The 72,089-nt window shown below is 38.7% G+C and overlaps 1 protein-coding gene and 2 non-coding genes across 3 annotated transcripts; all 3 read left to right on the top strand.

The window, feature by feature from the left end:
• Window positions 1-10,162: 10,162 nt before the first annotated feature.
• LOC130978739 (small nucleolar RNA R71) lies at window positions 10,163-10,270 on the top strand. The gene has a single exon (XR_009086356.1). It is a non-coding gene; the product is annotated as a small nucleolar RNA R71 (small nucleolar RNA).
• Window positions 10,271-22,111: 11,841 nt separating this feature from the next.
• On the top strand, window positions 22,112-22,220 carry LOC130977866 (small nucleolar RNA R71). Its single transcript, XR_009085539.1, has one exon. It is a non-coding gene; the product is annotated as a small nucleolar RNA R71 (small nucleolar RNA).
• A 26,400-nt stretch (window positions 22,221-48,620) lies between these two features.
• On the top strand, window positions 48,621-49,442 carry LOC130974900 (uncharacterized). Its single transcript, XM_057899738.1, has one exon. It carries the CDS (start codon window positions 48,621-48,623, stop codon window positions 49,440-49,442), a length of 822 nt encoding a protein of 273 aa, XP_057755721.1.
• Window positions 49,443-72,089: the final 22,647 nt, after the last annotated feature.

A 72,089-nucleotide genomic window follows, 5' to 3' on the forward strand; every position in this document is an offset into this window, starting at 1 on the left:
TATACTCCTGCTGGTGGTTGGGAGGTTTGAAGGAATTAGAAAGGGAAGTATTAGTTAGACTGAAGAATCTTTAGTCAGATGCCCTTATATGGTTTAGCTTGTTTATAAGCTTTGATATTATCTGGAGGAAGTTCTAGGATTGCCTTTGGCTTCCCTCCATTATTATGTATTATATATGTGGAAGCTGTTACCATGCTGGGGACCTCTGGTTCTCACCCATGCGGATTTTGTGGTTTTCAGATGCAGGACGTGTGGTTTCCCGCTGAGGCATGCTGGAGACTTCTAGAGTTGTGAAGATCCTTTGTTCTCGGGGCTATGTTTTGGTTTATATGTTTTGCTTAGATACTTTTATCTCCATTAAATAATACAAACTGTGATGACTCCTCTTATGGGAGATTTTGGAGAATAGGTTTTATGTATTTGTGTCCCTTTGGGTTTCCTTTGGGGTTTTCCTTATTTTTATCATATGTATATATTACTATGCTCGGACCGGTTATCTTCGCAGCCGGATCTTGAGTCTTGATATTCCTGTTTTTGACACTCCTTTGTATATATATAATCTCGCGTTGGTTATCCTTGTTCGTTACGTTAACGATCGGAGTGTTGCGCTTTTGAGTTGCGGTTTTTGTTTACCCCTTTTTCTACAAAGGCTCCTAGTTATAATCAATCATTAATACTACTATACGTACTAATTTTTATTTTAGAGGTCGTAATACTTTGCCATCTCTGAATTATGACTTAAGCATAAGACTCTGTATGGTAGGGTGTTACATTATGGTATCAGAGCAGTTCATTCATGTAGAGCCTGAGGGGTGGACTGACTATGCTTCTGTGCATTCTCTGTGTGTGTGTTATGTGCTATTAGTATATCTGCTTGATATAATTGGCATAAACGTTCATGAGCATGCATTTGGGACTTTGAAGCACTAGACTTCCGATATTGAGACTGATCAACTTAATATCGATTGTTGGGTGTGTATAGGAACCAGATGGCGCCTCGTGGACGCGGTAGAGGTAGTGCGAGAGGTCGTACGAATGCTCATGCACCGGAGAATAACCCTAATGACCCGGTGAACTTTATGGCTGCGTTGGAGAACATGGCTGCTGCTATGCAAGCCACTGCTGAGGCTCTTGGTCAACAGATGAACAACCATGGTAATGATGGAGGTGGAGTTCAGGGCCCGATGACTCTAGCAAACTTTTTGAAGGTTAATCCGCCTAAATTCAAGGGGACTACTAGCCCGACTGAGGCTGATACATGGTTTCAGGCTATAGAGCGAGCACTGCAAGCACAAGTAGTACCTGAAGGACAGCGTGTCGAGTTTGCTACCTATATGCTCACAGGTGAAGCGTCGCATTGGTGGCAAGGCATTCAACGTCTTCTGCAGCAGGGTGATGACTATATCACTTGGAATGTCTTCCAAGAAGAGTTCTATAAGAAGTACTTTCCAACTTCTGCTAGGACGGCTAAGGAACTTGAATTGTTACAGCTGAAGCAGGGTACTATGTCCATATTAGAGTATACTGACAAGTTTGAGGAGCTGTTCAGGTTCTCTCGTATGTGCCAAGGGACTCCGGTGTAATATGAGGAATGGAAGTGTGTTAAGTATGAAGGAGGACTCCGGAGTGATATCTTCAGTTCAGTGGGACCAATGGAGATTAGGACCTTCTCCGAATTAGTGAACAAGTGTAGGGTTGCTGAAGAGTGTGTGAAAAGGGCAACCGCTGAGAAAGAGAGTCACAAAGGATCATTCCCACATAACCGAGGGAAGAGCTTTGCACCTAGAGGTCCATCTTTCAAGAGGGGAGGCTCTTTCAGGAGGCCCAACAACAACAACTCCCAAGGAAGGAAGTTTGGGAAGCAGCCTCAGAATGATCAAGCTTGTGCTAGGTGTGGAAGTCACCATCCGGGAGCACCATGCAAGGCCGGATGGGGTTTGTGCTACAATTATGGAAAGGCGGGGCATAAAGCCGCAAGTTGTCCGGAGAGGCAGAAACAAGGTGCTGGGAAGGCACAACAGACTGGTCGGGTGTTCACCACTTCAGCTATAGGTGCTGAGGGATCTGAGACACTTATTCGAGGTAACTATGAAATGGCTGGTCAAACTTTAAATGCTTTATTTGATTCGGGAGCATCACATTCATTCATTGCATTTGAGAAAGCCCATGAGTTAGGACTGAAGATTGTAACTTTAGGTTATGATCTAAGAGTGTACAATGCTACCCATGAAGCCACGGTAACTAGGCTGGGATGCCCGGAAGTTTCCTTTAGGTTCAAGCAGTGTGATTTTGTTCATAATTTGGTCTGCTTACCGATGGTCGGCCTTGATCTTATCTTGGGATTGGACTGGTTATCTAAGAATCATGTTCTGCTAGATTGTTCTACAAAGTCGGTGTACTTTATGCCGGAGGATACAGAAGGGCCGGTCGTGGTAAATAATTATTACTTGAATTCGATGATGGTGAACTGTTCTGGAACCGAATGTCAGGGTATCATGTTGTTAACCGCGGGCGTTTCGGGTGATGATCAAAGGTTGGAACAGATTCCAGTTGTGTGTGAGTTTCCGGAAGTGTTTCCCGATGATATTGATGAGTTTTCACCTAACCGAGAGGTTGAGTTTGCTATTGAATTGCTGCCCGGGGCGGGACCAATCTCAAGTGCTCCTTATAGGATGTCACCGTTAGAGATGAACGAGCTAAAGTCTCAGTTAGAGGATTTGTTGGGAAAGAATTTTATACGGCCAAGTGTCTCTCCGTGGGGTGCTCCAATGCTACTAGTAAAGAAGAAAGATGGGAGTATGCGGCTCTGTGTGGATTACAGGCAGTTGAACAAGGTTACAATAAAGAATAAGTACCCACTGCCGAGAATTGATGATCTCATGGATCAGTTACAAGGAGCTGGAATTTTCTCCAAGATTAATTTGCGATCCGGTTATCACCAGATAAGGGTGAGGGGTGAGGATATCCCTAAGACCGCTTTCAGAACTCGTTATGGTCATTACGAGTACACTGTGATGTCCTTTGGGTTGACGAACGCTCCTGCGGTATTCATGGATTACATGAACAGAGTTTTCCGTCCGTTTCTGGATAAATTTGTTGTTGTCTTCATTGATGACATACTAATTTATTCCAAGACTGAAGAAGAGCATGCGGAACACTTAAGGACCGTGTTGCAGATTCTAAAGGATAAGAAACTCTATGCAAAACTATCTAAGTGTGAGTTTTGGAAGAGTGAAGTGAAGTTTTTGGGTCACGTGGTGAGTAAGAAGGGAATAGCCGTAGATCCAACTAAGGTGGAGGCTGTGATGGATTGGAAACAACCAACCACCGTAACAGAGATAAGGAGTTTTCTGGGTTTAGCTGGCTATTACCGAAGGTTTATCAAGGGCTTTTCACAGATAGCTTTGCCAATGACAAAGTTAACCCGCAAAGACACTCCGTTTGTTTGGACTCCTGAATGCGAGGAGAGCTTTCAGACATTGAAGAAAAAGTTGACTACTGCACCTGTGTTAGTGTTACCCGAGCCGAATGAGCCATTTGAGGTGTATTGTGATGCCTCATTGAAGGGTCTAGGGTGCGTGCTGATGCAGCACCATAATGTGGTGGCGTATGCCTCACGACAGTTGAGACCTCATGAAGTTAGTTACCCTACGCACGATTTGGAACTTGCTGCGGTTGTGTTTGCCTTGAAGGTGTGGAGGCATTATCTCTATGGGGTTAAGTTCCAAGTTTTCTCTGATCATAAGAGCTTGAAGTATCTCCTTGATCAGAAAGAGCTTAATATGAGGCAGAGAAGGTGGATGGAATTGTTGAAGGACTACGACTTTGAGTTGCATTACTGGTGCGTAAAATTGTGATCACTACTTTTCACAACTCAAATAATCCCTAGTAATGGCCCCAAGAACTTGGTGCTCAATACCATGGCATAAACACAACTTTGCACAACTAACCAGCAAGTGCACTGGGTCGTCCAAGTAATAAACTTTACGCGAGTAAGGGTCGATCCCACGGAGATTGTTGGTATGAAGCAAGCTATGGTCACCTTGTAAATCTTAGTCAGGCAGACTCAAATGGGTATAGTGATATACGAATAAAGCATAAAGATAAAGATAGAGGTACTTATGTAATTCATTGGTAGGAACTTCAGATAAGCGTATGAAGATGCCTTCCCTTCCGTCTCTCTGCTTTCCTACAGTCTTCATCCAATCCTTCTTACTCCTTTCCATGGCAAGCTTATGTAGGGTTTCACCGTTGTCAGTGGCTACCTCCCATCCTCTCAGTGAAAATGTTCCTCTGCTCTGTCACAGTATATGGCTAATCAGCTGTCGGTTCTCGGTCAGGCCGGAATAGAATCCAGTGATTCTTTTGCGTCTGTCACTAACGCCCCGCCTGCTAGGAGTTTGAAGCACGTCACAGTCATTCAATCATTGAATCCTACTCAGAATACCACAGACAAGGTTAGACCTTCCGGATTCTCTTGAATGCCGCCATCTGTTCTCGCCTATACCACGAAGACTCTGATCTCACGGAATGGCTGGCTCGTTTGTCAGGCGAGCACTCGGTTGTCAGGCGATCAACCATGCATCGTGTATCAGGAATCCAAGAGATATTCACTAGAGCCTTGGTTGCTTGTAGAACAAAAGTGGTTGTCAGTCACCTTGTTCATAGATGAGAATGATGATGAGTGTCACGGATCATCACATTCATCAAGTTGAAGAACAAGTGATATCTTGGACAAAGAACAAGCGGAATTGAATAGAAGAACAATAGTAATTGCATTAATACTCGAGGTACAGCAGAGCTCCACACCTTAATCTATGGTGTGTAGAAACTCCACCGTTGAAAATACATAAGAACAAGGTCTAGGCATGGCCGAATGGCCAGCCTCCCAAAGAGGGTTCAATCATAAAAACATGATCAAAAGCTCTCTAATACAATAGTAAAAGGTCCTACTTATAGAAAACTCGTAGCCTAGGGTGTACAGAGATGAGTAAATGACATAAAAATCCACTTCCGGGCCCACTTGGTGTGTGCTTGGGCTGAACAATGAAGCATTTTCGTGTAGAGACTCTTCTTGGAGTTAAACGCCAGCTTTTATGCCAGTTTGGGCGTTTAACTCCCATTTAGGTGCCAGTTCCGGCGTTTAACGCTGGAATTTTTGAGGGTGACTTTGAACGCCGGTTTGGGCCATCAAATCTTGGGCAAAGTATGGACTATCATATATTGCTGGAAAGCCCAGGAGGTCTACTTTCCAACGCCGTTGAGAGCGCGCCAATTGGGCTTCTGTAGCTCCAGAAAATCCACTTCGAGTGCAGGGAGGTCAGAATCCAACAGCATCTGCAGTCCTTTTCAGTCTCTGAATCAGATTTTTGCTCAGGTCCCTCAATTTCAGCCAGAAAATACCTGAAATCACAGAAAAATACACAAACTCATAGTAATGTCCAGAAAAGTGAATTTTAACTAAAAACTAATAAAAATATACTAAGAACTCAACTAAAACTACTAAAAACATACTAAAAACAATGCCAAAAAGGGTACAAATTATCCGCTCATCACAACACCAAACTTAAATTGTTGCTTGTCCTCAAGCAACTGAAGATCAAATAAGATAAAAAGAAGAGAATATGCAATGAACTCCAAAAACATCTATGAAGATCAGTATTAATTAGATGAGTGGGGCTTTTAGCTTTTTGCCTCTGAACAGTTTTGGCATCTCACTCTATCCTTTGAAATTCAGAATGATTGGCTTCTATAGGAACTCAGAATCCAGATAGTGTTATTGATTCTCCTAGTTAAGTATGATGATTCTTGAACACAGCTACTTTATGAGTCTTGGCCGTGGCCCAAAGCACTCTGTCTTCCAGTATTACCACCGGATACATACATGCCACAGACACATAATTGGGTGAACCTTTTCAGATTGTGACTCAGCTTTGCTAGAGTCCCCAATTAGAGGTGTCCAGGGTTCTTAAGCACACTCTTTTTGCCTTGGATCACAACTTTATTTCTTTCTTTCTCTTTCTTTTTCTCTTTTTTTTTTCGCTTGCTTTCTCTTTTTTTTTGTATTCACTGCTTTTTCTTGCTTCAAGAATCATTTTTAATGATTTTTCAGATCCTCAGTAACATGTCTCCTTTTTCATCATTCTTTCAAGAGCCAACATTCATGAACCACAAATTCAAAAGACATATGCACTGTTCAAGCATACATTCAGAGAACAAAAGTGTTGCCACCACATCAAAATAATTAAACTGCTATAAAATTCAAAATTCATGCAATTCTTTTTCTTTTTCAATTAAGAACATTTTTTTTATTTAAGAAAGGTGATGGATTCATAGGACATTCATAACTTTAAGGCGTAGACACTAAGACACTACTGATCACAAGACACAAACATGGATAAACATAAGCACTAAAATTCGAAAAACAGAAAATAAAGAACAAGGAGATTTAAAGAACGGGTCCACCTTAGTGATGGCGGCTCTTTCTTCCTCTTGAAGATCCTATGGAGTGCTTGAGCTCCTCAATGTCTCTTCCTTGTCTTTGTTGCTCCACTCTCATGATTATTTGATCTTCTCTAATTTCATGGAGGATGATGGAGTGTTCTTGATGCTCCACCCTTAGTTGTCCCATGTTGGAACTCAGTTCTCCTAGGGAGGTGTTCAGTTGCTCCCAATAGTTTTGTGGAGGAAAGTGCATCCCTTGAGGCATCTCAGGGATCTCATGATGAGAGGGGTCTCTTGTGTGCTCCATCCTTTTCTTAGTGATGGGCTTATCCTCATCAATGGGGATGTCTCCCTCTATATCAACTCCAACAGAATAACAGAGGTGACAAATGAGATGAGGAAAGGCTAACCTTGCTAAGGTAGAGGACTTGTCCGCCACCTTATAGAGTTCTTGGGCTATAACCTCATGAACTTCCACTTCTTCTCCAATCATGATGCTATGAATCATGATGGCCCGGTCTAGAGTAACTTCGGACCGGTTGCTAGTGGGAATAACTGAGCGTTGGATAAACTCCAACCATCCTCTAGCCACGGGTTTGAGGTCATGCCTTCTCAATTGAACCGGTTTCCCTCTTGAATCTCTCTTCCATTGGGCGCCCTCTTCACAAATGACTGTGAGGACTTGGTCCAACCTTTGATCAAAGTTGACCCTTCTAGTGTAAGGATGTTCATCTCCTTGCATCATAGGCAAGTTGAATGCCAACCTTACACTTTCCAGACTAAAATCCAAGTATTTCCCCCGAACCATAGTAAGATAATTCTTTGGATCCGGGTTCACACTCTGATCATGGTTCTTGGTGATCCATGCATTGGCATAGAACTCTTGAACCATCAAGATTCCGACTTGTTGAATCGGGTTGGTAAGGACTTCCCAACCTCTTCTTCGGATCTCATGTCGGATCTCCGGATATTCACCCTTTTTGAGTGAAAAAGGGACCTCGGGGATCACCTTCTTCAAGGCCACAACTTCATAAAAGTGGTCTTGATGCACCTTTGAGATGAATCTTTCCATCTCCCATGACTCGGAGGTGGAAGCTTTTGCCTTCCCTTTCCTCTTTCTAGAGGTTTCTCCGGCCTTGGATGCCATAAATGGTTATGGAAAAACGAAAAAGCAACGCTTTTACCACACCAAACTTAAAAGGTTTGCTCGTCCTCGAGCAAAAGAAGAAAGAAGAGAGTAGAAGAAGAAGAAATGAGGAAGAAGGGAGTGGCTTTTGTGTTCGGCCAAAGAGGGGGAGAAGTGGTGTTTAGGTTGTGTAAAAATGAAGGGGTGAAGAAGGGTTTATATAGGAGAGGGGGGGTCATGGTTCGGCCATTGATGGGTGGGTTTGGGAGGGAAAGTGGTTTGAATTTGAATGGTGAGATAGGTGGGGTTTTATGGAGGATGGATGTGAGTGGTGAAGAGAAAGATGGGATTTGATAGGTGAAGGGTTTTTTGGGGAAGAGGAGTTGAGGTGATTGGTGAATGGGTGAAGCAGAGAGAGAGAGTGGTGGGGTTGGTGGGGATCCTGTGGGGTCCACAGATCCTGTGGTGTCAAGGAAAAGTCATCCCTGCACCAAATGGCATTCAAAATCACGTTTTGAGCCATTTCTGGCGTTAAACGCCGGGCTGGTGCCCATTCCTGGCGTTTAACGCCAGGTTTTTGCCCTTTTCTGGCGTTTAACGCCAGTCTGGTGCCCCTTTCTGGCGTTAAACGCCCAGAATGGTGCCAGACTGGGCGTTAAACGCCCAACTGCTAGCCTCACTGGCGTTTAAACGCCAGTGGGTTCTTCCTCCAGGGTGTGCTATTTTTCTTCCTGTTTTTCATTCTGTTTTTGCTTTTTCAATTGATTTTGTGTCTTCTTTTGATCATCAACCTACAAAATAAAATAAAATAACAAAAGAAAATAGATAACATATAACATTGGGTTGCCTCCCAACAAGCGCTTCTTTAATGTCAGTAGCTTGACAGATGGCTCTCATGGAGCCTCACATTTTCTCAGAGCAATGTTGGAACCTCCCAACACCAAACTTAGAGTTTGAATGTGGGGGTTCAACACCAAACTTAGAGTTTGGTTGTGGCCTCCCAACACCAAACTTAGAGTTTGACTGTGGGGGCTCTGTTTGACTCTGATTTGAGAGAAGCTCTTCATGCTTCCTCTCCATGGTGACAGAGGGATATCCTTGAGCCTTAAACACAAAGGATTCTTCATTCACTTGAATGATCAGTTCGCCTCTATCAACATCAATCACAGCCTTTGTTGTGGCTAGGAAGGGTCTGCCAAGGATGACGGTTTCATCCATGCACTTCCCAGTCTCTAGGACTATGAAATCAGCAGGGATGTAATGGTTTTCAATCTTCACCAAAACATCCTCTACAAGTCCATGAGCTTGTTTTCTTGAGTTGTCTGCCATCTCTAATGAGATTCTTGCAGCTTGCACCTCAAAGATCCCTAGCTTCTCCATTACAGAGAGAGGCATGAGGTTTACACTTGACCCTAAGTCACACAGAGCCTTCTTGAAGGTCATGGTGCCTATGGTACAAGGTATTGAAAACTTCCCAGGATCTTGTCTCTTTTGAGGTAATTTCTGCCTAGACAAGTCATCCAGTTCTTTGGTGAGCAAAGGAGGTTCATTCTCCCAAGTCTCAATTCCAAATAACTTGTCATTTAGCTTCATGATTGCTCCAAGGTATTTAGCAACTTGCTCTTCAGTGACATACTTATCCTCTTCAGAGGAAGAATACTCATCAGAGCTCATGAAAGGCAGAAGTAAGTCCAATGGAATCTCTATGGTCTCATTTTGAGCCTCAGATTCCCATGGTTCCTCATTGGGGAACTCAATGGAGGTCAGTGCACGCCCACTGAGGTCTTCCTCAGTGGCGTTCACTGCCTCTCCTTCCTCTCCAAATTCGGCCATGTTGATGGCCTTGCACTCTCCTTTTGGATTTTCTTCTGTGTTGCTTGGGAGAGTACTAGGAGGGAGTTCAGTAACTTTCTTGCTCAGCTGTCCCACTTGTGCCTCCAAATTCCTAATGGAGGACCTTGTTTCAGTCATGAAACTTTGAGTGGTTTTGATTAGATCAGAGACCATGGTTGCTAAATCAGAGGGGTTCTGCTTAGAATTCTCTGTCTGTTGCTGAGAAGATGATGGAAAAGGCTTGCCATTGCTAAACCTGTTTCTTCCACCATTATTGTTATTGAAACCTTGTTGAGGTCTCTCTTGATTCTTCCATGAGAAATTTGGATGATTTCTCCATGAAGAATTATAGGTGTTTCCATAGGGTTCTCCTAGGTAATTCACCTCTTCCATTGAAGGGTTCTCAGGATCATATGCTTCTTCTTCAGATGAAGCATCCTTAGTACTGCTTGGTGCATTTTGCATTCTAGACAGACTTTGAGAGATCAAATTGACTTGTTTAGTCAATATCTTGTTCTGAGCCAAAATGGCATTCAGAGCATCAATCTCAAGAACTCCTTTCTTCTGATTAGTCCCATTGTTCACAGGATTCCTTTCAGAAGTGTACATGAATTGGTTATTTGTAACCATTTCAATCTGCTCTTGAGCTTCTGTAGGCGTCTTCTTCAAATGAAGAGATCCTCCAGCAAAGCTATCCAAAGACATCTTGGATAGTTCAGAGAGACCATCATAGAAAATACCTATGATGCTCCATTCAGAAAGCATGTCAGAAGGACATTTTCTGATCAATTGTTTGTATCTTTCCCAAGCTTCATAGAGGGATTCTCCATCCTTCTGTCTGAAGGTTTGGACTTCCACTCTAAGCTTACTCAATTTTTGAGGTGGAAAGAACTTTGCCAAGAAGGCATTGACTAGCTTTTCCCATGAGTCCAGGCTTTCTTTAGGTTGTGAGTCTAACCATGTCCTAGCTCTGTCTCTTACAGCAAATGGGAATAGCATAAGTCTGTAGACCTCAGGGTCTACCCCATTAGTCTTGACAGTGTCACAGATTTGCAAGAATTCAGCTAAAAACTGATGAGGATCTTCCAGTGGAAGTCCATGGAACTTGCAATTCTGTTGCATTAGAGAAACTAATTGAGGCTTAAGCTCAAAGTTGTTTGCTCCAATGGCAGGGATAGAGATGCTTCTCCCATAGAAGTCGGGAGTAGGTGCAGTAAAGTCACCCAGCACCTTCCTTGCATTGTTTGCATTGTTGTTGTTTTCGGCTGCCATGGGTTCTTCTTCTTTGAAGAATTCTGTTAGGTCCTCTACAGAGAGTTGTGCCTTAGTTTCTCTTAGCTTTCGCTTCAAGGTCCTTTCAGGTTCAGGGTCAGCTTCAACAAGAATGCCTTTGTCTCTGCTCCTGCTCATATGAAAGAGAAGAGAACAAGAAAATGTGGAATCCTCTATGTCACAGTATAGAGATTCCTTGAGGTGTCAGAAGAACAAAAAAATAGAAGAAGGAGGTAGAAGAATTCGAACTTAATCAGATAGAGTTCGAATTGTGCATTGAGAAGGAGTGGTACTCCATAAATAGAAGGATGTGAGAAGGGAGGAAGAGCTTTTTCGAAAATTATGTTAAAGAATTTGAAAATATTTTGAAAAACACTAATTAATTTTCGAAAATAAGAGTGGGAAAGAAATCAAGTGATTTTTGAAAAAGATTTTAAATTAGAAATTAAAAAGATTTGATTGAAAACTATTTTGAAAAAGATGTGGTTAAGAAGATATGATTGGTTTTAAAAATATGTGAGTGAGAAAATATAATTTGAAAACAATTTTAAAAAAAGATTTGATTTTAAAAATTAATAACTTGGCTATCAAGAAAAGATATGATTCAAACATTAAACCTTTCTCAACAGAAAAGGTAACATACTTGAAATGTTCAATCAAATCATTAATTGTTAGCAAGTATCTTTGAAAAAGGAAAGAGATTGATTTTGAAAACATTTGATTGAAAAGATATGATTTGAAAAAGATTTGATTTTGAAAAACTTTGAAAACTTGAAAAAAAATTGATTTGAAAACAAAATCCTTCCCCTTGTGCCATCCTGGCGTTAAACGCCCAGAATGGTGCACATTCTGGCGTTTAACGCCCAATGCACTACCTTTTTGGGCGTTAAACGCCCAACCAGGCACCCTGGCTGGCGTTTAAACGCCAGTCTGTCCTTCTTCACTGGGCGTTTTGAACGCCCAGCTTTTTCTGTGTAATTCCTCTGCTGCATGTTCTGAATCTTCAGTTCCCTGTACTATTGACTTGAAAATAGAACCAAGATCAAATAAACAATGCATGCAAGACACCAAACTTAAAATTAGACATTAGACTCAAACAAGAAACATAAAATATTTTTGGTTTTTTTTTATGATTTTGAAAATTTTTTTTTTTTGGATTTTTTCGAAAATTATATGGGAATAGAAAATAAAGGCATCAAAATTCTTAATGAGAATTCCAGGAATCATGCAATGTTAGTCTAAAGCTTTAGTCTAAAGGAATTAGACATGGCTAGCCAAGCTTCAGCAGGACATTGCATTCAAGAGCTAAATTGATGAGAATCAATCAGCTTTGGTGATGGTAAGAACATCACCTTGAAACACTAGAATTCATTCTAAAGAATTCTGAAAAATACCTTATCTAAGCAACAAGATGAACCGTCAGTTGTCCATACTCGAACAATCCCCGGCAACGGCGCCAAAAAAACTTGGTGTTGTTGCCGGATTTTGGCACTGATGTTACCGGACCTAAAGCTTGCTCAAAACTCGAACAATCCCCGGCAACGGCGCCAAAAACGTGGTGCGCAAAATTGTGATCACTACTTTTCACAACTCAAATAATCCCTAGTAATGGCCCCAAGAACTTGGTGCTCAATACCATGGCATAAACACAACTTTGCACAACTAACCAGCAAGTGCACTGGGTCGTCCAAGTAATAAACCTTACGCGAGTAAGGGTCGATCCCACGGAGATTGTTGGTATGAAGCAAGCTATGGTCACCTTGTAAATCTTAGTCAGGCAGACTCAAATGGGTATAGTGATATACGAATAAAGTATAAAGATAAAGATAGAGGTACTTATGTAATTCATTGGTAGGAACTTCAGATAAGCGTATGAAGATGCCTTCCCTTCCGTCTCTCTGCTTTCCTACAGTCTTCATCCAATCCTTTTTACTCCTTTCCATGGCAAGCTTATGTAGGGTTTCACCGTTGTCAGTGGCTACCTCCCATCCTCTCAGTGAAAATGTTCCTATGCTCTGTCACAGCATATGGCTAATCAGCTGTCAGTTCTCGGTCAGGCCGGAATAGAATCCAGTGATTCTTTTGCGTCTGTCACTAACGCCCCGCCTGCTAGGAGTTTGAAGCACGTCACAGTCATTCAATCATTGAATCCTACTCAGAATACCACAGACAAGGTTAAACCTTCCGGATTCTCTTGAATGCCGCCATCTGTTCTCGCCTATACCACGAAGACTCTGATCTCACGGAATGGCTGGCTCGTTTGTCAGGCGAGCACTCGGTTGTCAGGCGATCAACCATGCGTCGTGTATCAGGAATCCAAGAGATATTCACTAGAGCCTTGGTTGCTTGTAGAACAAAAGTGGTTGTCAGTCACCTTGTTCATAGGTGAGAATGATGATGAGTGTCACGGATCATCACATTCATCAAGTTGAAGAACAAGTGATATCTTGGACAAAGAACAAGCGGAATTGAATAGAAGAACAATAGTAATTGCATTAATACTCGAGGTACAGCAGAGCTCCACACCTTAATCTATGGTGTGTAGAAACTCCACCGTTGAAAATACATAAGAACAAGGTCTAGGCATGGCCGAATGGCCAGCCTCCCAAAGAGGGTTCAATCATAAAAACATGATCAAAAGCTCTCTAATTAATAGTAAAAGGTCCTACTTATAGAAAACTCGTAGCCTAGGGTGTACAGAGATGAGTAAATGACATAAAAATCCACTTCCGGGCCCACTTGGTGCGTGCTTGGGCTGAGCAATGAAGCATTTTCGTGTAGAGACTCTTCTTGGAGTTAAACGCCAGCTTTTATGCCAGTTTGGGCGTTTAACTCCCATTTAGGTGCCAGTTCCGGCGTTTAACGCTGGAATTTCTGAGGGTGACTTTGAACGCCGGTTTGGGCCATCAAATCTTGGGCAAAGTATGAACTATTATATATTGCTGGAAAGCCCAGGATGTCTACTTTCCAACGCCGTTAAGAGCGCGCCAATTGGGCTTCTGTAGCTCCAGAAAATCCACTTCGAGTGCAGGGAGGTCAGAATCCAACAGCATCTGCAGTCCTTTTCAGTCTCTGAATCAGATTTTTGCTCAGGTCCCTCAATTTCAGCCAGAAAATACCTGAAATCACAGAAAAACACACAAACTCATAGTAAAGTCCAGAAAAGTGAATTTTAACTAAAAACTAATAAAAATATACTAAGAACTCAACTAAAACTACTAAAAACATACTAAAAACAATGCCAAAAAGGGTACAAATTATCCGCTCATCAATTACCATCCGAGAAAGGCGAACGTACTGGCGGATGCGTTAAGTCGGAAGTCGTTATATGCGGCTTGGATGATGCTCCAAGAGGAGAAGTTGCTCAAGGGATTCGAGAGTCTGAAAATTGGTACTCGAGAAGTATCCGGAACCTTGTGTTTGAGCCGATTAGAAATCTCAAGTGACTTTAAGTCCGAACTCCTAAAGGCTCATCAAAATGACGAAGCGTTATGGAAGGTGATACCGGCTATTGAGCAAGGAAAACAGTGGAGAGTGTCGGAAGAAAAAGATGGGTTATGGAGATTCAAGGGTAGGATTATTGTGCCGGATGTTGGCACCTTGAGGCATGATATCTTAAAGGAGGCACACAAAAGTGGATTCTCCATTCACCCGGGAAGTACTAAGATGTACCATGATTTAAAGGCGATGTTTTGGTGGCCGGGTATGAAGAATGATGTGGCGGAATATGTTTCAAAGTGCTTAACTTGTCAAAAGGTAAAGATTGAACATCAAAAGCCTGCCGGTATGTTGCAACCTTTAGAGATTCCACAATGGAAGTGGGAAAGTATTGCAATGGACTTTGTGTCAGGATTGCCAAGGACTAGGGCTGGTTTTGATGCTGTTTGGGTGATTGTGGACCGACTGACGAAGTCAGCTCACTTTTTACCCATTCGTATGACTTACACCCTTGAAGAGCTAGCACGGTTATACATAAAGGAGATTGTGAGACTTCATGGTGTACCTGCTACTATAATCTCTGATAGAGATCCTCGTTTCACTTCAAGGTTTTGGGGTGCATTTCAGAAAGCTTTTGGAACCTGATTAAGCTTGAACACGGCTTACCATCCTCAAACAGATGGTCAATCTGAGAGGATGATCCAAACACTAGAGGATATGTTGAGAGCTTGTGTTTTGGACCAACCGGCAAGTTGGGATCGGTATATGCCATTAGTGGAGTTTGCATACAATAATAGTTATCATGCGAGCATTGGAATGGCTCCGTATGAGGCCTTGTATGGGAGGAAATGTCAATCTCCGCTATGTTGGTATGAGGCTGGAGAGAAAAGCTTGTTGGGGCCGGAAATGATAGCTGAGACCACCGAACAAGTCAAGAAAATTCGAGATAGGATGCTCACGGCGCAGAGTCGTTAAAAGAGTTACGCCGATCAGAGGCGAAAGCCCTTAGAATTTGAGGAAGGAGACCATGTTTTCCTTAAGGTTACTCCGACCACGGGAGTAGGTAGGGCGATTAAAGCAAAGAAGTTGAATCCTCGATACATTGGTCCATTTCAAATCCTGGAGAGGATTGGACCGGTGGCGTATCGGATGGCTCTACCACCTCATCTTTCGAACCTGCACGACGTGTTTCACGTGTCGCAGCTTCGGAAGTACACTCCTGATGCTAGCCATGTGTTGGAACCCGAATCGGTTCAGTTAAGGGAAGATTTGACGCTTCCAGTGGCTCCAGTCAGAATTGATGATACTAGTATTAAACGGTTGCGTGGGAAAGATGTTTCACTAGTCAAAGTGGCATGGAGTCGAGGCGGTGTTGAGGAACACACTTGGGAACTTGAGTCGGAGATGCGAACGGATTATCCGCAGTTATTCTCAGGTAATTGCATTTGAATTTTGTGGGCAAAATTCCCAATTAGGTGGGTAGAATGTAAAACCCGGTTAATTAACGGCTAATTAACCCATAAATGAGAATTTATTCTAGAAAGCCTAAAATGTGATTTTTATGGCTAAATGTGATAGAGGAGATTGAGACGAGAATTTTGGTACCAATTTTATAGAATTCGGACCAAGATTGGACCGAACGGGCCAAACCGGGCCAACCGGACCCAAAGTGGGCCCTTGGCCCAACATAACTTAACCAAAACCCTAGTTTTCAGCACTCTCTCTCCTCATTACACACACAAACACGCTGAATTAGAGGGAAGGGGGGAGAAGAACACTCTCTCAAACTTCTTCCTCTCACTTGATCTTCAAACCACCATAACTTTTGATCTAGAGCTCCGATTGCCGCTCCGTTTATGGCCACGCGTTCACCGCGGAGAGCTCTACAAAACCCATACAATTAATCTTGAGGTAAGCCACGTGTTTCTGTTCGAAATTCCAGCCCTTATTTTCGAGTTTCATGGGTAAAATGTTGAGATTTTGGGTTCTTTGATGTTATAGGGCCCAACTCTCTTGAAGGAGAAGGTTAATCTTGTCTCCTTGGACCTTGGGTGTGGTAAGATTCTCAACTCTAGTGTAATTTTGTTGTTCTATGATGTTTGGGTTTTGAGATGTTGTGTATGGGTATGATGGTTGTGGCTTAGGTTGTGTATGTGTGGATATTGGAGCTTGATTGGTGATTTTGAAAAGCTTGGAAAAAGGGTTTGGTGGTGAAAAATCTGTTATTGGAGGTCTTGAGGCCTTGAGAGCTTGTGAATAAGTGGTTTGGAAGTGCTCCGGTGGAGCTTGGGAAAGTCGGCTATGGTATGGTTTCGGTTTCCCGTATCTAATATGTAATGTGGTAGGAAATACTTAGGCTAGAGGCCCTAAGATAGGCATTGAATTGTTGATGTTGTTGAATGGTTGAAATATATGATGTGGTCATATATGTGATGACGATTTTTGATGCCTTGTTGGTATGAGGTATGAGGAATGTGTATGTTGTGATATATGCTTGATGATTGGGTATGGTTGAATTGTGGATTGAACCATGTTGATGGTGAGTATGATGTTGATTGTGTACCATAATGATTTATTGGAATTGGTGTTGTTGAGAATTGGCATGAGGAATAGTATATGATATGTCAATGTGTTTGTATTTGAGCCACTTGGGTGAAGTGGGATAAAATGATGAGATAGTAATTTTGGTAAATTGTGGTAATGTGTCAATGTGTGAGTTGAGGAGGATTGATGTTGAATTTGATACATTTTGATTGATTTCAAAGAAAAGGGATGAAATTGGCATGTTTTGATTGACTTTGAAAAGAATTGAAAATGGTTTGTTTTGAAAATGGCATATTGTGGTTTTGTATGAAAATATGGTTTTTGGGCATACTTTGACGGGACATAACTTGGACTACGGATCTCCGTTTTGTACCAAATCTGTTTAGAAATGAAATTGGATCCGGGATGTCCATGCCGTTCGAAGAACGGATGAAAAATGATTTAAAATGAGGAAGTTATGTCCATTGGAAGTTTGGGGTCTAAATCTGCGAATTCTGCAGTTTTAACTTAGAAAATTTTTAGCAGAATAACCCCTTGTGCGTGGGCGCACTTGGCGCGTGCGCGCCGATCTTCCAGAAGTCGCCATCCACGCGTGCGCGTGATGTGCGCGGGCGCGCCGATAGTGCTGCACCCAATGCCCAGCCATTTTTCAGAGAGTTGTGCCAGAACTGTGCCAGCTCTGTGCCTGGGGCACGAGAGTATCCCCGCGTACGCGTGGTTGACGCGTGCGCGTCGATTGGCAAATTTTGAATCCACGCGTTAGCGTGCATGACGCTTGCGCGTCGATGAGTTTTCGAGGCCATCCGCGCGTGCGCGTGGAGTGCGCGTACGCGTGGCCCTGTTTTCATCCCAAAGTTGATTTTTGAGTTTTAAAAGCCAAATCTCATACTTCTAAGCCTCCGATCTCACCATTTATGTCTTAAATCATTATGACCTGCCTAGCTATTAAAAAGGGGCTAGGGAATGAGGTAACTTGCGAGTGAAGCAAGGGAAAAATGAATGATCAATGAGGATCAAGATGATTATGTGAGATGCGGAGGATGGTGGTGGAAGTGCTTGTTATGCCATGGGCCGAAAGGCTATAATTGTTAATGAAATGGCTGGTTATGGATTTAACCGTGAGCCGGAAAGGCTGTGTATGATATGAATATTGGCTGGTTCTGGACTGAACCGTGAGCCGGATGGCTGATATGGATGTTGATCCATGGATGAGAATTCATGCATGTTTATGCTGAATTATTGATAATTGAGATTTGCACTTCCACTATCAGAGGCACGAGATCCCTGGGAGAAAGCAGTGGCTAGCCACCACGTGCTCCAGGTGGAGGCTCGAGACTCTGTTGACCCTATGTCGTAAGTGTGGCCGGGCACTGTGAAAGACCCAGATGAGCTCGCCCCCGAAATATTCACCAGTGAGGGTGATGGATATGGATCATGTTTATGATCAAGTTTATAACGAGTATAACTCGAGTTGGGGATGCGCGACAGAGGGACAGTCCAATGGTTAGCGACCAGGACTTGTCGGGTTGGCTCTATAACCGACAAGATGATATCATCAGCCACTAGGGACAGGCATTCATCATATGCATACTATGTGAATTGTTTGAGGTTGCCTATTTGACTGCATAATACTTGCTAATTGTCTAAATGCCTTAACTGCTCCTATTTGTATATTCCTTGTTTGATATAACTGTGTTTGCTACATTATACTCCTGCTGGTGGTTGGGAGGTTTGAAGGAATTGGAAAGGGAAGTATTAGTTAGACTGAAGAATCTTTAGTCAGATGCCCTTATATGGTTTAGCTTGTTTATAAGCTTTGATATTATCTGGAGGAAGTTCTAGGATTGCCTTTGGCTTCCCTCCATTATTATGTATTATATATGTGGAAGCTGTTACCATGCTGGGGACCTCTGGTTCTCACCCATGCGGATTTTGTGGTTTTCAGATGCAGGACGTGTGGTTTCCCGCTGAGGCATGCTGGAGACTTCTAGAGTTGCGAAGATCCTTTGTTCTCGGGGCTATGTTTTGGTTTATATGTTTTGCTTAGATACTTTTATCTCCATTAAATAATACAAACTGTGATGACTCCTCTTATGGGAGATTTTGGAGAATAGGTTTTATGTATTTGTGTCCCTTTGGGTTTCCTTTGGGGTTTTCCTTATTTTTATCATATGTATATATTACTATGCTCGGACCGGTTATCTTCGCAGCCGGATCTTGAGTGTTGATATTCCTGTTTTTGACACTCCTTTGTATATATATAATCTCGCGTTGGTTATCCTTATTCGTTACGTTAACGATCGGAGTGTTGCGCTTTTGAGTTGCGGTTTTTGTTTACCCCTTTTTCTACAAAGGCTCCTAGTTATAATCAATCATTAATACTACTATACGTACTAATTTTTATTTTAGAGGTCGTAATACTTTGCCATCTCTGAATTATGACTTAAGCATAAGACTCTGTATGGTAGGGTGTTACATTATAGTATCAGAGCAGTTCATTCCTGTAGAGCCTGAGGGGTGGACTGACTATGCTTCTGTGCATTCTCTGTGTGTGTGTTATGTGCTATTAGTATATCTGCTTGATATAATTGGCATAAACATTCATGAGCATGCATTTGGGACTTTGAAGCACTAGACTTCCGATATTGAGACTGATCAACTTAATATCGATTGTTGGGTGTGTATAGGAACCAGATGGCGCCTCGTGGACGCGGTAGAGGTAGTGCGAGAGGTCGTACGAATGCTCGTGCACCGGAGAATAACCCTAATGACCCGGTGAACTTTATGGCTGCGTTGGAGAACATGGCTGCTGCTATGCAAGCCACTGCTGAGGCTCTTGGTCAACAGATGAACAACCATGGTAATGATGGAGGTGGAGTTCAGGGCCCGATGACTCTAGCAAACTTTTTGAAGGTTAATCCGCCTAAATTCAAGGGGACTACTAGCCCGACTGAGGCTGATACATGGTTTCAGGCTATAGAGCGAGCACTGCAAGCACAAGTAGTACCTGAAGGACAGCGTGTCGAGTTTGCTACCTATATGCTCACAGGTGAAGCGTCGCATTGGTGGCAAGGCATCCAACGTCTTCTGCAGCAGGGTGATGACTATATCACTTGGAATGTCTTCCAAGAAGAGTTCTATAAGAAGTACTTTCCAACTTCTGCTAGGACGGCTAAGGAACTTGAATTGTTACAGCTGAAGCAGGGTACTATGTCCATATCAGAGTATACTGACAAGTTTGAGGAGCTGTTCAGGTTCTCTCGTATGTGCCAAGGGACTCCGGTGGAATATGAGGAATGGAAGTGTGTTAAGTATGAAGGAGGACTCCGGAGTGATATCTTCAGTTCAGTGGGACCAATGGAGATTAGGACCTTCTCCGAATTAGTGAACAAGTGTAGGGTTGCTGAAGAGTGTGTGAAAAGGGCAACCGCTGAGAAAGAGAGTCACAAAGGATCATTCCCACATAACCGAGGGAAGAGCTTTGCACCTAGAGGTCCATCTTTCAAGAGGGGAGGCTCTTTCAGGAGGCCCAACAACAACAACTCCCAAGGAAGGAAGTTTGGGAAGCAGCCTCAGAATGATCAAGCTTGTGCTAGGTGTGGAAGTCACCATCCGGGAGCACCATGCAAGGCCGGATGGGGTTTGTGCTACAATTATGGAAAGGCGGGGCATAAAGCCGCAAGTTGTCCGGAGAGGCAGAAACAAGGTGCTGGGAAGGCACAACAGACTGGTCGGGTGTTCACCACTTCAGCTATAGGTGCTAAGGGATCTGAGACACTTATTCGAGGTAACTGTGAAATGGCTGGTCAAACTTTAAATGCTTTATTTGATTCGGGAGCATCACATTCATTCATTGCATTTGAGAAAGCCCATGAGTTAGGACTGAAGATTGTAAGTTTAGGTTATGATCTAAGAGTGTACAATGCTACCCATCTGAGATGTTTACAATTTGTACCTCAAAGATTCCCAGCTTCTCTATTACAGAGAGTGGCATGAGGTTTATACTTGACTCTAAGTCACACAGATCCTTCTAAAAGGTCATGGTGCCTATGGTGCAAGGGATTAGGAAGCGTCCAGGATCCGGGAGCTTCTGAGGTAGATTCAGTTGAACCAAAATATTGAGTTCTTTGGAAAGCACTGGAGGTTCTTCCTCCAATATCTTTGTACCAAATGACTTGGCATTCAGCTTCATAAGAGATCCTAGGTACCGAGCAACTTGCTCTTCTCTAGTGTCCTCATCCTCATCAGAGGATGAGTATTCATCAGAACTCATGCACTGCAAGATTGCATGCAAAGGAACCTTTATAGTCTTTGTATGAGCCTTGGTTTCCTTTAGTTCTTAGATAGAGATTTCTTAAGTGGGTATTGGGAACTCAGGGGGTGTGCCATTACTGGCATTTAACACCAGCTCTTGTGGCTCTTTGGGCGTTGAACGCCCATCATGCACCCCTTCACTGGCGTCAAACGCCAGGTTCCTTACCAAGTTGGGCATTGAACACCCAGCAGAGCTGTCCTTACTGGTTTTCAACCCCTAGAGTGCCTACCTGCTTGGGCGATGAACGCCCAGTGAGGGCTTCCTCACTAGCGTTCAGCGCCAGGCTCTTGGCCAGTTTGGCGTTGAATGCCCAGTGAGGTCTTTCTCACTAGCGTTCAATTCCATCCCATTTTTTCCAAATTCGGCCTCTACCTCTATGGTGATGACCTTGCACTCTTCTCTTAGATTTACTTCAATGTTACTAGGAAGAGTACCAGAAGGAGTCTCAGGGATTCTCTTGCTTAGTTGACCAATTTGTTCCTCCAAATTTCTGATGGAGTATCTTTTTTCAGTTATGAAACTATGAGTGGTCTTAGAGAGGCTAGAGACTAGAATGGCTAAGTCAAAAAGGCTTTGCTTAGGAGTCACCATATTCCCTTGAGAAGATGGGAATGGTGGCCTGTTGTTGAACCTATTGTGGTTCCTTCCACCTTGATTATTATTGAAGCCTTACTGAGGCTTCTGTTGATCTTTCCATGAAAGGTTAAGATGATTCTTCCACGAAGGGTTGTAGATATTTCCATAAGGTTATCCCATATAATTCACTTCCTACATGGTGGGTTGATTAGGATCATAAGCTTCTACTTCAGAAAAAGCTTTTTGAGTGCTGCCAGCTGCAGCTTCCATTCCAGTAAAATGCTAAGAGATCATATTGACTTGCTGGGTCAAGATCTTGTTCTCAGCCAATATGGCATTTAGAGTATCAACTTCAAGATCTCTTTTCTTCTGAGAGACCCCATTATTCACAAGATTTCTCTTAGAGGTGTGCATAAATTGGTTGTTTGCAACCATCTCAATGAGTTCTCTAGCTTCTGCAGGCGTTTTCTTTAGATGAAGTGATCCACCTGCAGAGTTGTCCAATGATATTTTGGATATCTCAGACAGACCATCATAGAAGATACCTAGGATAGACCACTCTGAGAGCATGTTAGGAGGACACCTCCTGATCAGTTGCTTGTATCTTTTCCAAGCTTCATAGAGGGATTCACCTTCTTTTTGTCTGAAGGTTTGAACTTCCACTCTGATTTTGCTCATTATTTAAGGAGGAAAGAATTTGGCCAAGAAAGTATTGACAAACTTTTTCCAAGCGTCTAGGCTCTCTTTAGGTTGAGAATCCAACTATATTTTAGCTCTGTCTCTAACAGCAAAGGGAAAGAGCATAAATTTGTAGACCTCAGGATCCACTCCATTGGTCTTAACAGTGTCACAGATTTGCAAGAATTCTGACAGAAATTGGTGTGGATCTTCTAGTGGAAGTCCATGGAACTTACAATTCTATTACAGAAGAGAGACTAACTAAGGCTTAAACTCAAATTTTTTAGCTCCAATGGCAGGTAGAGAGATACTTTTGCCATAAAAATCAGAGGTAGGTATGGTGAAAGCACCAAGAACCTTTCTTGCCTCTCCTTCATGAATGGGTTCGGGTGCCATGTTCTCTGCCTGTTTAAAATTTCCTGAGAGGTTTCTTCGGGAGTGTTGTACTTTAGTTTGTTGTAAGCTCCTCCTTAAAGTCCTCTCAGGTTCAGGATAAAGACTAAAGAGAGGCTCTTTATCCCTATTCCTGGTCACAAACAAGAAAACACAGATACAACAAGAAAGGAAATTTCTATGCCAGAGGACAGAGAACTCCTAGTGAGATGTGAGGGATAAAAGAAAGTAGAATGAAGATAGAACACGGAGAAAAAGAATTCGAATAAGAGAAGTAAAAAGATAAACAAGAGTTAAAATATTATTTTATTTTATTTATTTATTTAATTCGAAAATAAAGGTTGATTAATTAAAAAGAATTGAAAATTAAATGATGAATTTTCGAAAATAGAAGAGAGTGATAGAAGAGAATTTTCAAAAATAGGAGAGAGAAAAGTTAGCTAGGAAGTTTTGAAAAAGAAGAGAGAGAACAAGTAACTAATTAAGAAAGATTTGAAAACAATATAAGATAGAAGATTAGAAAAGATTTGATTTTAAAAATATTTGAAAAAGTCAACAAGATAAGATAAGAATTGAAAAAGATTTAATTTTAAATTTTAAAAGAAGATAAGATAGAAAAGATAAGATAAATTAGATAAGAAAGATAAGATAAGGAAGTTAATAGAAGATAAGTTTTAAATTACAAAGATTTGAAATCAAAATCAAAAAGTTAGTTTCTAATTTAAAAAGATTTGAAATTTAAAATTTGAAATTTGAATTTTGAAATTTAGATTTTGAATTTGAAATTTGAATTTTAAATTTCAAATTTTGAACTTTTAAATTTTGAAAAAGGTTTGATTTTAAAATTTGAAATTTAAAATTGAATTTTAAAGTTTGAATTTGAAATAAAATAAGGTAAGATTTTTGAATTTTAAAGAAAGATAAAAAGATAATATAGCAATTTGAGAAAGATATGATTTTTGAAAAGATTTGAATTTTGAAATTTAGAATTAAGACAAGATAAGATAATGATTTTGAAATTAATATTTGAAAAATTGGTTGTAATTTTGGAAAATTACAATTAAAGATAAGAGAAGATATTTTATTTTTTTATTTTTAAATTTAATGAAGAAAGAGAAAAACAACAAAAAGACACCAAACTTAAAATTTTTAGATTTAAGATACTAATTTTTTGAAAATTGAAAGGAAAAACACCAAAAGACACCAAACTTAAAAATTTCACGATCAAAACAAAAAGAAAAACAAGAACACTTTGAAGATCAAGAAGAACACCAAGAGCAAAACTCAAAGAATTCAAAGAAAACAAAAACATGCAAAGGATACCAAACTTCAAATTTTTGAAAACCAAAGATACAATTTTTGAAAAATTAAAAGAAAACTCAAGAAGACACCAAACTTAAAGATTGACACAAGACTCAAACAAAAGACACAATTCTAAAAATTTTTTAGAAAAGGACTCAAAGAATTTTGAAAAAGTTTTTGATTTTTCGAAAGAAAAAAAGAAAAATAAAATAAAAGACTCTAACAAAATTAAAGGCAATACCTAATCTATGCAACAAGATAATCCGTCAGTTGTCCAAACTCAAACAATCCCAGCAACGGTGCCAAAAACTTGGTGCGCAGAATCCCGCACTTCCGCACAACTGAACCAGCAAATGCACTGGGTCGTCGAAGTAATTCCTGAGCGAGTGAAGGTCAATCTCACGAGGATTGTGATTTGAAGCAAGTTGTGGTTATCTTGCAGATCTTATTCAGGCGAATAGAAGAGTTGTTGGATTTCGTTAAAATTATAAAAGGAATAAAGAAAACTTAACTATGTTAATATGTTTATAATGATAAGAAGATGGTTAATATGTTTATTCAACTGTGAATGATTTTTTCTACGGCAGGCTGTATGTGACTGAAGCCGGATGAGAGATCGCCAGTGCTCCTCCAGAACTGAACCCCAAGGTTAGTGTGGATCCATTCACATTGAGGGTGAAGCTCCTGCAATCCATCCTCCTTAATGATCCTACTCAAAATGCCACAGACAAGGTCGAATCTTCCGGATCAGAGAATGATGCGCCTTTGGGTTCTAGCCTCTACCACAAAGACTTTAATCTCCCCATACCTCGGCTGAACTGGTGTCTCGAGAAGTCTCCAACGAAGTCGTGGATTAGCCGTCTAAGAGATGTATAATCAAGCTGGTGGTTCAATGCTTTCCAGTTTCGTAGCACACGAACCCAAGAAGAACTCGGGTGGTTGTTAGGCACGCAGTCTTAGAATGAAGAACGAAGATACATCTTAGAATAGAGAATCAAATACGGATTGAAATAGAACAGTAATACTTTTATTAATTCATAAAACTCAGCAGGGCTCCTCCCCTAAACCTAGGAGGTTTAGAAACTTATACTGATAGAAAATACAATTATAAAAATGTGTAAAGTGTGCGTTCTCTCCTTAATGAGAGGTGTAAAAAACTTTAAATACTAAACTAATGACTAAGGATTACATTAAGAAGGGTAAAACAAGCTTTTATCCGATTAGATTTTTTATTGGATTTACGGATCGCAAGAAATCGTGGAAGGAAGTTTCAGGGTTTCCTGGCCTCATGTCACTCTCTCTCAGCTTTTCTTTCTTTTCTTCCTAACTAATTTGGTTACGATGATGATTAATTGGAGAAGATATTTATTTGGTGGGAGGATGATTTGTCAATATATATATATATATATATGTGTGTGTGTGTGTGTGTGTGTGTGTGTGTGTGTGTGTGTGACAAATCTTTCTTTCATTGCTCCATGTAGTTCGGATATGGATGGTTTGTAATTATAGAAAGATATTTGTTTCATAAATAGATTAGGTGTCATGGCTTGGTTAATCATGGGTTGGGTGTCGTGTTTTGAAGTTACTGATTCAGCAGTTCAAGTTATAAATATCTTAAACAAATAATTATGGAAACTGAATATATTAAAACACAAGAAATAACATATATAGGGTTCAATATATATCAGTTATTCATATAAATAATATTAATAACTTAAGGATGAAGGATATTTGATAAAGCATTAGCAACTCTAAGCTTATCAAGAAATATCAATAATTACTTATATCAGCTCCATTATAACTAGAGCAAATAAAATAAATAAATAACATAATAATAAAATTATATTATCATTCATTTTACTTCGGGATCCGAAGTCGACTCATCAAAATAAAACTATTTGCTTTAAAATATTATTTTAAGAAAAACTCGCGTTAGTAAAAAAATTAGAGTTGTTACATACTTGAATTTAATTGTGTATTATTTTGTCTATTTTGCTTGTGCTTGAACACCTGAGAGGTCTCTCATGCTGGTGTCGGTTGACCCTGAAGTTCATGAATATACTTTTGGAAATTTGAAGCATTTTACTTAAGATATTGAGACTGATCACCTTGATATCGCTTGTTTGGTAAGGACAGGACCCGAATGACAACTCGTGGGCATGATCGAATCCATATGTAAGTAGAAAATAAGGAAGGCACACCAAGAAATAACCAAGCCGCGCTCTTGGCTGTTATGACTACCCTTGTGAACAGGATGCACGCAAATACTGCGGCTACTAACCATGCCATGGAAAAAATGAACGGGAATGGTAATGCACTCGGAAACCATCACGTTAGGGGAAGTCAGATGACCTTAGAAACTATTCTCAAGGTCAATCCCCCAATCCTAAAGGCTCAGCTGATTCGACAGAGGCCAATAATTGGTTTCAAGAAATGGAAATGGTTGTGTAAGCAACACAAGTACCTGAGGGCCAGCTGGTCGAATTTTCTCATTACCAGGTGGCTTGGGAAGTGCAACATTGGTGGCAAGGGGCTCACCATCTATTGCAGCAAGGGAATAGAGATAGGATAATCACTTGGGAGGTGTTCAGAGAGGAGTTTTGCAAGTACTTTCTGAACTCTACAAGACAAGCTAAGGAGTTGGAATCACTACAACTAAAAAAAGGATCTATGACGGTGGCTTCTTATACTAGAAAATTTGAAGAGTTATGCCATTTTTTTAGGGTTTGTCAGGGTGCTTCGAAAGGATACGAGGAATAAAAATGTATAAAGTACCAAGATGGTTTAAAGGATGATATCATGCAAGCTGTGGCACCTCTTGAGATCAAGAGCTTTGCGGAGTTGGTAAATAAGAGCCGCGTGGAGAGGATTGCTCTAAGAAGATTGAAATCCCAAGGACCAACCGTCGTTACTGCCACAACCGGGAGCATGCAAGATCCTTTGCTCTAAGGGGCCAGAACTTCAGGAGAGAAGGTTACAATCAACAACCTTAGGAAGTCCAAAACAATTTTTGAAGGAATAATAACAACAATTATCAAGGAAGGAGGTATGAAAAGCAACCTCAGAATAACTTGACATGTGGGAGGTGTGGGAGATACCACCCGAACACTTCATGTAGAGGCAGATTGGGATTGTGCTACAACTGTGGAGGGGTTGGTCATAAGTCCTGGAACTATCCTGAGAAAGCTAACCAGAATGTTGGTAGAGTCCAACAGCAAGGCCATGTGTACGCTATAATGGCGGAGAATGCCACTAGGTCCGATATTTTGTTCAAAGGTAAATAAGTAATTGGTGGTAATGTGTTAACTGTATTGAATGACTGATAAGTTGCTAATTTACGATTGAAGACGCCAAAATTTGCATTTGAATTTAGATTTAGTAGCAGATTATATGGTGACTTAGGATAACATTGGGTATTTGGTGAATTATTGGGTGCTGAGGTAGGTAGAAATGAAGAAAAATTAGTGAGTATGATTTTTTGGTTTGAATTGATTGAAAATTGATTATTGAAAAGAGAGAAAGCTTGTAGATGGCATTAGTATACCTTGGATTTGAACTTGAAATGAAACTTTGTGAATTTTTATAATTGTGCAGATATAGGATGATAACTATTTTTAGAAAGTTGATGTTATAAGTTTTGAATTATTAGGTAATGTAAGTATAGAGATCAAAGATTTTAAGAGATTTTGATTAAGTCTTAGGATGGGTGTAAGCATTATTTAGGTCAGGTTGAGAAAGCTTAAAAGTAAGCCTAGGTTTTGTGATCTGATAAGGTAATATGACATGAATGCATGATCGGACTCTTGGTGGCTAATAATCAGAGTGACGCAGTGGAAGCTTACAGAAGTATTAACATAGGATAGTTGTGAATGGGAGTTTTAGAAGGTGACTAGAAATATCTTAGGCTTGAATACTCGAAGAGTTTAGTTGGTTAATGTAAATAACAATTTCCAGAAAATTAAGTTTGATTATGGCTGTAAGATTAGATTGATTCTGAGTAGGTTGTGAAGAGTATTATAGGTGTAATTGGATTTCTGCTTAGAATTTAAGGGATAGATTATTAGTTTTATAAGATAGATTTGGAAAATGTTAAATTGAAGCGTTGATGTTGTATAGAGGTTGAATTGAGAAAACCTGTGAAGGGTGGTGAACTTCAATCTTAGGGAAGGTTTTATAAGGGTGAGGTGAACTTGATAATAAGATTAGTTATTGATAAAAATCTAGAGAAAGCTAAGAGTGAAACAAATGAGCATGGCATGGGCTCAAGTTCGGTTTAAGTTATGACGTTGTAAAAAAGAATAAGGAATGTAGATTTGGTGTTTGAATTATTGCTGAAGGAAGGTAGAATGAGTAGTCCGGGAGTAGTTGAATTCAGTATTGATGAATTGCAGTGTAGAGGAATGCAAAAGATATAAATTGATTAAGGGACAAACAAGGTTTACATCGAAGCCGTATGGCGAGGGATAGTAAACCTGAGGTTGAGTTGGTGCTAGGAATGGAGCTAGTTTTGATTGCACGATTTGGGAGAGAAAACTATCGACTCAATCGCAGATTCTTGACTAACCCTAAGAACAACAAGGATGCATAGTGACTTGAAGACGAATTTGAGGCAACTAAATTTTGAGAGCAAAATTTCTAATTAGGTAGATAGGATGTAACACTCTAATTAAGCAAAAATTAAATAAATAATAAATTAAACAAGGGCCAACGAGGTTGGAAATATTTAGATTCATAATTTGGAAATTGAAATGTGATATTTGGATTTGTAGGATTTTTTCGAGAGGAAAAACATCATTTTTGGCACAAAAACGCGAAGTGGCGTTTTAGCCGGCAATATCGACTTAAGTCTGTCCGGTACTGCGATTGAGAAAATTAATTGTGAGTAAAGAGAGTAAAAAGTTAAATTTTAATTTGAGAAAGTAAAAATAATTAAAACGTGAATTAAAATACTAATTTTAAAAGTTTTGGTCCAAATTGGGCAAACAGGCTAAACCGATGAACCAGGCCCAAGCACAAAATATAAATAGCCTTGTTAAAGCCATTTCAGCACAACACAACAGTGTGCAACTGCAAGAGAAGAGAGGGATTGAGATAAAACCTTAGCTCCCAAAACACTCAAACTATCAAAACTTGTGATTCCGAACACTAATTGTCGCATCGTTTGCGGCAACGCGAAGCCCTTCTTATCTTCTTCAATTCTATCCAAAAAGCTTGGTAAGAACCTTGAGTTATTGATGAGCGGATAATTTATACGCTTTTGGCATTGTTTTTAGGTAGTTTTTAGTATGATTTAGTTAGTTTTTAGTATATAATTATTAGTTTTTATGCAAAAATCATATTTCTGGACTTTACTATGATTTTGTGTTTTTTTCTGTGATTTCAGGTATTTTCTGGCTGAAATTGAGGGACCTGAGCAAAAATCTGATTCAGAGGCTGAAAAAGGACTGCAGATGCTGTTGGATTCTGACCTCCCTGTACTCGAAATAGATTTTCTGGAGCTACAAAAACCCAATTGGCACGTTTTTAATTGCGTTGGAAAGTCGACATCTTGGGCTTTCCAACAATGTATAATAGTCCATACGTTGCCTGAGATTTAATGGCCCAAACTGGCGATCCAAGTCAGCATAAAAATTCTGGCGTAAAATGCCCGAACTGGCACCAGAATTGGAGTTAAACACCCAAACTGGCACCAGAGCTGGCGTTTAACTCCAAGAAAAGCCTCTACATATGAAAGCTTCAATTCTCAGCCCATGCACACACCAAGTGGGCCCCTGAAGTGGATTTCTGCATCATTTACTTATTTCTGTAAACCCTAGGTTACTAGTTCCCCCTCTGGCGCCGAAGCCAATGAACACCATTATCACTTATGTATTTTCAACGGTGAAGTTTCTACACACCATAGATTAAGGTGTGGAGCTCTACTGTTCCTCATGAATTAATGCAAAGTACTATTGTTCTTCTATTCAATTCAAGCTTATTCTTATTCTAAGATATTCACTCGTACTTTAACCTGATGGATGTGATGATTCGTGATACTCATCATCATCCTTCCTTATTAACGCGTGCCTGACAACCATCTCTGTTCTATCTGCGAGAGCTTGAGTGTGTATCTCTTGGCCTCCTGGTTCACGATGCATGGTTGCCTCTCCTGACAACAGAGCTTCCATTCCGTGCGATCAGAGTCTTCGTGGTATAAGCTAGAATCACATGGGCAACATTCTTGAGATCTGAAAAGTCTAAACATTGTCTGTGGTATTCCGAGTAGGATCTGGGATGGGATGACTGTGACGAGCTTCAAACTCGTGAGTGTTGGGAGTAGTGACAGTGTGCAAAAGGATCAATAGATCTTATTCCGACATGATCGAGAACCGACAGATGATTAGCCATGCAGGAAACCGTAGAAGACCATTCTCACTGAGAGGATGGATGGTAGCCATTGACGACGGTGATCCACCTACATACAGCTTGCCATGGAAAGGGGTATGAATGATTGGATGAAGGCAATAGGAAAGCAGAGGCTCGGAGGGAACAAAGCATCTTCATACGCTTATCTGAAATTCCCACCAATGAATTGCATAAGTATTTCTATCCTATTTTATGTTTTATTTATCGTTTAGTTATCAAAACCCCATAACCATTTGAATCTGCCTGACTGAGATTTACAAGATGATCATAGCTTCCTTCAAGCCGACAATCTCAGTGGGATCGACCCTTACTCATGTAAGGTATTACTTGGACTACCCAGTGCACTTGCTGGTCAGCCGCACAAGGTTGTGTATCACGATTTTGTGTACCAATTATCATACCCGCATTTTCGTATTTTATGCTAAATTCGAAATTTGGCTTTTGATATTGAGAAATCTTGTGATTTTGGTTATTTATAGGGGTGTTCTAGTATGAGCTATTGGTGAGGTTCATCAACCATTTCCATGGGTTAAGGTAAGGAATTCCCAAATCCTTGTTGTTCATCAAATCTCATCAACCCTAGATTAATGTTAGTGTTGTTGGGAGAATTTGGCACACTTTGAGGACTTAAATTTGCTTGTGAAACTTTTGGGGTGAGCCTTCGAGTGGAGAATTCAAGTGTTAGGTATGAACCACTGTCATTAAAGGTACGATTTAACTTTTATTTAAGTACTGTGTGGTGTGATGAAAATTCATAAGTTAAGATGCTCCTAATTTTAAACTTGAATGGTTTGATTGAATTTATTAGTATGTATAGTGAATGTATGAATGGAATTGATATTGGATAATGATTTTGTATATATGAATTTGTATTGAATTGATAAATGTTGGGTCGGAGGCCATGAAATTGGACTAGGGGCCGTGGAATTTTGCCGGAGGCTGTGAAGGTAAGCCCGGTAAGTTGATGAATGGTTATGATTGAGGTTGAATTATGAGATTGTTGGTTTGAGGTTGAAATTAAGGTTGAATTGTGAAGTTATTGGTTTGAGATTGAAATTAAGGTTGAATTGTAAAATTGAATGGTTTAGGGTTGGAATGTGTGAATTGCAAAGGTTTGAGTATAAATAAATGTGAATGAGTGATTTGGATTGGTTAGAGGTCATTATGTTGAGTTGAAATTGATAAGGCTTGTGAATCTTTGGAAATTTAGTAAATTCTATTTTTTGGTAAAAAATCAATTTTGACCAACTTCGGTGAATCGTAACTTGGTCCTCGAAATTAGAAAATTCGCAAAACTAGATTTTTATGAAAATTTATTTATAAATCTTTCCAACAATTCAAGAATGGTTGAAAAATGAATTTTGTGAAAAAAGATACAAAGGTTTGAATTTGGCTTCAAAACTGGTTTTCTGGACCATATCAGCTTTTTCACATTCTAATATGGCATGCATACGTGGGAGTTGGCTGATAAGTCCATGTTTGATGATATATTTTAGCTTGAATTGAATGGGTTTCATCATATAAACTCACACTTGTTCACTAAAATAGCATACTTTTATGTTTGATCCCTAAATTGAACCTAAATGTGAAAACATGCGTTTTTGTGCTTGAATTGAGCAATTTAATTCCACTTTTATTCTATTCGATGCCGTGATATGTTTGTTGAGTGATTTTAGGTCCTAGAGGCAAGATTGGTTTGGTAAAAGTGGAAGAAAGTAAGCAAAAAGGGAGAAAACATGAAGAAAACAAGGAAAAGCACACATAGCGACGTGTGCGTGCGCACAAGTGCCTGTGCGTATGCACAGGAGGATTTTCAGCTAAGTGTGTGGACGCACACATCTGTGTGTCCGCACAGGTCCCTGCACGTGATTTTGTTAATGAAACATGTGCTGTGCAATTTTGGGGGCCTTTGGCCCAATTTTGGAAGGCTTGGATGCTGAAATCAAGTGCTATATGAAGGGAACTTCATGCCATATGAAGAGAGCCATCTTAGGATAAGAAAAACACATAGTAGGAGTAGGAGTAGTGTAGATTAGGAAATTCTCTCTTAGGGTTTAGTTAGGGTTTGTAGCATTTTATACTTCAAGTCTTGCTTTTGGATTTTGCAATTTATATTGTAAGTATTTCTTTAATTGTCTCTTTTAATTACATTACTTGTTCTACACTTTCTTATATTTCCATTTCTCTTGTTAATATTTACTTTGCTTTGCAATTTTGGATTTCTAGTTGTTTAATTTGATGTTTGATGCTTACTTTATGTTTGTTTTAGTTGCCTTTATTGATTTTGATCATTTATGGTTCATAGCTTTTACTATTTTCCCAATTTTGCCATGTTTTATGATTATGCCCTCTATGTGTTTGATGAAATGCCAATTTTGATTATGGGGTAATTTCCACCCATTGGCTTAGGGAAAATGAGTTTATGGATTACTAGAGCCATAATGTCCAACATTTAGTGATAATTCTTGGGTTGTTACTTGTTATTGTTTCCACTGACGCTAGCTTTTTACCAATTAATTTGGTAAGTTAGCTAGGATTTGTGGATTAATTACAATTATGCTCACTTAACTTATCCTTCGATGTTAAAGGTTGACTTAGTGAGATTAATCCATCATAATTATCATAGTTGTGGTTATGGCAAGGAAGGGATTCCATAACTCATCCCAAGTCAAAGTTTCATTTATGTTTTGAACCACTTTTTCATCACTTTATAGCATTACTTGTTTATATTTCATACATAGTTCTTTTATTCCTTTATTAGTTCATTAATTGCAATTTTGGATTGTTCTTTTATCTCTTTATTTGTTTACTTCAATCATTGAAACCCCTCTTGCTTTTCACAACCAAAATTTTATGCACTTGTTGTCACTAGTTCCTAGGGAGAATGACCCAGGAGTCTAAATACTCTCGGTTAATTTTGCATTGATTGTGACATCTTGAATTTAAATTTGATTTATGGTCAAGTGTTAGGTTTGGAACTATACCAGCAACATCAATCCTATTTTTAGTGTGAAAATTCCTAACCCGCTCTAGGCCATCATCATTGGCCTCTGTCTAACACCCATGCGTACGTGAACATGGACTGCATACACGAGTTTGTCATAAACACACTCATGCGTATGCGAACATGGTGATGCATACGGGAGTGTCCTTTACTACCCAAATTTCTCGCGTACGCGAGGGTGGTCTGCGTACGCGAGTATGCCAAATTTTTTACTCATGCATACGCATGACCACCTTGATTTCCAAAACTGCCTTTCTTTATGTTGTTAAAAAAAAAGGGGTCACCCACGCGCAAGCGTGGGCGATGCCTACGCGTCGATCTGTCTACACCACTCCCGGTACTAAAACCCGAGAGTTGTACGAGATTTGGGCGAGGATTGTGCTGGAAGCACAATTGCTGCCCATGGGTGCGCGTCATATGACGCCTACGCGTCGCTTGATTTTTAGCTCACCCACGCGTAAGCGTGGGCGACGTGCACACGTCGATCGCACATTTTGCACCCTCTAGTACATTAACCCGAGAGTTATGCCAGCCTTGCACGAACTTTGTGCTGGGAGCACAATTGCTACCCACGCATACGCGTGGGGCAACGCGCATGCGTCGCTGCTATTTCTTCCACCCACGCGTAAGCGTGGGCGACACGAACGTGTCGATGCACCGACGTGGTTAATGTACAGCGCGCTCTATTTCATCCTTCCTTTAATTTCCTTCTTCCATTCCTCCTTCCTTTCTTCATCCCTCTTCACCCACCGGCGACCACCACCTCGGCGGTTCTACTTTCTCTCTCCTCTTTCTTCCTCTTTCCTCTTCTCCCATCATCACTTGCACCTTACTTCATCATCATCATCATCATCATCATCATCATCTTCTTCTTCTTCTTCTTCTTCTTCTTCTTCTTCTTCTTCTTCTTCTTCTTCCTCTTCTTCTTCTTCTTCTTCTATCAAGGTTTTATTCTTCATCCTTCTCTTTTGTCTTTGTTTAATTTCTTTTCTTCTTAGTTGCATTTATCTACTCTCTTTTATTCCTTCTTAGTTGCATTTTGTTAATTTGTTCTTGTTTATTTACTTTCTTTCTTTTTCTAATTTCCTTGGGAGTTGAATTCTAAGTTAGCTCTTGCTTTGATGGGTTAATTTAATATCTTTTAACTCCTTTGTGATTATGTAGTGTTGTTTTCATGTTTGGTATTTTATTTTGGGATGTTACATTTTTTAATTTATTCAATTTGCTTATTGTTTGAATGTTGCACACTAAGTGTTTGTTGAAATGCACCTATGACATTTTTAGTTCATTTTAACACTATGCTTTGAATTTGGTGCTCTTCTCTCACTACACTTGCCTTCTTATAGTGCATTTCAACCCTCTCTAACTCCACTTTATTCTTTTGCATGCTTTATTGTCTTGGAGTTAGATTAGGTAATTGATTTTCTTGTGCTTATTATCTTTCTTGCATATGTCACTTGTGTGTTGTTATTGATGGTTAAGTTTATTCTTCTCATGTCTTACTTGCATGCCTTTCTCACTCTTGCATCTCATGCTAGTGATATGCCCCAATTATTGCACTGTTGTCTTGCCTACATGTTGCAGCTGTCATGTCTTCAAGACGCTTTACTCATTTATGATATTATCTCTCACTTGCATGTTACTATGTAATATTATTTCTTTGAGTTTAATATTTTCTGTTTTCCTTCCCTTTTCAGGATGGCCATCAAAAAGGACAAGGAAAAGGCTCCGAATAAGCCGCCTACCAAGAGGGCACCTCGAAGAACAACTGCTAAGACGCTTCCTGCATCAAAAGTCAAACCCCTCCCTAAGAGGGCAAAAAACATCATTAATATTGATGAACAAGAGAAGGGAAACTCTGCGAAGGACCCCACAAGGTTTTCCAACCGCTATTGTGAGCTCATACTCCCCATTATGGTGGAAAGAAGTTATCATCTTGAACTTCTCCTCGTTCTCCCGGAGCATCTTGTTCAATGTATCTCACCCTGCATTGAGTGGCGACAATGGGGATTTCTAATGCGGAAACCACAAGAGGCCAACCTTTCTTGGGTGGTGGAGTTCTACTCCAATTACCACTCCCCTTCTCTTTAGAATGTTTTTGTGCGCCAAAAGCAAGTCCCAATTTTGGAAGAAGCTATTCAAGGGATACTTAAGGTCTTGCCAGTGGCGGAAGGGACAGATAGTTACCAAGAGGTCCTGCAATAGCGATGCACATGTGGTTTTGATTAGGATTCTATCCTTAAATTCAATGCCGAACCGGAATCATTTTGGACCCAAGGGAGACTCAGGCTCCAGCCTAAGTGCATTGACGCACGCGCGCTTACTGTGGAAGCTCGAGCGTGGGCTCAGATCTTGTCCCACTACATCCTTCCAAGCACTCATGAGTCATCTATTACGGCAGACATAGCCCTTCTTGTTTGGTGCATACTGACTGAGAGGCCGGTCAATATCCCTCTCCTCATAAAACAAGCAATGGGTCGTGTCCATGCTAAGGTTAACCTCCCGTTTCCCGCCTTGGTGACGTATTTCATTGCTACTGCTAGTGTCCCCCACGAGGCTAAGGACATGAAGGCAACAATTCCAGCAAAGGGCGCCATTGTCCCTAGCAGAAAATATCTCAATCCTCCAGCGGACATCACAAGCCTTGACATAGCTCCCCTTTCCGACATTCATACCTCTTAAAGAGAATGCATGAGAGTATGTGAAAAAGTGAGAATCACGGGTAGCTAGGTTGCGTATTAGAATTGTATTTGGTGAGAGCTTAGGTTAATCAAATATTCAAATTTCAAGCTCACTTGACCATATACATCCTTACCTTTATCCTAGCCCCATTACAACCTATGAATATGACCTCATGATATTGGTATGCATGCATTGAATAATTGTTGATTGTTAGATGAAGAACAAATCTTGAAAAGCATGATTAGAAGAGAATTGAGTGATCAACCCTATACACTTGAGCGAATAGAGCGGATACACTCCCGGTGAGGGTTCAATGCTCGACTCCTTGTTCCTGGCCTTCACAAGATTTCTTCTTGCAAATTGTGGATATGTCATTTTGATGTTTGAATTGGTAGAGTTCATGGATTATCATGTCACCTTATCCCTATGTGCTCATATATGTTCTTGGAAGATTGATTCATTTTTGACCAAGTAGATAGAAACATTTGCGTTAGTTGCATTCATTTAGAAAAATTGTATTTCATAAACCCCATTCTCCTATGTTGTTTGGTCTTTTTATTTTTAACATGAGGACATGCTTGGTATAAGTGTGGGGAGGTTTGATAAACCCCAATTTTGTGGTTTATCTTGTGTAGAATTTGGGGAATTTTATCAATATTTTCCGCACTTATCCATATAAAATGCATGGTTTTGGGTTTCCTTCCTAATTTTGCTTCATGATTGAAAATATGCTCCTTTGACCCTAAAATTTCTATATTTTAATCCTCTTCTATTACCATTCGATGCCGTGATGTGTTTGTTGAGTGTATTTAGGATCTATAGGGCAAGGATGGCTTAGAAGATGGAAGAAAAGCAAGCACAAGTAGAAGGGACATGAAAAATGGAGCTTTGGAGAATTAGCACCGAAGCGCACGCGTGGTTGACGCGCACGCGTGGGAGCATGGTTCTAGGGTTGGCGCGCAAGAGTGGACGCACTCGCATGGATTGGCAAATTCCCATCGACGCGTACGCGTGCCTGACGCGTACGCGTGGATCGCAAAACTCATCGACGCGCACGCGTGATGCTCAGCACGTGGCATCATTAATGAACTCGTGGCTAGCAATTTTTGAGGAGCTCCAAGCCCAAATCCAACTTGATTCTGCATGAAAAAGACCCAGGAATTGTAGGGGGAAATGGGAAATCATTCATTCACACTTACATAGAATTTTGGCTAGTTCTTTTTCTTGTTCTTCTAGAGAGAAAAAGCCTCATTCCTCTCTAGATCTAGTTTGGTTTGATCTTTTTTGTTGAAATTCTGAATTGGATATCATTGATTTTAGTTTGAATTACTTAATTTGAGTTCTATAGTATAATTTCATTTTAGATCTTGTGTTCGATTTATGCTTTCTTGTTATTTTCCCATTTTCTTCTCAGTTTATGAACTTTATGGATCTTGAATTTCTACTATTGCATTGATGTCTTCCACGATTAATAGTGTTGTTTGAGTTATTTTCCATTTATAATTGTTAGTGGGTACTTGTAATTTCCAATTTATTAGCAATTTGAATATGTCTTTTGTTAGTGCATGCCATGTGGTTGATGAAATGTTTCCTTTGATTATGGAGTAGTTTTCTTTACTCTTGGCCTAGGCTAAGGGAATTAGGTACACTCGGGTCATTGGGTCTAATTGATTTGGTGATTTGAGAACCCTTGGTGGTCAAGTTGATACCCATTGACACTAATCTACTACTAAGCCAATTAGTAGTTGGATTAGGACTTATGAGTTGTGATTAATCAAGCCACTTGACGTACCTTAAGCGTTGAAGTAGACATTAAACGTACTTCAAGCATAGAGGTAGACTTAGTGAGTTTGGTTCCTCGTAATTGTCAAGATATGGTTATTAGACAAGGATGGTGACCCTAATTCCTATGCCTAGCCAAGAGTTCCTTTTATTATTCACCTTTGAAAACCAAAAATCCCAATTGCTTGATTCTTGTTATAGTTAATTGTTAGTTTTAGAGTAGAAATAGATTACATGATCTCTTGCTAGATTGAAATTGCTCATACCTTGCTTTAGTCACTTGATTTTGTTTCTTGCACTTTAAGATTCCTTGCATGTTAACTCTAGTAGTTTAATTTCTTGATCATGACTCACAACCCCGGAATTCAAACCAATGTGATGCACATGTTTGCCCATTCCTTATAAGACGACCCGAGGTTTGAATACTTCGGTTTACTTTTGGGGTTGAACTTTGAGACAACCATCTATTAAATTTGATTGAGAGTTATTTGTTAGTTTGGAACTATACTAGTAACGTGAATATTTTGATAAATTCTTTACCAATGATAATTCACCTATCAAATTTTTGGCGCCGTTGCCAGGAATGGTTGCAACGCATGCCTTGATATTGGTTATGTGAATATATGGATAGTGTAGATAGTTTACTTGCTTTCAATATTTTGTTTTTAGTTTAGATTTTTTTATATACATGAGCATGACTCCCAAGTTTGATGACTCGGTCTCAACCGAACTCTAGCTTAGCCGAGCTTAACCTTGAGATTAAAAGAACTTTGTTACACACTCGGCAAGCTAGACGGCGGTTACCACTAATACTTCTTTGCATCCTATAGGTGAACAATATATGGCGGAGCCACGTAGAATCACCTTGCACGAACAAGGGGCTCCGGATATTATACTTCAACCATTGCAAACGAAGTATCCCAATCTTGATCCGTACTTGGAGTTGAAGAATAGCTTGATAAATCTACTTCCCAAGTAACATAGGCTTCCGGGTCAAGACCCCATCCGACTTATATGAGATTTTCAAGTTGCTTGTTCTACGGCATGAAGGCATAGGGCCGATGAGATTGCTATTATGATTTTTGCTTTAGGCTTCTCTCTTGAGGGATAAGCAAAAACGTGGTTCTACTCCCAACCGGATAAGATAGTGACTGACTGGGATTTGTTGAGAAGAGAGTTTTTAGACAAGTTCTTTCTACCGGAGAAGACCGACTACATCCGGAAGAAAATCTCCGTTATAATGCAAAAGGAGCAAGAGACCTTGTATGAGTATTGGACTCGGTTCAAGAGGCTATTGGAGTCTTGTCCACACCATGGATTAGATACTCACTTGCTCATTAGTTATTTTACTGGAGGTCTTTGCGCGGCAGATAGAAGATTGTTCACCGTCGCTAGTGGTGGTTCCCTTTCCAAAAATAAGACGGCGGGGGAAGCTTGGAGCTTGATAAATGATGTCGCCGAGGCTACACAATATGTAAGGGCAAGGAACAACCCCCTCAAGGGTTTAGTGGAAGCACCTCCTTCCGAATCAAGTTTGACCAAATTTCTTGGGGACATGACTACTATCTTTTTGGAGATAAACAAGGAATAAAATGTATTCTACTCCATCCAAGCCATCCAAACCCCACCCCAAGTTCCCAAACTTGAAGGGCCTCCTAGAATATGTGGTTTATGCTCTAGCACTGCACATTACACCGACCAATGCCACCAAATTCAAGAGGAGCATACCCTTGCCATGGCCAATGTGAACTATAACAATCGTCTATCCTACCCCTCTCAAGGCCAAAACAACTACTCTCATGGCAATAATTCCAATCAAGGGTGGAGAGACAATGCACAAGGGAGCAATCAAAATCAAAGGTGGAACAACTCCTCTTCTCACTACAACAATAACCACCAATCTTCATCCCAGTACCACCACAACAACAACCATCAAGCCAACCAAAACCACAATCAATCACATCAAGCACCTTACCAAAATCAAAACAACCACTCTAGATATCAACCACCTCATCAAAGACAACCATCCAACCAATCTTCTTCCTCCACTAACCAAGGTGACGATTCTAACCGTATAATCTCCTATGAGCACGAGAGACTTAGAGCTATGGTGGAAAAACATGAAGAGAACAACAAGGCTCAATTTAGCAACTTGAATGCACAATATGGTAACATGAGTGCTCAATTGTCCAACATCACCGAGATGCTTTCAATGATGGCTTTACCTTCTTCCAACAACACCAACCAACCCTGAAGCTCTTCTAACCTTCCATCCCAACCCCTTCCATGGTAAAGAAGGCAAAGAAAATTTCAGAGTTTGATTTGAACATACTTCAAGTATTCAAGAAGTTGAGGTAACTATCCCACTTCTTGATGCCATTCAACAAATTTCGAAGTATGTAAAGTTTTTAAAGGATTTGTGCGCACACAAAGATAGAATTGGTGAGTTAGAAACACTGTCATTGGGAAGTTCCATTTCTTCATTGATGAAGCCTATTCCGGAAAAGTGTGGTGACCTCGGACCATGTTTGGTGTCTTGTCGTATTGGTGGAGTTACTTTTCATGACTGTATTTGTGATTTAGGGGCTTGTGTGAGCATCATGCCACCTTTTGTATTCGCAAGGTTGAATTTAGCTTTATTAAAAAGGTCGGTCACCAAATTTACCTTAGTCTACAAGAGTGTCATCACCGTAATGGGGATAGCAGAAGATGTTCTTGTTACAACATAAACGGTATTTATAACATATAAATGGTAAGGGCTTTAACATTAATTGAAATTATTTTATTTAATAACCATATTGCTTATCTATGTTGGGAATTTCCACGAAATTAACCTCTATACGTATATCATCAAATCCATCAACAACTACTAAAGTACCATAATATAAACAATTTCACAAGTCCATAATAATCCATCCAAAACTTCAACTAAATATGTCATTATCTGATAAATTATTACATTTTTTGTGTACATACCTTTACCGTAATCAAAATTAGTTTGGGTGCCATTGAGATATACATCCAAAATCAGATGTTTCTCCCACTACTAGAAATCAGTATTTTTCAGACGAAATTTGAGACAAAATTGAGATAAATTTCGAACAAAAAATAGAGACAAGATTTTTCTTTCGAACAAAATTGACACGAATTTTTTTGTCCTAAAAACCCTTGTTGCTAATTTATATTTTGTCTGAAATTTGGTCTGGAAATTTTTTCAGACGATTTTGTGACAGAGTTCGAATAGGCATTTTTTGAACAAATTTTAGACAAATCAAATATTTCTTTTTGAATAAAATTTCAGACAATTTTAATTTAATATAATTTATGTATTTGAAACTAATCTCATACCAAACAAAAAATTATTTTCGTACAAATTTAATATAATATTTCAAACAATTTTCAAACAAAATAATTTGCTATTTAATATATAAATACTTTAGAAAATAGATTGTATTCGATCTGCTTTCTATATTAAGACCATTATAATAAACAAATTTTTTATGTTACATCATTCAAATCATAAACACATAATAAAGTTATGAAAAAGTTAATTACCATAAAAGAGTTAAAAAATATTTATTATTAAAATACTTTTATCCATAAATGTAATCAAACTAAAATAAGAAAAAAATAATTAAACTAAAACAAAGAATGCCTTTACAAAGGTCACAAATCATGAATAAAATAAAATGTATTAACTAATTCACCTAAAAATTCCTTAATCTAAATCAGAAAAAACATATACTGCAGATATCAATCACTCATGTTATCATCCTCATCATCAATAGAGCTTGTCCCAAACTCATCTTCTATAGGAACAGACAAGGTTGAAGAAAGTGGAAGATTCAACTTTTTATACAAAGCATGAAGTGTCTTTTCAGTAGAACCAATTCTTTTCTGTTGAGCTTTTAGTAGACGTCCTTGATCTTTTAACTTGTGCTCAGCATTATTCAACTTAACCTTTTGCGCTTCATTGATCATTTCTTCCTTATTTGCCTTTTCTTTTCACATGTGAAGTTTTTTCTCAATATTTAGATTGTTTTTAGATTTCTCTTAACAATCTCTAAAATCTAACTTTGAAGAGAGATTTAAACTAAAAGAACCTAAATCAAAAGCTAGAAAAAGAAAAAGTCCAAAACATGATCTTAGGACCACCAACCGTTGCTAGAAAATGTAAATAAATATTTGACCTGCATCTTGGACAAACTTAAATAATTCACGAAGGGATTCACTAATCTTGAGATTGTATAAGGACCACGCGCACTATATGACATAAAAAAATAGGACCACAAGCACCATTTCTTTAATTCCTATTAATTATTTGTTATTTATTGCCTATAAAAGCTTCTACATGTAAAACACACACTGAATCACTATCTATAAAGAAATCAACAAATTAAAGTTGTTAATTAGCTCCTTTTCCTTTATCAAAATCATAAAATCTTTATGGATAGAAGATTTATCATGCTAAACTTTTTAAACATCTTAATTATTTCAAAGAAAAAATGTACAATTTTAAGCCCACTCTAACATATTAATGTTATATCAATGTTTAAACTTGTTATTTACAATAATATTTAAGAAACTTGTTTGCAATTTGTAGTGTTGCTAATCACTTTAGATTAGATTGTAGTCTTGAACCGGGGAGATTACCAAATGAATATTGAATGGCACAAGCAGCATCAGTTACATACCGATCCATATATCTAGATATAGCAAAATCTTTACTTTATATTTTTTTATATAAATGATGAATGATAATCGACATAGATATATTTTCTCAATCTCAGTCTCAACATATACATTGAATTGCTTGGTTACTTGCAAATAAATATTGAAATATTATTGAAATTGACATTAAAAACAAGAAAAGCATGCATAAATAAAAAGAAAAAAAAAACACAAATCAAACCGATAAGAAAAGTGTTATTAATTATAAACCAACACATCTTAATATTCAAGCTCTTAAACTAATAATTAGTAGTGGTAGAGAGAATAAGAGTTGTAAGGAATCTTATATTCACAATGATAATAATGCATATATATTAAGTATGTATATTGCACTATATCACATTGGCTAATTAATAATAATACTATGTAGGGCTACAACTTTAAAGTTCAAAGTTCAAACTAACTTATTAGCTTATCCTATGAATATCTGAAAATAAAAATCACAAATTATATATTTATTTTCACTTGCTGCTATTAGTACAATAGTCATCATCGTCACCACGTCCCTTCCTTCTTGTGACTCGAATGTAGCAAAAGACAGCAGCGAAAATATATCACCGTAATGTAATTTTAACAAAGAAAATTGCTTTTTTTGGACAGAATAAAGATTCAATTTGAGAATTGAAGGGCATTTTCATCATCAACTAAATTAAACAGCATAGCATGCTACCAACTTTAGCATGTAAAATGAATATCCATATTGTTTCATGATTCTGACAGACACAACACAAGCATGCATAGTTTAAGACTTGAAAAATCTTGTTTGTCTCTAAAAATTATATCTTATATCATTCCAATGAAATCAGAAAATGCAACTTTCTATTTTTCATCTATGGTTCCCTACATTAGTTAAGGACAGTGATATGGCCCAAGAAAAGTACCATGTTGAAACTAGCATGCCTTATCATAAAATTTATTTTGGTCCAAATATTTTCTTTGAAAAAAAAGCTGGCAGAGGTCGCACAAAATTTAACTAGCAAATTAACAATGAACAATGTTGAGTAACAATCACTACTCACAAAAATTAGAACCTGCAGAGGACGCTCAAAGAAAAGGAGGCACCGGCAATCTAGCGAAGCAAGAGGGTGGAGGTCGCCTCAGGTGCGGTGACTGAGGCTGGCAGGGGTGCGAGTTCTGAGAACGGAGGAGGCGGCCACATGCAGGAGGCAGAGCGGTGTGAGATAGTGAGAGTTGTTAACTGGGAGTTCAAATCACAATGGTGGAGGTCGTCTGAGGTCCGAGATTGGAGGCTGGAATAGTGGAGGTCTGAGATCGGAGGTTCGAAGGTGGCCATAGGCAGGAGGCAGAGTAGTGTGAGCGAGTGAGGGTTGTAGCCTTAAGCGCGAAGCACGAGCATAGAGGTTGCTTGAGGTGAGAAGTCGGAGGCTGACTAGAGTTTGACCTGGAAGATCTGAGATGACCACAGGGAGGAGGCAGAGAACGCAAAAGGAGGGAGAAGGAGATCAAGAACTGACCTTGAAATCAAAAGGCAGTTCTAAATAAAGGATGAGTTAGACGCTCTCTAACCTAGCTATGATAGGAGGAGGGAGAATGAGATCAAGAACTAACCCAGAAACTAAAAGGCGATTCGAAAAAAAGGTTGGATTTTTTGCTCTATAACCTAGCTGTGATAGGAGGAGGGAGAGGGAGTTAAAAAATTGAAATCCTCTGAAACCAAAAGGGCGGTTTTAAATAAAGTTTGATTTTTGGGGCAAAGTAAATAAGTGGCTTTAAACTACGTATAAAAATTTTCAAATTAAAACTATATCTAATTTTTACTAACATATTAAAAAACGATAAGATTACAACTAGAACATACTTAATAAATTATGGAGTATTATATCTAAAAGATGGATATTTTAAAAACTTATATCTAATATTAATTTTAAAATATTTAAATTAAATGATTTTCTTAAATCCTGGTTACATAATAATCTCAAAAGATAAATATTTAGTAAAATCAACATTCAAAACCAAATATCCTTTCTATATTAAAGGATAAGATAAGATAACAATCTCGAACTATATAAAGGGGAGTCAGAGATCCCTGAATTACGTTACTCATTCTACACATATACTTCTTAGATTCATTCTGACTTGAGCATCAGAGTGCTTTTGTATGTACCCAACCTCCATCGCTCCAACAAGACAATCCAACAATCGTCTCGACTCGCAAGTTTCTGATCCATCTCACAACCCACACTAGAGACTTCTAGTACACATGTCGATAGGTTTTAATTAAGATCCCACGTAAAATTTTCTCCAAATTCTTTATGGTATTTATATAATTCTCGTATGTGTGACACAATTATTTAATCAATAGATAAATTAATATATGAAGCTACACTTACATATATATAAAATCTTAATATGGTATATAACATGGTATATAACAATTTTTATCAGAAATTCAATATTAAATATAATAAAAATAAAAGAATAAAAAAATGCTCATAAATATTATTAAATCTAACAAAAAATGAAAGGATAAATTCAAAAAAAAAACAATGTTCTTTAAAATAACAACAAACATGAGTATTATCTAGCGTATATGAATTCTATCAAATTTTGTTTGATTTTACTTTATTTTATTTTATTCTATATTTTTGTGTAGATTAAAAAATAATGTTACTAATATATGAATAATGTTAAAATATATTAAACTAATTTTCTAAAAGCAAAAAACTTTAGTTGCTATAAAAGACGGGGGCATAAATAAGCACTAACGTACCTATTAATCCAATTTTTTAAGATGTGTATAATAATAAATGAGATGTTAATTATTATGATTATTATTTCATATTTTGATCAAGAGGTTTTGGAAATGAGTCTTAGAAATAAAAAATGTACCTTTTTATAAGTTATATATAATTAAGGTTATTTTAGGAAAAATAAACTTTATTTTGGAATAGTAAAAATATTTAGGACAAATCATAGACAAATATAAAATATAAACAATATTTTTATACTAAATGTTAAAATTTTTTAATAAACATTTGAAATCCGTTTGAAGACTAATGCACTTTCAAACAGAATTTACAAATGATGTTATTTTCGTCCTAAATTTGTGGGCAAAAATTTGGGCTACTTCGAAGGGTTTGTTATAGTAAAAGCATCTAAGACTAATTATAGACAAATTTGGGATAGAATTAACATTTATCAAAATGCGTTCCAAATCTGTCTAAAGTTATTGTGCATATTCAGATGAAATATGGATGAATTATAATTTTGTCGAATATCTGTATGAAAATTGTAACAACCTCCCTTCACCCCTTCTAGAAACAAAATCAAATTCAAATTTTGAAAGTCAGTTAGGAGATGGGTTTAGAATTTTGAATTATGGATAGGAATCTAATAACTGCCCTTCTTTTGAATTTAAAATTATCCCAACCACCTTACCACTAAAAGTATATAAATAGGGGTACACCCATAGGTAGAAGATCACTCCTCTCAAACACTAATCCTTCCCCTCCTCCCTCTACGCAAATATTCTGTGTGCAAATACAAGAGGCAAGCTCATAGGCAATAAAAGAGGCGTTAGAAAAAGAGTAGGGAATTATGCTCTTCTTAGTTTTATATTGGCATGTAGTATGCTCTAATTTATTTCCTTTCCATCCATGCGTGGCTACCATCTTTCATGTGTCTTATGGCATTAATGATCCTTTACTTATCTTTCATCCACATTTAATCATGATTATCTATTATATCACTCATGCCCTCTTGATTTATATCCCATATTTTCTATGTGCATTTACATGACCTTTTATACCATCATACTATTGTTCCTTTAACGTTGAGAATACATACCTCTTTATAATATTTTATTTAATCACCCTAATTTTTACTATGTGCATTTACATGACCATTTATTCCATTATATTATTATTATCCCTTTAATGTTAAGAGTACATATTTTTCTATGTCTTGTTTAGTGTACCCTATTCTATCATGTGCAACTAAATAATCTCTTATATCATTATGTTATTATTACTCCTTCAAATTTAAAGTAAAAGGTATATGCTTCCTTATAATATTTTATTCAAGTATTTAACATACCCCATTCTTAATATGTGCACTTAGATTGTATTTTATACATTATATTACTAATATCTTCTAAGGGTCAAGAGTACATGTTTCCTTATAATTGTTTTATTCGACTAATTAATATCCCCTATTTTATTACATGAAATTATATTAACTTTTGAACCATTGGATTAATAATATTTCTGAGTTAAGAGTACATGTCCCCTTATAACTATTCAACTATTTAAAATATCCTATTTTTTTATAAATGAACACTTATGTGATATTTTATACACTATATTATTAATATCCCTCTAGGACTGAGAGTACCTACTTTTTTATAATATCATTATTTAACATGCTCATTTTATTATGGTATATGTCCTGCATCTTGCATGATCTATTTTTGCTTGATCTATTCTCGCATGAATCTCTTCTTGTGTATGCCTAAACAACCCTAATTGTAAATTAAACTGAGGGAATGATCCTTCGATAAGGGAAGGTGACCCCCAAAGACAAGATAATCGAGATGATCCTCCGGTAAGGGAAGGTGATCGAATCGAGATGATCCTTTGGTAAGAGAAGATGATCAGGAAAACTTTTGGGAACCTTCAGTAAGGGAAAGGGACTCCCATCAATTTTATATAATAAGATATCCTTGTTGATATAACTCTTTTCTTGTGTATGTCTAAATAACCTTGATTGTAAATTGAACTGAGGGTATGATCCTTCGGTAAAGGAGGTGACCCCCAAAGACAAGATATCAAGATGATCCCTCGGTAAGGGAGAGTGATCGATCGAGATGATCTTTCGGTAAGGGAAGGTGATCGCCAAGACATTTGAGATAAGAACTTTCGGTAAGGGAAGGGGACTCTCATTTATACCGGTTTGAGCTCAATACCTTTCATAAAAGTTATAAGTTAAGGAAAAGAGAAAGTATAAGGCAAAGTTTGATCATGATGATGTTTTTTTCTAAAGATTTATTTATGAACATGTCGACGTTTCATATGTTACTATTCTTCTATTTTTCCTATATGCTTTCCTTTTCACCTATGTGCTTTACAAGAAAGAATCATACTACATGCCATATCGTACGACTTTTTTTAAAATTCCGCACATGGGCTGGAGATAGGCATGGAGGTATTGCATAGCACTCCTACTGAGACCTTAGGTTCTCATCCCTTTTCTTTTCCCATACTGTCTCCAGAGGAACATGGCACGGCGGATAGAGATAAACCAGGGCCCCCCGAAGGTAACTTCTGAGTATGACCCCTCGAAGCATGCATGGGTAGTTACGACCACTACTACCATACTCCAAACTATCTACTTAGGTCGAGAGTTCGTGGAGAAAAAATCCTAGCTGTCCGTCGTAACCTTCCTAGATAAGAACGCTTCAGCATTCAAGAAACGGTCATCCGAAGTGGTGCATCTCGAATCAGATTCCGAGACAGAGGAAGAAGAATCTGACAACCCTGACCAAGAGGAAGACACCATAAAGGAGGATCCATAGGAGGAGTCGAATCCTTGCGAAAGTCCAAAGGTGGAATACGTACCCTATTCACCCACCTCGGTACCCCGTCAAGTCTTAGTTCATCCCACATAACGGAACCAGATCTTTACTGCGCGGAAAGGTGTTGGAGGAAGACCACTGGTACCCCGATTCGTGAATAACTGAAGGGTCCTGATCAAGGATAAGATGGGACACAAGTATGGGAGCCTCTTCGACGAAATTAGTTAGGACGTATTAGTTTCTTTGTTATAATTACCTCTAAGCATTTTATTTTGAACCATACTCATGGATAAGTTATTATTTCAAATTTATTATATTCACTTCCATCATTTTAGTGCTACTCGTTTTCCCCTTCACGCGCACTTCTTCCTCCCTTGCATAACGATTAAGTTCATTTTCTATCTCTATCAAGTGTGGCACCTTATTTAAAGACCTTCATGGATAGGATTTAACTTAGGGTGTTACATTAATGGTATCAGAGCAAAGTCGATCCTAGGAATCCTATCTTAGGAGGTACAACTAATAAAACTTCTCCCTATAGTTATCCTTGAACAGAAAACCTATGGCAAGCCGTAGACGCCCACGTGGCTCGAGCTCGAGCTCCGCAAATCTAGCAAAGCACATGAAGGAGATGGCCAAGGCAATGAAGGAGCAGGCCCAAGCCACCACTCTGATGGCCCAACAACTATCCATTGGGGACAGGGATTCCAATATTCCCAGGCTAGAGGCGGGACAGACCCGTACAAATTTTGCTGACTTCAAGATGATTGGTCCACCTGAGTTTCGTAGAGCCCTCGACCCTGATATAGCAAAAGAATGGCTGGCAGAAATGGAAAAGGTATTCAAAATTTTTCCATGCACTAAGGAGCAGCAAGTGAGCTACGCTACCTTCATGTTGAAAGTTGATGCCGAGTTCTTGTGGCATGGAGCAAGACGGTTGTTGGAGGATGCTAGAACAGATATCAGTTGGGCCACCTTCAAGGAAGCTTTCTACAAGAAGTACTTTTCCCTTTCTGTTCGAGAGTCCAAGGAGATAGAGTTTCTTCAATTGAGGCAAGATAGGATGAGTATTACAGAATACATAGAGAAGTTTGAGAGACTCTGCAAATTTTTCGCCATGTATAAGGCTAATTCAGATGAAAAGTGGAAGTGTATGAAGTATCAAGGAGGGCTCAGGGCAGAAGTCCTAACCGCAATAGCCCCACTAGAAATCCAGGAGTTCTCCTCCCTCGTTATCAAGTGCCAGGTGATCGAAGAATGCACCAAAAAACTAGCATTGGAAAGAAGCGAGGCTTTCAAGAAAAGGCAACTAAATCAAGAATCATCTCAGCAGTCACCACAGAAGAAGGCCTTTCATGGAAAACTTATAAGAAGGCAACCTTAACAGGGCACGGATTGCCAAGAACCTCCCACTAATGCCTCTCCAAAAACCACCGAACTCAAGGAGTGTGCTTCATGTGGGAAGCAACATAGGGGTAGGTGCCTTGCCAGGCAAAATGTCTGCTTCCGGTGTTTTCAGCCGGGGCATATCGCCAGGGAATGCCCAGCAGTTTTACCACCCCCTGCCAATCCACCACAGCGTCAGGGCCGAGTCTTTGCCCTCAGCAGTGAGGAAGCCCACGAGTCAGAAGATCGAATCGAGGGTAAATGCACAATTAATGGAATCCTTTAACTACTCTAGATGATACTGGTGCTTTTCCTTCGTTCATATCTCTCTCCGCTACTAGTAAGATTAGCTTGCCCATGTCCAAATCACTATGCATCTTACTAATGACTTTTATTGACCAAATTAGGATGTAAAATTTGGGGACAAATTCTTTTTTTATGCGGTTGGTAATGTAACAACCTCCCTTCACCGCTTCTAGAAACAAAATTAAATTCAAATTTTGAAAGTCATTTAGGAGATGGATTTAGAATTTTGAATTATGGATAGGTGATGAGCGGATATTTTATACGCTTTTTGGGGGTAATTTCATGTAGATTTTAGCATGTTTTAATTAGTTTTTAGTAGAATATTATTAGTTTTTAGGCAAAAATCATATTTCTGGACTTTACTATGAGTTTGTGTGTTTTTCTGTGATTTCAGGTATTTTCTGGCTGAAATTGAGGGAGCTGAGCAAAAATCTGAGTTAGGCTGAAAAAGGACTGCTGATGCTGTTGGATTCTGACCTCCCTGCACTCGAAATAGATTTTCTGGAGCTACAGGAGTTCAATAGGCGCGCTCTCAACAGCGTTGGAAAGTAGACATCCAGGGCTTTCCATCAATATATAATTGTCCATACTTTGCGCGAAGATAGATGACATAAACTGGCGTTCAACGCCAGTATCATGCTGTTGTCTGGCGTCCAGCGCCAGAAACAGGTTACAAGCTGGAGTTCAACGCCAGAAACAGGTTACAACCTGGCGTTGAACGCCCAAAACAGCCCCAGGCACGTGAGAAGCTTAAGTCTCAGCCCCAGCACACACCAAGTGGGCCCCAGAAGTGGATTTTTGCACTATCTATCATAGTTTACTCATTTTCTGTAAACCTAGGTTACTAGTTTACTATTTAAACAACCTTTGGAGATTTACTTTGCATCTCATGACATTTTCAGATCTGAATTACATACTTTTTGATGGCATGAGTCTGTAAACTCCATTGTTGGGGGTGAGGAGCTCTGCAGCGTCTCGATGAATTAATGCAATTGTTTCTGTTTCTCCTTTCAAACATGCGTGTTCCTATCTAAGATATTCATTCGCGCTTAATTATGGAGAAGGTGATGATTCGTGACACTCATCACCTTCCTCAATCCATGAACGTGTGCCTGACAAACACCTCCGTTCTACATCAGATTGAATGAGTATCTCTTAGCTTTCTTGATCAGAATCTTCGTGGTATAAGCTAGAACTGATGGCGGCCACTCTTGAGGATCCGGAAAGTCTAAACCTTGTCTGTGGTATTCCGAGTAGGATTCAAGGATTGAATGGCTGTGACGAGCTTCAAACTCGCGATTGCTGGGCGTGATGACAAACACAAAAGGATCAATGGATCCTATTCCAACATGATCGAGAACCAACAGCTGATTAGCCGTGCTGTGACAGAGCATCTGGACCGTTTTCACTGAGAGGATGGGAGGTAGCCACTGACATTGGTGATTCCCTACATACAGCTTGCCATGGAAGGAGCCTTGCATTTATGAAAGTGAGTAAGCATTATGTTGCAGGGATTCAGAGGACAAAGCATCTCCAAAAACCCCAACATATTCTCCATTACTGCACAACAAGTAACTATTTCACACTCTTTTATTTTTCTAATAATTCCAACTGATAATTTTAATTAATATCCTGACTAAGAATAATAAAATAAACATAGCTTGCTTCAAACCAATAATCTCCGTGGGATCGACCCTTACTCACGTAAGGTATTACTTGGACGACCCAGTGCACTTGCTGGTTAGTGGTACGAAGCTGTGTTAAATAGTCTATTAATATTGGCATACACAATTTCGTGCACCAATAGGAATCTAATAACTGCCCTTCTTTTGAATTTAAAATTATCCCAACTACCTTACCACTAAAAGTATATAATTAGGGGTACACCCATAGGTAGAAGATCACTCCTCTCAAACACTAATCCTTCCCCTTCTCCCTCTACGCAAATATTCCATGTGCAAACACAAGAGAAAAGCTCATAGGAAATAAAAGAGGCGTTAGAAAAAGAGTAGGAAATTATGCTCTTCTTACTTTTATGTTGGCATGCAGTATGCTCTAATTTATTTCCTTTCCATCCATGCATGGCTACCATCTTTCATGTGTCTTATGGCATTAATGATCCCTTACTTATCTTTCATCCTCATTAACCATGATTATCTATTATATCACTCATGCCCTCTTGATTTATATCCCATATTTTCTATGTGCATTTATATGACCTTTTATACCATCATACTATTATTCCTTTAACGTTGAGAGTACATACCCCTTTATAATGTTTTATTTAATCACCCTAATTTTTATTATGTACATTTACATGACCTTTTATTCCATTATATTATTATTATCCCTTTAATGTTAAGAGTACATGTTTTTCTATGTCTTGTTTAGTGTACCCTATTCTATTATGTGCAACTAAATAACCTCTTATATCACTGGTGCACGAAATTGTGATCACTACTTTTCACAACTCAAATAATCCCTGGTAATGAATCCAAAAACTTGGTGTTCAATACCATGGTATAAACACAACTTCGCACAACTAACCAGCAAGTGCACTGGGTCGTCCAAGTAATAAACCTTACGCGAGTAAGGGTCGATCCCACGGAGATTGTTGGTATGAAGCAAGCTATGGTCACCTTGTAAATCTCAGTCAGGCAGATTCAAATGGTTATGAATGATATATGAATAAAGCATAAAGATAGAGATAGAGATACTTATGTAATTCGTTGGTGAGAACTTCAGATAAGCGAATGGAGATGCTTTGTCCCTTCCGTCTCTCTGCTTTCCTACTATCTTCATCCAATCCTTCTTACTCCTTTCCATGGCAAGCTGTATGTTGGGCATCACCGTTGTCAGTGGCTACAATCCCATCCTCTCAGTGAAAATGTTCAACGCACCCTGTCACGGCACGGCTATTCATCTGTCGGTCCTCAATCAGGTTGGAGTAGAATCCATTGATTCTTTTGCGTCTGTCACTAACGCCCAGCCTTCAGGAGTTTGAAGTTCGTCACAGTCATTCAATCATTGAATCCTACTCAGAATACCACAGACAAGGTTTAGACCTTCCGGATTCTCTTGAATGCCGCCATCAATTCTAGCTTATACCACGAAGATTCCGATTAAAGAATCCAAGAGATAAACATTCAAGCCTTGTTTGCTTGTAGAACGGAGGTGATTGTGAGGCACTCGTTCATAAGTGAGAATGATGATGAGCATCACATAATCATCACATTCATCATCTTCTTGGGTGCGAATGAATATCTTGGAATAAGAACAAGCTGAATTGAATATAAGAAGAATAGTAATTGCATTAATACTCGAGGTACAGCAGAGCTTCACACCTTAATCTATGGTGTGTAGAAACTCCACCGTTGAAAATACATAAGAACAAGGTTCAGGCATGGCCGAATGGCCAGCCCCCCAATACATGATCAAAAGACTTAAAATGATCAAGGATCCAAAGATTCAAAGATCTAAAGATGATCAAAGATCCAAGGATGAAAAATACAATAGCAAAAGGTCTTATTTATAAAGAACTAGTAGCCTAAGGTTTACAGAAATGAGTAAATGAAAGAAAAATTCACTTCCGGGCCCACTTGGTGTGTGCTTGGGCTGAGCATCGAAGCATTTTAGTGTAGAGACTCTTCTTGGAGTTAAACGCCAGCTTTTGTGCCCGTTTGGGCGTTTAACTCACATTCTTGTGCCAGTTCTGGCGTTTAACGCCGGACATTCTTGAGCTGATTTGGAACGCCAGTTTGGGCCATCAAATCTCGGGAAAAGTATGAACTATTATACATTGCTGGAAAGCCCAGTATGTCTACTTTCCAACACCATTGAGAACTCGCCAATTGGGCTTCTGTAGCTCCAGAAAATCCACTTCGAGTGCAGGGAGGTCAGAATCCAACAGCATCTGCAGTCCTTTTCAGTCTCTGAATCAGATTTTTGCTCAGGTCCCTCAATTTCAGCCAGAAAATACCTGAAATCACAGAAAAACACACAAACTCATAGTAAAGTCCAGAAAAGTGAATTTTAACTAAAAACTAATAAAAATATACTAAAAACTAACTAAAACATACTAAAAACATACTAAAAACAATGCCAAAAAGCGTACAAATTATCCGCTCATTAGGGAACTCATTGGAGGACAGTGGACGTCCATTGAGGTCTTCCTCAGTGGCGTTCACTGCCTCTTCATCCTCTCCAAGTTCGGCCATGTTGATGGCCTTACACTCTCCTTTTGGATTCTCTTCTGTATTGCTTGGAAGAGTACTAGGAGGGAGTTCAGTAATTTTCTTGCTCAGCTGTCCCACTTGTGCCTCCAAATTCCTAATGGAGGACCTTGTTTCAGTCATGAAACTTTGAGTGGTTTTGATTAGATCAGAGACCATGGTTGCTAAGTCAGAGTGGTTCTGCTTAGAATTCTCTGTCTGTTGCTGAGAAGATGATGGAAAAGGCTTGCCATTGCTAAACCTGTTTCTTCCACCATTATTGTTGTTGAAACCTTATTGAGGTCTCTGTTGATCCTTCCATGAGAAATTTGGATGATTTCTCCATGAAGAATTATAGGTGCTTCCATAGGGTTCTCCCATGTAATTCACCTCTTCAATTGAAGGGTTCTCAGGATCATAAGCTTCTTCTTCAGATCAAGCATCCTTAGTACTGCTTGGTGCATTTTGCATTCCAGCCAGACTTTGAGAAATCAAATTGACTTGCTGAGTCAATATTTTGTTCTGTACCAGTATGGCATTCAGAGTATCAATCTCAAGAACTCCTTTCTTCTGATTTGTCCCATTGTTCACAGGATTCCTTTCAGAAGTGTACATGAATTGGTTATTTGCAACCATTTCAATTAGTTCTTGAGCTTCTGCGGGCGTCTTCTTCAGATGAAGAGATCCTCCAGCAGAGCTATCCAATGACATCTTAGATAGTTCAGAGAGACCATCATAGAAAATACCTATGATGCTCCATTCAGAAAGCATGTCGGAGGGACACTTTCTGATCAATTGTTTGTATCTTTCCCAAGCTTCATAGAGGGATTCTCCTTCCTTCTGTCTGAAGGTTTGGACTTCCACTCTAAGCTTACTCAATTTTTGAGGTGGAAAGAACTTTGCCAAGAAGGCATTGACTAGCTTTTCCCAAGAGTTCAGGCTTTCTTTAGGTTGTAAGTCCAACCATATCCTAGCTCTGTCTCTTACAGTAAAAGGGAATAGCATAAGTCTGTAGACCTCAGGGTCAACCCCATTAGTCTTGACAGTGTCACAGATTTACAAGAACTCAGCTAAAAACTGATGAGGATCTTCCAATAGAAGTCCATGGAACTTGCAATTCTGTTGCATTAGAGAAACTAATTAAGGCTTAAGCTCAAAGTTGTTTGCTCCAATGGCAGGGATAGAGATGCTTCTCCCATAGAAGTCGGGAGTAGGCGCAGTAAAGTCACCCAGCACCTTCCTTGCATTGTTGGCATTGTTGTTGTTTTCGGCTGCCATGTCTTCTTCTTTGAAGATTTCTGTTAAATCCTCTACAGAGAGTTGTGCCTTAGCTTCTCTTAGCTTTCGCTTCAAGGTCCTTTCAGGTTCAGGGTCAGCCTCAACAAGAATGCTTTTGTCTTTGCTCTTGCTCATATGAAAGAGAAGAGAACAAGAAAATATGGAATCCTCTATGTCAAAGTATAGAGATTCCTTGAGGTGTCAGAGGAAAAGAAAAATAGAAGGAAGAAGTAGAAGAATTCGAACTTATCAAGAGATATGGAGTTCGAATTGTTCATTGAGGAATAGTGTTAGTCCATAAATAGAAGGATGTGGGAAGAGGGGAAGAAATTTTCGAAAATTAAGTAAAAGATTTTAAAAACATTTTAAAAAATACTAATTATTTTCGAAAACTAAGATTGGAAAAAAAATCAAGTGATTTTTGAAAAAGATTTAGAAATCAAAAAGATATGATTGAAAAATATTTTGAAAAAGATATGATTAAGAAGATATGTTTGAAAAGTTATGGTTTTAAAAAGATGTGATTGAGAAGATATGATTTGAAAAACAATTTAAAAAGATTTGATTTTAAAAATTAATGACTTGGCTAACAAGGAAAGATATGATTCAAACATTAAACCTTTCTCAACAGAAAAGGCAACATACTTGAAATCTCGAATCAAATCATTAATTGATAGCAAGTATTTTTGAAAAAGGAAAGAAATTGATTTTGAAAACATATGATTGAAAAGATATGATTTGAAAAAGATTTGATTTTCAAAAATTTTGAAAACTTGAAAAAAAGATTTGAATTGAAAACAGAATCTTCCCTCTTGTGCCATCTTGGCGTTAAACGCCCAGAATGGTGCACATTCTGGCGTTTAACGCCCAAAGCTCTACCCTTTTGGGCGTTAAACGCCCAGCCAGGCACCCTGGCTGGTGTTTAAACGCCAGTTTGCCTTCCTCACTGAGCGTTTTGAACGCCCAGCTTTTTCTGTATAATTCCTCTGCTGTATGTTCTGAATCTTCAATTCTCTGTATTATTGACTTGAAAAGACACAAATAAAAAAAATTTTGGATTTTTAATGATGAGGAATAATCAAAATGCAACTAAAATCAAATAACAATGCATGCTTAGCAGTTTGTATACCATTGACACTAAAAAAATGAGAATGCATATAACAAAACACTCAAGTCAAGAGAATTTAAAGATCAAAGCAAGGAAATCATCAAGAACAACTTGAAGATTAATGAAGACACATGCATGAATTCGAAAAATGCAAGAAGAACAGAAACATGTAATTGACACCAAACTTAAAATGAGACACTAGACTCAAACAAGAAATATTTTTGGTTTTTTTTTTTGATTTTGTAAATTTTTTTTTTGGATTTTTCGAAAAGTAAGTGGAAAAGAAAATAAATGTATCAAAATTCTTAATGAGAATTCCAGGAATCATGCAATGTTAGTCTAAAGCTTTAGTCTAAAGAAATTAGACATGGCTAGCCAAGCTTTAGTAGGACATTGCATTCAAGAGCTAAATTGATGAGAATCAATCAGCTTTGGTGATGATAAGAACATCACCTTGAAACACTAGAATTCATTCTTAAGAACTCTGAAGATAAATACCTAATCTAAGCAACAAGATGAACCGTCAGTTGTCCAAACTCAACAATCCCCGGCAACGGCGCTAAAAACTTGGTGCACGAAATTGTGATCACTACTTTTCACAACTCAAATAATCCCCGGTAATGAATCCAAAAACTTGGTGTTCAATACCATGGTATAAACATAACTTCGCACAACTAACCAGCAAGTGCACTGGGTCGTCCAAGTAATAAACCTTACGCGAGTAAGGGTCGATCCCACGGAGATTATTGGTATGAAGCAAGTTATGGTCACCTTGTAAATCTTAGTCAGGCAGATTCAAATTGTTATGGATGATTTATGAATAAAACATAAAGATAGAGATACTTATGTATTTCATTGGTGAGAATTTCAGATAAGCAAATGGAGATGCTTCGTCCCTTCCGTCTCTCTGCTTTCCTACTGTCTTCATCCAATCCTTCTTACTCCTTTCCATGGCAAGCTGTATGTTGGGCATCACCGTTGTCAGTGGCTACAGTCCCGTCCTCTCAGTGAAAATGTTCAACGCACCCTGTCATGGCACGGCTAATCATCTGTCGGTTCTCAATCAGGTTGGAGTAGAATCCATTGATTCTTTTGCGTCTGTCACTAACGCCCAGCCTTCAGGAGTTTGAAGCTCGTCACAGTCATTCAATCATTGAATCCTACTCAAAATACCACAGACAAGGTTTAGACCTTCCGGATTCTCTTGAATGCCGCCATCAATTCTAGCTTATACCACGAAGATTCCGATTAAGGAATCCAAGAGATAAACATTCAAGCCTTGTTTGCTTGTAGAACGGGAGTGGTTGTCAGGCACGCGTTAATAAGTGAAAATGATGATGAGCGTCACATAATCATCACATTCATCAAGTTTTTGAGTGCGAATGAATATCTTGGAATAAGAACAAGCTGAATTGAATAGAAGAACAATAGTAATTGTATTAATACTCGAGGTACAGCAGAGCTCCACACCTTAATCTATGGTGTGTAGAAACTCCACCGTTGAAAATACATAAGAACAAGGTCTAGGCATGGCCGTGAGGCCAGCCCCCAAAACATGATCAAAAGATTCAAAGATCTTAAGATGATCAAGGATCCAAAGATTCAAAGATCTAAAGATGAAAATACAATAGTAAAAGGTCCTATTTGTAGAGAACTAGTAGCCTAGGGTTTACAGAAATGAGTAAATGACATAAAAATCCACTTCCGGGCCCACTTGGTGTGTGCTTGGGCTGAGCATTGAAGCATTTTTGTGTAGAGACTTTTCTTGGAGTTAAACGCCAGCTTTTGTGCCAGTTTGGGCTTTTAACTCCCATTCTTGTGCCAGTTCCGGCGTTTAACGCCGGGCACTTTTGAGCTGATTTGGAACGCCGGTTTGGGCCATCAAATCTCGGGCAAAGTATGAACTTTTATACATTGCTGGAAAGCCTAGAATGTTTATATTCCAACGCCATTGAGAGCGCACCAATTGGGTCTCTGTAGCTCCAGAAAATCCACTTTGAGTGCAGGGAGGTCAGAATCCAACAGCATCTGTAGTCCTTTTCAGTCTCTGAATCAGATTTTTGCTCAAGTCCCTCAATTTCAGCCAGAAAATACCTGAAATCACAGAAAAACACACAAACTCATAGTAAAGTCCAGAAAAGTGAATTTTAACTAAAAACTAATAAAAATATAATAAAAACTAACTAAAACATACTAAAAACATACTAAAAATAATGCCAAAAAGCGTATAAATTATCCGCTCATCACAACACCAAACTTAAATTGTTGCTTATCCCCAAGCAACTGAAAAACAAATAAGATAAAGAGAAGAGAATATGCAATGAATTCCAAAAACATCTATGAAGATCAGTATTAATTAGATGAGTGGGGCTTTTAGCTTTTTGCCTCTGAACAGTTTTGGCATCTCACTCTATCCTTTGAAATTCAGAATGATTGGCTTCTATAGGAACTCAGAATCCAGATAGTGTTATTGATTCTCCTAGTTAAGTATGATGATTCTTGAACACAGCTACTTTATGAGTCTTGGCCGTGGCCCAAAGCACTCTGTCTTCCAGTATTACCACCGGATACATATATGGCACAGACACATAATTGGGTGAACCTTTTCAGATTGTGACTTAGCTTTGCTAGAGTCCCCAGTTAGAGGTGTCCAGGGTTCTTAAGCACACTCTTTTTGCCTTGGATCACAACTTTATTTCTTTCTTTTTCTTTCTTTTTCTCTTTCTCCCTTTTTTTCGTTTTTTTTTTTCGCTTCTTCTCTTTTTTTTTTTGTATTCACCACTTCTAAAGGTTTATTTTATTTCTTAGATTAGGAATAATTTATTTTTTTATTTTATTTTTTTTATTGTTATAGAGTCATTAAATTCTGATAGGATAATTTCTTTTCAAAAATATTATTTTTCTTTATCAATTTCTATTTTTTTCGTGAGTTTAGAGTGCTGTTCTAAGTTGGTGTCAATTGCATGTTCTTGTTCTTCCTTGATTTTCAAATTGTTCTTGTCAATTTTTCTTGTTTGATCTTTGGTTTGTTTTGTTTTGTGTATTTTTCGTGTTTTTCTTGTGCTTTTTCAAAATATTAATCTTCAAAAAAATTTTTATTTTATCCATAAATATAATACATCTTTAAAAACACATTAATTTACTACTCAATTGGCTAGAGCATTGGTTTATATTCTTGATGATTGGGCACCAGTTCTTTTGAAAATCTTTTTCAAAAATAATTTTTCTTGATTTAATCTTGTGCCAAACTTTAAGTTTGGTGTTTTCTTGTTAATTTTGATATAATTTTCGAAAATTTATTTTGGTTTTTAAAAATATTAAGTTTGGTGTTCTTTCTTTTGTTCTTGGTGTTCTTGTGAATCTTCAAAGTGTTCTTGAGTCTTCTTTATGTTTTGATCTTAAAATTTTTAAGTTTGGTTTTCCTTGGTATTTTTCCTCCAAAATTTTCGAAAATAAGGAGCATTAGATCTAAAAAATTTTAAGTCTTGTGTCTTTTGTGTGTTTTTCTCTTTAATCATAAAATTCAAAATTCAAAAAAATATCTTTTCTAACTAATTTTAAACTATTTTTTTTCGAAATTTTTATATAAAAATTCAGATTTCAATTTCAAAATTTTTCAATTCTTATCTTTTTAAGTTTTTTTAAAATAAAAAAGAGATATTTTTAATATATATTTTATTACCTTTTTCAAAAATATCCTAACCACTTTCTCTTTTTCATCAAATTTTTCGAAAATCTTCAAATGCTTTTTGAAATTTTTATAAATTTTAATTTTTAATTTTCTTTCTTTATTGATTTTATTTTTATTTCGGTTTTTGTCTTATTTTATTATTTTGAAAATTATTCTTATAATAAAATAGACAATATTAACATCTATACCATCTCCCTTGCTCCATCATGGAACTAAGTAGAAATGAACAGTCCAGGAGGACTCTAGGGTCATATGCTAACCCCACTACTGCTTCATATGGGAGCAGTATCTGTATACCCTCCATTGGAGTTAGTAGCTTTGAGTTAAATCCTCAGCTCATTATCATGGTGCAGCAAAGCTGCCAGTATTCCGGTCTTCCACATGAAGAACCTACAGAGTTTCTGGCACAATTTTTACAAATTGCTGACACAGTACATGATAAGGAAGTAGATCAGGATGTCTACAAATTATTACTGTTTCCATTTGCTGTAAAAGATCAAGCTAAGAGGTGGTTAAATAACCAACCTAAGAACAGCATAAAGACATGGAAATAGCTGTCAGAAAAATTCTTGAATCACTATTTTCCTCCAAAACGGATGACACAGCTAAGGCTAAGCATCCAAGGCTTCAAACAAGGAGATAATGAATCTCTTTATGATGCCTGGGAGAGATACAGAGAGATGCTAAGAAAATGCCCCTCTGAGATGTTTTCAGAGTGGGTGCAATTAGACATCTTCTACTATGGGCTTACAGAAAAAGCTCAGATTTCTCTAGATCACTCAGCTGGTGAATTTATACATATGAGAAAAACAATTGAAGAAGCTCAAGAGCTTATTGATACAGTTGCGAGAAATCAGCATCTGTACCTAAGCAGTGAATCTTCCATGAAAGAAGAAGCTAAAACAGTAACTGTTGAACTCAGTCCTGTAGATCAGGCTAATGAATTCAATCAGCAATTAGACTTTCTAACTCAGCAGCTAGCCGAATTCAAGGAAATACTACAGGAAACAAGAATGGCTAACAGGAATATGGAAGTACAGTTAAAGCAAACAGAAAAGCAACTGTCAAAACAAATAACAGAAGAATGCCAAGCAGTTCAATTAAGAAGTGGGAAAATATTAAATACCTCACTTCAAAGCAGCAGGAAGCCAAGAAATGAACAAATGGCTACTCAAAATCCCTCTGAGGACAATCAGAGCCCAGAGAGGAATAATGCTGGCGCTGAACGCCCAGACCATGCTCATTCCTGGCGTTTAACGCCAGAAACAAGCATGAATCCGGCGTTGAATGCCCAAAGGGAGCACGGTTCTGGCGTTCAGACGCCAGTAACAGATAAGGAGTTGGCATCTAACGCCACTCCAGCTTCCACCCCTGGCATTCAAACGCCAGTGGGGGATCAGTCACATACAAGTGCTGATAACAACCCTTCTAAAAAGGCTTCCCAACCCACTTCTACAGGTAATAAACCTGCAGCAACTAAGGTTGAGGAATACAAAGCCAAAATGCCTTATCCTCAAAAACTCCGCCAAGCGGAACAGGATAAGCAATTTGCCCGCTTTGCAGCTATCTCAGGACTCTTGAAATAAAGATTCTGTTTGCAGAAGCACTTGAGCAAATACCCTCTTATGCCAAGTTCATGAAAGAGATCTTAAGTCATAAGAAGGATTGGAGGGAAACAGAAAAAGTTTACCTCACTGAAGAATGCAGTGCAGTTATCCTGGAAAGCTTACCTGAGAAGCTTAAGGATCTCGGAAGCTTTATGATACCATGCACATTAGAGGGTACTTGTACCAAGCAGGCTCTATGTGATCTTGGGACAAGTATCAACTTAATACCTGCATCTATTATCACAAAGCTTGGTTTGACTGAAGAAGTCAAACCAACCCGAATATGTCTTCAACTTGCTGATGGCTCCATTAAATACCCATCAGGCGTGATTGAAGACATGATTGTCAAGGTTGGGCCATTTGCCTTTCCTACTGACTTTGTGGTGCTGGAAATGGAGGAGCACAAGAGTGCAACTCTCATTCTAGGAAGACCTTTCCTAGCAACTGGCCGAACCCTCATTGACGTCCAAAAAGGGGAAGTAACCCTGAGAGTCAATGAGGAGGAGTTCAAGTTGAATGTTGCCAAAGCCATGCAACATCCAGACACCCCAGATGACTACATGAGTGTTGATATCATTAACTCTCTGGTAAGAGAGGTCAATATGGCTGAGAGTCTCAAATCAGAGCTAGAGGACATCTGTAAAGATGTTCAGCCAGATTTGGAGGAATCAGAGAGAATAATAGAACCTCTGAAAATCCCTTAGGAAGAGGAGAAACCTCCCAAACCTGAGCTCAAACCATTACCACCATCCCTGAAATATGCATTTCTGGGAGAAGGTGATACCTTTCCTGTAATCATAAGCTCTACCTTAGAGCCACAGGAAGAGGAAGCACTAATTCAAGTGCTAAGGACACACAAAACAGCTCTTGGGTGGTCCATCAGTGATCTTAAGGGCATTAGCCCAGCCAGATGCATGCACAAGATCCTATTGGAGGGTGACGCCAAGCCAGTGGTCCAACCACAAAGGCGGCTGAATCCAACCATGAAGGAAGTTGTGCAGAAGGAGGTCACTAAATTACTAGAGGCTGGGATTATTTATCCTATTTCTGACAGCCCCTGGGTAAGTCCTGTCCAAGTCGTCCCTAAGAAGGGAGGCATGACAGTGATTCATAATGAAAAAAATGAACTGGTTCCTACAAGAACAGTTACAGGGTGGCGTATGTGTATTGATTATAGAAGGCTTAATACAGCCACCAGAAAGGATCATTTTCCTTTACCATTCATAGACCAGATGCTAGAAAGACTAGCAGGTCATGAATACTACTGCTTCTTGGATGGATATTCAGGTTATAATCAAATTGCAGTAGATCCTCAGGATCAAGAGAAAACGGCATTCACATGCCCATCTGGAGTATTTGCATACAGAAGGATGCCATTTGGCTTGTGCAATGCACCTGCAACCTTTCAAAGGTGCATGCTCTCTATCTTCTCTGATATGGTAAAGAAGTTTCTAGAAGTCTTCATGGATGACTTTTTAGTATTTGGAGACTCATTCAGCTCCTGCCTTAACCATTTAGCACTTGTTCTGAAAAGATGCCAAGAGACCAACCTAGTTTTAAACTGGGAAAAATGTCACTTTATGGTGACTGAAGGAATTGTCCTTGGGCATAAAATTTCAAACAAGGGAATAGAGGTGGATCAAGCTAAAGTTGAAGTAATTGAAAAATTACCACCACCTGCCAATGTTAAGGCAATCAGAAGCTTTCTGGGGCATGCAGGATTCTATAAGAGGTTTATAAAGGATTTTTCAAAAATTGCAAAACCTCTGAGCAATCTGCTAACTGCTGACACACCAATTGTGTTTGACACAAAGTGTCTGCAGGCGTTTGAGACCCTGAAAGCTAAGCTGGTCACAGCACCAGTTATTTCTGCACCAGACTGGACATTACCCTTTGAACTAATGTGTGATGCCAGTGACCATACCATTGGTGCAGTATTAGGATAGAGGCATAACAAGCTTCTGCATGTCATTTATTATGCTAGCAGTGTTTTAAATGATGCCCAGAAAAATTACACAACCACAGAAAAAGAATTACTTGCAGTGGTTTATGCCATTGACAAGTTTAGATCCTACTTAGTAGGATCAAAAGTGATTGTGTACACTGACCATGCTGCTCTTAAATATCTACTCACAAAGCAGGATTCAAAGCCCAGGCTCATAAGATGGGTGTTGCTTCTGCAAGAGTTTGATATAGAAATAAGAGACAGAAAAGGAACAGAGAATCAAGTAGCTGATCACCTGTCCCGGATAGAACCAGTAGCAGGAGCATCCCTCCCTCCTATGAGATCTCTGAAACCTTTTCGGATGAGCAATTATTTGCTGTTCAGGAAGCTCTGTGGTTTGCAGACATTGCAAACTATAAGACACAAGGTTCTCCTTTTGTAACCATGGAGAGGAAGCATGAAAAGCTTCTCTCACTGCAGAGTCAACCAAAGCCCCCACAGTCTAACTCTAAGTTTGGTGTTGGGAGGCCACAACCAAACTCTAAGTTTGGTGTTGAACCCCCACATTCAAACTCTAAGTTTGATGTTGGGAGGTCCCAACCTTGCTCTGATTATCTGTGAGACTCCATGAGAGCTCACTGTCCAGTTAAGGACAATAAAGAAGCGCTTGCTGGGAGGCAACCCAGCCATTCACAAAATTTAATTTTATTTGTTTTTGCTCATTAATTTTTACAGGTATATGTCAAAGTATCTTCAAAAGGTAAAATAGTAATTGATTGGATTCACAGAGTTACAAGGGAATTTGGAAGCTCACTGGCGTGAAAAAGCCAGTAAGAAACATTTTGGGCGTTGAACGCCCAAAAGAAGCACCCACTGGGCGTTCAACGCCGGTAAGGGTAGCCATCTGGGCGTTGAACGCCAGAAAGAAGCACCTTCTGGGCGTTTAACGCCAGATTGATAACGTCCTGGGCGTTCAGAAAAACGCCCAGTGACAAAGGACTTCCTGGCATTCAACGCCAGAAAGAAGCAACAGCTGGGCGTTGAACGCCCAGGAGAAGCCCAGAATGGTGGGGAGGAGGTAAAATTCGTTTTTCTTCACAAATTTTCTAATTTTTATGTTTCAATTCATAATTTCTTGCATAAACATGTTGTAAAATATCATCCTTCAATTCCAAAAAATTTTAATCCTAATTTCTAAAAACACTAATTTCTAAAATCCCCTTTTCAAAAATGTCAAATGTATCTTAATTCATAAACACAAATCTTTTTCCAATCCAAATCTTTTTCAAATCTTTTTCAACTCATCATATCTTTTGGATTTCGAAATTGCCTCTCCCTCTATTCCTCTCCTTTCCTTTCTTTTGCTTGAGGACAAGCAAACCTCTAAGTTTGGTGTGACTTGCCATGATCACTGAGCTAAAACTCATCAAGATCATGGCACCTAAGGGAACAGGAAGAGCAAGGATGTGAACTGAAGGAACTAAAGCGTCAGAAGCTATTCCTTGAAGGACCAAGCACCCCACAGACTAGAGGAACATCCACTTCCCAAAATACAGGTTGTTAAGTTCTAATTTTAAGCTTTAACCCTGTGATAGTATTATTATAGAAATTTACCTTAGAAGTTATATAGGAGTAGTAGTAATTAGCATGTCTATTTTGGTTTTATTTCCAATTAAGTTATAATTTATTTTTCTCATCATCATCAAACATGAATAAAATAGTAGATTTGTAGAATAAAGAGGCAATTTAATTTTTTCGAGTTCTTAATAAGGAAAATTCTAATTATTTATATGTGGTGGCAATACTTTTTGTCTTCTGAATGAATGCTTGAACAGTGCATATTTTTTATATTGAATTTTATGAATGTTAAAATTGTTGGCTCTTGAAAGAATGATGAACAAGAGAAATGTTATTGATGATCTGAAAAATCATGAAATTGATTCTTGAAGCAAGAAAAAGCAGTAAAAAAAAGAGAAAAAAGAGAGAAAGAAAAAGTAAGCAGAAAAAGCCAATAGCCCTTAAAACCAAAAGGCAAGGGTAAAAAGGATCCAAGGCTTTGAGCATTAATGGATAGGAGGGCCCAAGGAAGTAAATCCAGGCCTAAGCAGCTAAATCAAGCTGTCCCTAACCATGTGCTTGTGGCATGCAGGTCCAAGTAAAAAGCTTGAGACTGAGTGGTTAAAGTCGTGATCCAAAGCAAAAAGAGTGTGCTTAAGAACTCTGGACACCTCTAACTGGGAAGTTTAGCAAAGCTGAGTCACAATCTGAAAAGGTTCACCCAGTCATGTGTCTGTGGCATTTATGTATCCGGTGGTAATACTGGAAAACAAAGTGCTTAGGGCCACGGCCAAGACTCATAAAGTAACTATGTTCAAGAATCAACATACTACACTAGGAGAATCAATAATACTATCTGAATTCTGAGTTCCTATGGATGCCAATCATTCTGAATTTCAAAGGATAAAGGGAGATGCCAAAACTGTTCAGAAACAAAAAGCTACTAGCCCCGCTCATCTAAATTAGAATCTGAGCTTCACTTAAAACTCGGAGATTTTATTACTCCTTAAATTCTTTTTATCCTATTTTATTCATCTAGTTGCTTGGGGACAAGCAACAGTTTAAGTTTGGTGTTGTGATGAGCGGATATTTTATACGCTTTTTGGGGGTAATTTCATGTAGATTTTAGCATGTTTTAATTAGTTTTTAGTAGAATATTATTAGTTTTTAGGCAAAAATCATATTTCTGGACTTTAATATGAGTTTGTGTGTTTTTCTGTGATTTTAGGTATTTTCTGGCTGAAATTGAGGGAGCTGAGCAAAAATCTGAGTTAGGCTGAAAAAGGACTGCTGATGCTGCTGGATTCTGACCTCCCTGCACTCGAAATGGATTTTTTGGAGCTACAATAGTCCAATTGGCGCGCTCTTAATGGCGTTGGAAAGTAGACATCCAGGGCTTTCCAGCAATATATAATAGTTCATACTTTGCGCGAAGATAGACAACGTAAACTGGCGTTCAACGTCAGTATCATGCTGCTGTCTGGCGTCCAGCGCCAGAAACAGGTTACAAGCTGGAGTTCAACGCTAGAAACAGGTTACAACCTGGCGTTGAACGCCCAAAACAGCCCCAGGCACGTGAGAAGCTTAAGTCTCAGCCCCAGCACACACCAAGTGGGCCCCAGAAGTGGATTTCTGCACTATCTATCATAGTTTACTCATTTTCTGTAAACCTAGGTTAATTGTTTACTATTTAAACAACCTTTAGAGATTTACTTTGCATCTCATGACATTTTCAGATCTGAATTACATACTTTTTGATGGCATGAGTCTCTAAACTCCATTGTTGGGGGTGAGGAGCTCTGCAGCGTCTCGATGAATTAATGCAATTGTTTCTATTTCTCCTTTCAAACATGCGTGTTCCTATTTAAGATATTCATTCGCGCTTAATTATGGAGAAGGTGATGATTCGTGACACTCATCACCTTCCTCAATCCATGAACGTGTGCCTGACAAACACCTCCGTTCTACATCAGATTGAATGAGTATCTCTTAGCTTCCTTGATCAGAATCTTCGTGGTATAAGCTAGAACTGATGGCGGCCACTCTTGAGGATCCGGAAAGTCTAAACCTTGTCTGTGGTATTCCGAGTAGGATTCAAGGATTGAATGGCTGTGACGAGCTTCAAACTCGCGATTGCTGGGCGTGATGACAAACACAAAAGGATCAATGGATCCTATTCCAACATGATCGAGAACCAACAGCTGATTAGCCGTGCTGTGACAGAGCATCTGGACCATTTTCACTGAGAGGATGGGAGGTAGCCACTGACAATGGTGATTCCCTACATACAGCTTGCCATGGAAGGAGCCTTGCATTTATGAAAGTGAGTAAGCATTATGTTGTAGGGATTCAGAGGACAAAGCATCTCCAAAAACCCCAACATATTCTCCATTACTGCACAACAAGTAACTATTTCACACTCTTTTATTTTTCTAATAATTCCAACTGATAATTTTAATTAATATCCTGACTAAGAATAATAAAAAAAACATATCTTGCTTCAAACCAATAATCTCCGTGGGATCGACCCTTACTCACGTAAGGTATTACTTGGACGACCCAGTGCACTTGCTGGTTAGTGGTACGAAGCTGTGTTAAATAGTCCATTAATATTGGCATACACAATTTCGTGCACCAATAGGAATCTAATAACTGCCCTTCTTTTGAATTTAAAATTATCCCAACCACCTTACCACTAAAAGTATATAATTAGGGGTACACCCATAGGTAGAAGATCACTCCTCTCAAACACTAATCCTTCCCCTTCTCCCTCTACGCAAATATTCCATGTGCAAACACAAGAGAAAAGCTCATAGGAAATAAAAGAGGCGTTAGAAAAAGAGTAGGAAATTATGCTCTTCTTACTTTTATGTTGGCATGTAGTATGCTCTAATTTATTTCCTTTCTATCCATGCATGGCTACCATCTTTCATGTGTCTTATGGCATTAATAATCCCTTACTTATCTTTCATTCTCATTAACCATGATTATCTATTATATCACTCATGCCCTCTTGATTTATATCCCATATTTTCTATGTGCATTTATATGACCTTTTATACCACCATACTATTATTCCTTTAACGTTGAGAGTACATACCCCTTTATAATGTTTTATTTAATCACCCTAATTTTTACTATGTACATTTACATGACCTTTTATTCCATTATATTATTATTATCCCTTTAATGTTAAGAGTACATGTTTTTCTATGTCTTGTTTAGTGCACCCTATTCTATTATGTGCAACTAAATAACCTCTTATATCACTATGTTATTATTACTCCTTAAAATTTAAAGTAAAAGGTATATGCTTCCTTATAATATTTTATTCAAGTATTTAACATACCTCATTCTTAATATGTGCCCTTAGATTGTATTTTATACATTATATTACTAATATCTTCTAAGGGTCAAGAATATATGTTTTCTTATAATTGTTTTATTCGACTAAGTAATATCCCCTATTTTATTACATGGAATTATATTAACTTTTAAATCATTGGATTAATAATATTTCTTTGAGTTAAGAGTACATGCCCCCTTATAACTATTCAACTATTTAAAATATCCTACTTTTTTATAAATGAACACTTATGTGATATTTTATACACTATATTATTAATATCCCTCTAGGGCCGAGAGTACCTACTTTCTTATAATATCATTATTCAACATGCTCATTTTATTATGTTATATGTCTCACCTCTTGCATGATTGGTGCACGAAATTGTGATCCATTCTTTTCACAACTCAAAAAGTCCCCGGTAATGGCTCCAAAAACTTGGTGCTCAATACCATGGTCTAAACATAATTTCACAACTTCGCACAACTAACCAGCAAGTGCACTGGGTCGTCCAAGTAATAAACCTTACGCGAGTAAGGGTCGATCCCACGGGGATTATTGGTATGAAGCAAGCTATGGTCACCTTGTAAATCTTAGTCAGGCAGATTCAAATTGTTATGGATGATTTATGAATAAAACATAAAGATAGAGATACTTATGTATTTCATTGGTGAGAATTTCAGATAAGCGAATGGAGATGCTTTGTCCCTTCTGTCTCTCTGCTTTCCTACTGTCTTCATCCAATCCTTCTTACTCCTTTCCATGGCAAGCTGTATGTTGGGCATCACCGTTGTCAGTGGCTACAGTCCCGTCCTCTCAGTGAAAATGTTCAATGCACCCTGTCACGGCACGGCTAATCATCTGTCGGTTCTCAATCAGGTTGGAGTAGAATCCATTGATTCTTTTGCGTCTGTCACTAACGCCCAGCCTTCAGGAGTTTGAAGCTCGTCACAGTCATTCAATCATTGAATCCTACTCAAAATACCACAGACAAGGTTTAGACCTTCCGGATTCTCTTGAATGCCGCCATCAATTCTAGCTTATACCACGAAGATTCCGATTAAGGAATCCAAGAGATAAACATTCAAGCCTTGTTTGCTTGTAGAACGGGAGTGGTTGTCAGGCACGCGTTCATAAGTGAGAATGATGATGAGCGTCACATAATCATCACATTCATCAAGTTCTTGAGTGCGAATGAATATCTTGGAATAAGAACAAGCTGAATTGAATAGAAGAACAATAGTAATTGCATTAATACTCGAGGTACAGCAGAGCTCCACACCTTAATCTATGGTGTGTAGAAACTCCACCGTTGAAAATACATAAGAACAAGGTCTAGGCATGGCCGTGAGGCCAGCCCCCAAAACATGATCAAAAGATTCAAAGATCTCAAGATGATCAAGGATCCAAAGATTCAAAGATCTAAGATGAAAATACAATAGTAAAAGGTCCTATTTGTAGAGAACTAGTAGCCTAGGGTTTACAGAAATGAGTAAATGACATAAAAATCCACTTCCGGGCCCACTTGGTGTGTGCTTGGACTGAGCATTGATGCATTTTCATGTAGAGACTTTTCTTGGAGTTAAACGCCAGCTTTTGTGCCAGTTTGGGCTTTTAACTCCCATTCTTGTGCCAGTTCCGGCGTTTAACGCCGGGCACTTTTGAGCTAATTTGGAACGCCGGTTTGGGCCATCAAATCTCGGGTAAAGTATGGACTATTATATATTGCTGGAAAGCCCAGGATGTCTAATTTCCAACGCCATTGAGAGCGCGCCAATTGGGCATTTGCAGCTCCAGAAAATCCACTTCGAGTGCAGGGAGGTCAGAATCCAACAGCATCTGTAGTCCTTTTCAGTCTCTGAATCAGATTTTTGCTCAAGTCCCTCAATTTCAGCCAGAAAATACCTGAAATCACAGAAAAATACACAAACTCATAGTAAAGTCCAGAAAAGTGAATTTTAACTAAAAACTAATAAAAATATAAATAAAAACTAACTAAAACATACTAAAAACATACTAAAAAACAATGCCAAAAAGCGTATAAATTATCTGCTCATCACAACACCAAACTTAAATTGTTGCTTGTCCCCAAGCAACTAAAAATCAAATAAGATAAAGAGAAGAGAATATGCAATGAATTCCAAAAACATCTATGAAGATCATTATTAATTAGATGAGCGGGGCTTTTAGCTTTTTGCCTCTGAACAGTTTTGGCATCTCACTCTATCCTTTGAAATTCAGAATGATTGGCTTCTATAGGAACTCAGAATCCAGATAGTGTTATTGATTCTCCTAGTTAAGTATGATGATTCTTGAACACAGCTACTTTATGAGTATTGGCCGTGGCCTAAAGCACTCTGTCTTCCAGTATTACCACCGGATACATATATGCCACAGACACATAATTGGGTGAACCTTTTCAGATTGTGACTCAGCTTTGCTAGAGTACCCAATTAGAGGTGTCCAGGGTTCTTAAGCTCACTCTTTTTGCCTTGGATCACAACTTTATTTCTTTCTTTTTCTTTCTTTTTCTCTTTCACCCTTTTTTTTCGTTTTTTTTTTTCGCTTCTTCACTTTTTTTTTGTATTCACTACTTTTTCTTGCTTCAAGAATCATTTTTATGATTTTTCAGATCCTCAGTAACATGTCTCCTTTTTCATCATTCTTTCAAGAGCCAACCATTCATGAACAACAAATTCAAAAGACATATGCACTGTTTAAGCATACATTCAGAAAACAAAAGTATTGCCACCACATCAAAATAATTAATTTGTTATAAAATTTAAAATTCATGTAATTCTTCTCTTTTTCAATTAAGAACAGTTTTCATTTAAGAAAGGTGATGGATTCATAGGACATTCATAACTTTAAGGCATAGACACTAAAACACTAATGATCACAAGACACAAACATAGATAAACATAAGCATGATTTTTCGAAAAACAGAAAAATAAAGAACAAGGAAATTAAAGAACGGGTCCACCTTAGTGATGGCGGCTTGTTCTTCCTCTTGAAGATCTTATGGAGTGCTTGAGCTCCTCAATGTCTCTTCCTTGCCTTTGTTGCTCCTCTCTCATGATTCTTTGATCTTCTCTAATTTCATGGAGGAGGATGGAATGTTCTTGGTGCTCCACCCTTAGTTGTCCCATGTTGGAACTCAATTCTCCTAGGGAGGTGTTGATTTGCTCTCAATAGTTTTGTGGAGGAAAGTGCATCCCTTGAGGTATCTCAGGGATTTCATGAGGAGGAGTTTCCTCATGCTCATGTCCATGAGTGGGATTGATGAGCGGATAATTTATACGCTTTTTGGCATTGTTTTTATATAGTTTTTAGTAAGTTTGAGCTACTTTTAGGGATGTTTTCATTAGTTTTTATGTTAAATTCACATTTCTGGACTTTACTATGAGTTTGTGTGTTTTTCTGTGATTTCAGGTAAATTCTGACTGAAATTGAGGGATTTGAGCAAAACTCTGAAAAAAGGCTGACAAAAGGACTGCTGATGCTGTTGGATTCTGACCTCCCTGCACTCGAAATGGATTTTCTGGAGCTACAGAACTCTAAATGGCGCGCTCTCAACGGCGTTGGAAAGTAGACAT

Source organism: Arachis stenosperma, chromosome 4, assembly GCF_014773155.1.
Source record: "Arachis stenosperma cultivar V10309 chromosome 4, arast.V10309.gnm1.PFL2, whole genome shotgun sequence".
Taxonomy (NCBI): Eukaryota; Viridiplantae; Streptophyta; class Magnoliopsida; order Fabales; family Fabaceae; genus Arachis; species Arachis stenosperma.

Bases quoted from the DNA above. Each gene is read 5' to 3' on its own strand.
- LOC130974900 (XM_057899738.1), top strand. From the start codon at position 48,621: ATGGCAAGCCGTAGACGCCCACGTGGCTCGAGCTCGAGCTCCGCAAAT.